This window comes from Dermacentor albipictus, chromosome 1 (assembly GCF_038994185.2).
Source record: "Dermacentor albipictus isolate Rhodes 1998 colony chromosome 1, USDA_Dalb.pri_finalv2, whole genome shotgun sequence".
Taxonomy (NCBI): Eukaryota; Metazoa; Arthropoda; class Arachnida; order Ixodida; family Ixodidae; genus Dermacentor; species Dermacentor albipictus.
The window spans coordinates 397,662,593-397,734,681 of NC_091821.1; the positions used below are offsets into that span (position 1 = coordinate 397,662,593).

The following is a 72,089-nucleotide window of genomic DNA, read 5'->3' on the forward strand; positions in this document are numbered from 1 at the left end:
GTTTAACACTACGTTTCAAGCTAAAGGCGTTTGAAAAGTGACCACAGAGGCGGCGTGTCTTTTTTCGCCCCTAAGATGCCTCTGTGGCTTTTGTGATGTCATCAAAATGTGGAACTGCAATGTTTCACTAGGGATGGCCTTCTGGCTCTTTGAGATAGGCTTTCCAATTAGGTCGCCTGCCAGCACATGTTAGGACGTACATCCATACGGAAATGCTAGATAGGCCAGCTGTACTGCTTGCAAGTTATGATCCTATATAGCGCGGTAGCACCTGGAAATAACAGCAAACGGATGAGGGTAACTGCAAGCTCAAAGCTTCCGGGAGCAACTTCAACGTCCTTCAACGCTAAAAACAGGCTTATTGCTTTCGTGTGAAGTATGTGTTGCTCGACCCTGACGCGGACATATGCTACAGTCTCTTGCTACAGTTTATCACAGGTATCAGCTCGGTCTTGGCGCCGCAGTGCGCTCTGTGTTTATCTCTTAAAGGTTACTTTCACCAAGTCCCTTTGGGTTCCGCAGAATGCACGGATGGCTCTATTTATCATAGATGAAGACACCAGCTCTTAACAAGCACCCGCAGCAAAAACGCACAGATACACTGGGATTAATTTATAAACATCGCGAAACAAAGAAACGTTCTGGCTTGTTTCATCTTGTTTCGCTTTCTTTGTCTGCTCAGCTTCCGGTGACTTCTGACTTCTTGTTTGGCGTCATATTTGCACTGATGTCTTGCCCTTGCTGCTCTATGTAAAAAAAAAGAAGGAAAGAAAGTTGGCAAGCGAGTTGGTTACATTGACTGGGGAATAGGAAACCATTGGGTACTATTTACAGGTCAGGAGTCTTCATTTTATCTTTATTGGTCTTATTGAATGATCAGGAGATGGGTTGGGGAATGCTTGCTTTCGCATTTGGGTGCTTCCCGCTTGCGTTTTCGTAGTTTATTATCAAACCATGACAGGAAAAAAAGCATTTTATGCTCATTAAAAAAGAATACGTCCTAAGCAAGCATATGTTTTCTGAACAGATTGAACGAGCGTGCCATATCACCAGGTTCTTCTGCTGATGCCTTCGCAGAACGCTGTCAGCGAACGTTCATGGGAAGACTATCATTAAATATTGGTACTGTGGCTTTTCTGAGTTTAGGAGCCGTCTTTAGTAAGACGTCGTGCGCAGCGATAACTCAGGGAGTATTGTAAACCAACTGAAAGACTAGTGGTTCAGCACGAAGAGTCACGTATACCTGGGGCTCCAATTCAAGCGACAGGGAGTGTCGGTACGCACTCTTCCGTCATTGCCGGATCACTTCTGCAGAATTCCGCTAGGTGGAGGAAGTTTCGTGAAAGTGGTGAATTTTGCGCCAGCTGAAAGTGATACGCGAATCCGTGATCTCTTGCGGCTTCGTGCTATACACCCTCCGATGGATGACACTTCTCCACTGTCATCGTACGTGATTGCTAATTAGCGCGCACGACGACTGCTTTGCCGGGATTGAATTTCTACTAAAGCGCTTTGCGGTGGCTCCAGCTTATGCACTGTGCCTTGGTTCGTCGATGCAGAACACGATTGGGAATGATAAACTCCGTAGGTGGACACTGTACGCAGCAGTGGTTTAATATTGCGCTATACGTGTACTTTTACGCAAATATATAAAGCTAGAAGAGGTTTCGAGACTAACCAGCCATGGTTGCTCAGTGGCTATGGTGTTAGGCGGCTGAGCAGAAGGTCGCGGGATCGTATCCCGTCCACGGCGGCCGCATTTCGATGGGGACGAAATGCGAAAAACACCCGTGTACTTAGATTTAGGTGCACGTTAAATAACCCCAGGTGGTCGAAATTTCCGGAGTCTTCCACTACGGCGTGCCTCATAATCAGAAAGTGGTTTTGGCACGTAAAACACCATAATTTAATTTAATTCGAGACTATGTATTATTCAGGATTCTGCAGTAATTGTAATGACACCAAGCATCACGTGCCCCCTCACAATATTTTTATAGTAGGACAAAGCATCGTTTTCGTTGCATTCTTTACTCCTGCTGTAAGGCTTTCTTGGTCTTTCCTTTTACAGAGAGTGATTCACATGTGGCTTATTAAAACAAATGACCGAGCCGTCTAACATACGGTTTTCTTTAAGCTGCAGCAAAATTTTAGTATTGCCTATAGAAGACTGCACAGTCATAACTTTTGATCCAGATTACTCGATGAGGCGGCCATTAGTTCTCTGAAAAATCAAAATCCTTAATTGAATAGTTAATATGGTTACGCTAATCACTTTTCTAAATAATTACTTTACGACACACATATCTATATGCGAATTGCAGCTAGTGAGTACGCATGGTGTTTGACTTAGAACGAATTCTGAGGATGGCACCGATTTCGAGATATGCGCCGTCAAACTTGCGGTAAACATGCACAATTGTTCTGCCTACGCTTTTAAGAAAACGCAGTTTTACGCAGAGAAGTGCTAAAGTAACTCGAACGCAAACGCATTTCGTCGGACACTATACGAAAATTAATATCTCGAAACTGGCATAGTTTTGAAAAGTAATGGAACGTGGCGTTTGTAGAAAGCGTTCTATAACAAGGCTATCCACAAGACTCGCCTCACAGAGGAACTTTTCCGACATATTTCGGCACAAATCAGCGCGCAATATTTCATCCTGCGTGCCAGCTAGTGTAATACGCTAAGGTTAATACAGGTCGAGCTAAAGCTCTGCGATCAGCGAGTCTTAACTTTGAACAGCAGTATGCTGGTAACGACTTCATCTTTTCTTTTGCTGCTGTACTTCACAAATGTGTTCGGAACTCTTATGGAACACAATGAATTGAAAGTGGCGTTTGTGGAAAGCGTTCTATAATGGCGCTGTTTACAAGACTCACAAAAAGCACAGGGACTTTCAAGACAAATTATGGTGCAGATGAGCGCACAATATTCCACTATAAGCGCGGCCGTTCTCAACTCCATTCCAGCTATTGGTGCAATGAGGTAGCATCAGTACACATCGAGCTAAAGCTCTTTCATTGGAGAGCCTCGTAGAAGAAGGAATGCTTCGTTGGGGCACAGTCCTCAGTCTTATAATATAGCAAGTATACTCGGCTTAAGAAGGCCTTTCGTAAACCTTAACCGCTTCCATAACCTCGCACATATTTTATGGTCGTCGCATTCTCCTTTGTAAGCCTGCAGCTTTCGCGCTTCAACAATAAATACTGCACTGCAGGAAAGCGTGCTTATCTATGGAACACACACATGGCCGAACGTTGCTCGTCGCCCATTTGTCGGTGGAAGAAAAAAAAAAACTAGGCGGCAACTTCTTCGGAAATCTCCTAACGTATCACGTGGTCGAAAGTGCTGGCTTTTTGTGTCAACGTCGGTTCGTTCCCGCTCTATTAAAGAGAATTACACTCCCCCCCTCCCCCCCCATATAAGCGACTGCAAGACACCCAAAATCCAAAAGCTCCAGAGAAACAGCATTCTGCTGTAGGAGTGCTTAATTACGCCAATTATTGGCAATGCGCAGCAATGCGCGTCCCTCCCAAGCGCCGTAAAAATAAATAACGATGTCCTTGATATGAGGAAATTGTTTACCGTGTGAGAAGGTACCATGAACGAAATGAGGTGTTCTTTTTTTGTTTTCGAAATCATAAGTGACCGGCATATTGTCATTTATTAGTCTTTATGGTTGATGTTTCGGTTGCTTTGTTCTTATTCCCTTCCCCCTAAGCATTGCTGGTGAAAGCGCAGCGTGGAGCAACGTTCTTTTCTCGAGCTTTCGACATGGCACGTGTTCTCAGCTGAACACTTCTTAATTAAATTATGGGGTTTTACGTGCCAAAACCACTTTCTGATTATGAGGCACGCCGTAGTGGAGGACTCCGGAAATTTCGACCACCTGGGGTTCTTTAACGTGCACCTAAATCTAAGTGCACGGGTGTTCTCGCATTTCGCCCCCATCGAAATGCGGCCGCCGTGGCCGGGATCCGATCCCGCGACCTCGTGCTTAGCAGCCTAATACCATAGCCACTGAGCAACCACGGCGGGTCTGAACACTTCTTGACCGCGCTCAACTTCAACGGCGGATTGGTTGAAAGGAGTGGGGGTGAGCGGTGCGCCTTATGACTCGTCCGCAGTGACCTTACGGCTCCTTTTCCTCGGCAAGCTAACGATACAGGGTTACGTTATTTTGAACAAGGACACCTTCACAAGAAAGTTTTAGGAGTACGTACATTTTCACAAGGCTGGGGGGTCGCCATCAGTCAACAACAGCAATGAGCATAACGTAGAAAAAGTAGTACAGTGAAATGCTAGCTTCGTTCATTACAAATAGGCCACCAGATATTCCTGGTTTATATGCGATTCTCTGAATATGAATGCGTTTACGTGCATGCTCTCAAATCGGTACTCCCCCTTATTTTGTGCATGTATTCGGTTGCGCGGTTGGTAAAATTGCCTCACTAATCTAACCTTCAAGCTTTCAGCCATATCCGAGAGAGAGCTACGGAAGTAAACAAAAAAAAACGCAAAAGAAAATGTCGAGAAAACAGGTTACTTTAAGTTCCGAGAGATAGCATTTGTGTAGAAGACATGCTAGCATGGAAGTATGAGGCCCATTTCAGCATAGCGATTGGCAGTGAACTAATTCCGGTGATTCAGTACGTGAACACTGCTACTCGCAGTGTCCAGTTAATTTTATGTTACTTTTTATACGTTCTTTACTGGCACCATGCAGTTATGTAGGACACTGAGGGAACATAAGCTTGGCGATTTCATTTTGTATTGCCTAGTACTTAATGCGTTGCGATTCGAGGATAGGTTGCCATTAGGGCGCTGAGGTCGTATGGCTCCGCTTTAAGAGAACGATGGCATTTGATTCTTTGCGTAGAGAATTAGTTGCAATAAATGAAAGACACTTATGGTATCGGACTTACATGTTAAATTTTGACAGAGATAACGACGGCACTAATGAACTATTTTGTCATTTGACTTACGCGTCCAATTACACACGCACACAGACAAACAAAAAGGAAAGCGTGCTGAGCGGTGTTAGCATTGTAACAGCTTTAAGATAATATATTACGCTTGACAGTGTTCTGTGTTTCCTCAATTTTTGCTGGCCAACTTTCGCCGGGCAAGACCCTTGCCGGAAGTGACGCATGTGTAAGAACGCGTGCCTCCTCGGCGTGACTTCCGAGATGAGGCACTGCCCTCAGTGCGATGAAAGAAATATCTGAGGTGACGCGCTGGGTCGTTCGTCATATCCTCTAATCACCAGCTGCACGCGTCGTCTGCTTAGGTACTGTACAAAGGCTAGTATAGTAATAAGAATATTGGACAAGTAACGGCTATGCAGCTTTGTTGAGTTCGCTTCTGTAATATATAATACTCTTTTATTACAAGTTCAACCAAAGTGCAGCTTTGCAGCAATATCGGTGCAGTTTTGCCCGCAGGCAGCAAGATCTGTGCAGCAGCTCGTATTTCCGACAACCAGACGAACGCCGTACTTCCTCCGCTTCAATATTTTCCTCACCAAAACAGCAAGCAAGAGAGCGAAACGTTTTACTGGAGGATTTGGACCAATGATACGACGTTGTTGCGAAGTTTGAGCAAAAAAAAAAAAAGCAGCGCTTTGCTCAATCTTTTGTTTCTAAGCTGTAAGAATAAGAGCGGAGGTCACGGCAGTATTCACAACGATTTTTTTCGCATTTGTCATCTCGCGACGACAGCACGTTTATTTTCACACGCTCGATATTCGCGCGATTATGATATCCCAAAAGAGCACCGCGGACTGAATATATTATCTCCCCTTTGTATAAATTACATCATGGTCACCGCGCCACGTGCAATACCACAGACGTGCCGTTCATTCCCGCAGTGAGAATACACATTAGAGGTGTTTTCATGCGGTTGTCCCTTGACGCTTTCATACTTCAATTTGTGTCAGAGGAATGCGCAAGTGGGGCGCATGTTCTCTGTCTTTTGGTTCACAATTAGTGCTGCCGTTACCCGGTTGGATTGGATTGGATATCCTCCTTCGGTTACTTCCTCAAGTTCTTTCTTTTCTTCTTTGTCTCAATAAAGTATAATCATGACAGCTCATAGGACTTGCATTCAAGTATGAAACACCTAAAATTGCATTACAGTATTTGCTACCGTAGGGTAAAATTAGGTTGTGGGATGCTTGCAAAAAGAAAAGAAAGACAGAAAGAAAAACAAACAGAAATGGCCGTCTATTGCGAAACAGCATCTTTATACCTACAATATCCTCGTTGCACGTTTTTGGACGTGAAAACGGGACCATTCTGCATCTTGTAGCAGCGCTTAAAAAAAGTCGGTATTATGTCGATTCCGGTTGAAAATTGTGTACCTGAATTAATGCAGGTGTACGGATTTGTTCTTTAGTGTTCAGCCTAGTCGTAAACTACCTTGCTTAGCTTTGTTTTCAACGCGAGAGAGACTGACACGCCGAAATGTTTTGATAGGACAAATAAACGCAACGTGAGAATCCTGCGTTCTCTCGCTGAAGTGCATGGCATCAATTCAGGATCTCGCAGTTGGCATACGCGTACGTTCGTGTGTATGTGTGCGTGCGCGCGTGCGTATGTCTTTGGCGATGACAAAGGGGTATAGCGGCATGTAATCATCGGTGCGTAATAACTTACAGAGACAGCTTCAATTACGGTTGTTGCACCAATACGCTTCAGAGGCTGATTTTATCGTTGTCCAGCTTTCAGCAGTTCTCCCTGCGTGCCACTGAGCGGGCTCATGCCATTTCACGGCCCTAAGTCGCTTATTCGTACTACCAATAGTTCGGGCCTCAATTCGATAGGATGGCCCACAAAAGACACTTCCGTCGTTCTGCTCAGCGCTACTCGACGCTGCTCGACGCTAGTCTGTGGTGCTGATAATTTGTGTGTGACGTGATGCGTTGTGCTCTGCCTTTAGCTTCTCTCTTTACCTTCTCTTATTTCCTCTGTAGAAGCAAGTAGGAGTAGTGTCTTTTTCAGGACACAACTGCTGGTCTGCGTCTCATTCTCTTTTGTGCGTTTCCTATAAGTATTTATAAAAACAGTCGGTTGCACTGTGTCTAAGGCATTTTTCTATCAACGGCCATTGACTATCTCCGCAACCACCATGTTCATCCTGCTGTTAACAGCGCAAAATGTAGACAAGAGACGAGACAAGAAGACACCACAAGCGCTGACTTTCAACAACGTTTGTGGTGTCAGCGCTTGTGGTGTCGGCGCTTGTGGTGTCTTCTTGTCTCGTCTCTTGTCTACATTTTGCGCTGTTAACAGCAGGATGGAAAACCAATAAGCCGAAGCTGCTATTCTAGCACCATGTTCAAGGTGTGCGTGAGCAAGTGCGAGGTCTCTCACTATATATAGCGTTCTTTCGATTAAGATGAAATTCATTTCTTTCGGAACCTATCAGACTAATGAGTTCATACAATTCGTCGCTACAGGAGGGAGGGGTGTACGGTATAAGCACGAGATGCGGGTAATCGGAAATATTGGGGGAGACATCTGTCCTGTACCGGACTCGATCGGTCTGAAAGGGCAGTCAGTGCCGCTTTTTCTATGGCAGCGCCGGCTGTGACCAAAAAGTAGAAAGAGCCGTAGAGGGTGGGTTGGGGCTTCTTATATATGCATACGAGACGAGCTTTCAGATCCATCGATGGAGTGTTCATGGCGATGATAATGCCCATTTTTCTCAACAAATATATTACCAGCCACTCAGTATTGATAAGGTGTTGAAATAATGAGACGATGCTTTGGCAGAGTACTTGATATTATTTAGAAAACTGCTCTGTCATTCTTTTAAGCGGGCTTTTTTTATTCGAACGGGAAACGCACGCACACACACACTCTGTGTATTCGAGCAAAAAGCAGTGAACGTTGAAGGAGAATTGTCGAACATAGTCAACCAATAACAAACAACCTTATAGTTGTCAAAGTTCATGAGAAATAAAGGCTGCATCTCAGACAACACCCAAAACCCTAAATGCGTACCCGTAGAGAGTCATACATTTTTATAAGATTATTCTTTCCATCAGCCGTTACTGCGCAGGTGACTATGAGGAGCCCAACATACACGATTGTTCGCTGTGCATTGAGAAACAGCGTTCGGTTCTGGGCACTGTGGTGATTGTAGCCTTTCGGGATAGTATAGACATCGCAGTACATACAAGATAGGATTTATTGACCATTAGTACTGAGTGGTGAAAGGTGTGGGAAAAAAGCATGGTTGGCTTGAAAATGAAGCTACTATGCAGGTTGGGAGGATTACAATAACATGTAGACAAATAAAAAAAGTAGCAGTTTCGCCCCAAAGCCGAAACATCAATTGCATTAGCAAACTGACAGCTGTACGAAGTAAGGATAGTACTTTTATAGGCCGCATCAACTCGTAAACATTCGCTTGTTAACTAAATTAACAAGCATAGTGTCAGCGCTCACAGCAAACATGAACATGTCACAATCGATGACCGCGGACACTTGCTGTAAAAACACTGGCTTGAGGAAACGCGGCAGCAGCAGCGATCGAAGTGTCTTTCGTGCTGTCTATCGCTTCAGCGCAAAGAGAGCCCTGTTACGTTTCGCCTACGACGCGCGGTATAGCCGGCGCGGATGCAACGGACGCCGGGGCTTCGTTCAAAGCGGCGGACATTTTGGCCCGTTCAGCGCCGCCGCAACGCCTCCCCGCCAAGCGCGTCCAGGCATGTTTCAATGCCACGTGTGTTCCTGTGTGCGTGTGTGTGTGTGCATGTTGGTGCCCACGCTTGTCAAAGCGCGGCAGCCGGGGAAAGGAGCTCCCCAAATGTGAAGCGAGGAGGTCTGACCGGCGCCGGCCCGGCGGATGTGTCACTACACTCGTCTCAACGTGTCTCTCAGCGTGTCCGTGCCCCGCCGTCACGTGGCCTCATCCCGAGACGTTCCTTCTTGCCCTCAACTCCGAGAGCATAAAAGCAGCTGCCCCCGGACGCCAAGAGAGAGGCTCCGAATTCTTCCGTCGAGTAGCGTGCTCTCCCGTCTCTCCACTTCGGTCGACCTGACCGGCCGCTCTTTTGCGATGCTAGAATAAACAAGTTGTTCTGTTAGCAGTCGACTCATGCTTGGCCAGCACCTTCGGATGTTTCCAGTTGTGCCCCAGGCCACCAGGCCAACGCTACCCTTGGGGCTTGCGACCCAGATGCAACAGCCCCGAGAACACACAGCACGCACAAAGCCACGAGCTGCCGACGCATCTACAGACTGCCCCAAACGCAGATCGCTTTCAAGATACGGCCGCGGGACTGTGCGCAGCCGCCGCACGCGCAGTTGCAGCCGGAGTAGAACGCCGGCTCCTCCCTTCCTCCCCTCCCCCGGTGCCTCGGCAACGTTGGATGGCTCGACGCAAGACGGCGCGCTTTCTACCCGCTTTCTTCCTTCTCGCGCGGCCGAGCATGAGCCATGTCGTCGGCTCCGCTTTCACGCTTTCACTCGCAGATACCGCGTACGACGCGCGGCGACGGTGTTATCGCCTTTAGACTTAATACTGAACATCACGGTAACGGCAGAAATGGTCCTGGAGTGTCCATATAATTGCTATCTCAAAGGAAACGGCAAGACGTTGTGCGTCACGTAAACCGACGCTTACCTCGTGAGTTATTCAGTATATGCAAAATGCATGGACATTATGTGGTGTGCTTTAAACGTTGTGTTTCTCGTGTTCTGCTAAACTTAAGCCCTTCGTCACGTTCGGAGGCCGTGCAGGAGCAAGATTAACTGTACTAAGGTAACGTGCAGGCGTCGTCATCTTGGGTAACGGACCGCGGTGACGTAGTGGCTTTGGCGTTGCGCTGCAACCCACGCGGGATGAAATGCCGGCCTCGGCGTCCGCATTTCGGATTGTGGGCAACATGCAAGAACGTTCCCGTACCATGCATTGAATTCACGTTAAAGAACCCCAGGGGGTGAAAACTGAGCCGGAGTCCGCCACTACGTCGTGCCTCATAATCATATGGTGCGTTTCGCACGCAAAACACCAAAATTATTTAAATCGCGTTGGGTGCTCCAAGGCTGGGATTGGGGCCGTGGCGTCACGGGCATACGTTACTTTAAAAGGTAAAGTAGAGAGAGGCTACGTGGATGTGACCAGAAATCATCATGGTAATCATTCTACTGCAGTCTGAAGCACAGCCTGCAACCAGTGCGAACAGCCACTTCAGCATGAGAAAAGTGTGTGCACTCGTGTAACCAGCTTCTAGTGCGTCTACTACATACGGTTTTTCTTTCGTTGTTTATTGTTTGACAAATGGGTCCTCGCCTTCCCCGCCAGTCTGAATGTACTTGTAGACCCTAACAAAACCCAGACCGGACCGCCGAAGTAATTGTCGTCCGCACAGTATATAGACGACGAGAGCCAGCTGGGCCGTCCATATTTCTTGCGTTCTTTGTTTTCTTTCTTTTTTTCTCGGAAGCTGCTTCGTTTCCTATTTATACCCCGCTCCAAGAGCCGCGGGCGGGCGTGCGCGTAATCCCACGTTGTGTGCGTCCGGCGCGCGTGTTCCGCAGCCAAATTTGTGCCCAGACAATGCACGATCCCCAGTTGCGGCTTTCGCAAGCCGGCTTGCACTTTCCGAGAGCTCCAACAACGCCAGCGTGGCGGCGGTCGTCAATTGCGCGGCCGACTTGCGCTGTCAAAAGCAGGGCGCGCCGCCGCCAGCTGTGTGTCCGTGCATCACCGCAACGGTCAGCAAACAAGCCTTCGGTGGCCTCGGGCAAGCGTGACGCGCATGCATAGCCCTCAGGCAGAGCTTCAGCCTTTGTACGTGTTTCCAGGACCACGCAGCCTGCCACCGCCGAGTTTCGTTTGCAACGCGAAGGCTTACTCATACTGATCGCCTCCTCTCCATGAACTCCGCGTACTTCTTTACTTCATTTTGCCTATATTGACGCATACGTATAAGCGCAAAGAGCAACTTGCTTAGTTAGTGGTTCCTGACGCGATGCGTCGATCGCTTTTTTGTACGCCTATATGATGGATCGCCTGCACGAGTCTAATCCTGCAGGTGTCTCAAATATTTTGAACGGAGTTTGTTGTTTTGGCCTCAGGGCATGCTCATGGTATTCTCGTTGCGCTCCCGAACATACCATGCTTTGTCTGTGAAGCTGAAAGGGCTGCTCTGAAGCGTACAGACGTGAGACCCTGTTTTGGCGTTCCGAACTAAATAGAAGGCCTTGAAGCGCGGTTTAGTTGGTGGTATATGTCGTATCGGAAAGTTCCAGAGTATTTGTATTGAACAACGGCTAAATAAGACGCTGGCATAGCTGCCGCTTCACTCGCCCTATTTGCGTGCGTTTACGCAGCTATATACCTTGTAAGGGTATGCCAGCAAACGGAAAGGATAACTAGAAAAAACAAAAAGAAAGACGTATGGCAAGGCAAATAGAAAGGAACAGGAAAGGCACTGTACTAACAACTGACTTTGTTTCTGAGAAACGGCGTCCACAAAGACTGAACGGAGTATGCGTGACAGCGCTGCAAGTCCCTTGAAGACAAGCTATCTAACGATCTCACTACACGCGATAAACTATCCAGACGCCGGAGTAGTTTGGTTGTCATGGACACAGATGGCACGCTGATACACTTGTCCGGACCAAGTTTGCAGATGTGAAAAGCTTCTATAATCTCTATTTCCTTTTACGCGCATGCCCCGCCGGCGAAACTGGCGAGAAAAGGTCGGAGGCAGCCGAGCTTTGTGATTACATGAGTATGCAAGCGATGAAGGAGCGCATATCGAACCACCATGGTTGCTAAGTGGCTATGGTGTTGGGCTGCTAAGCATGATGTCGCGGGGTCGAATCCCATCCACGGCGGCCGCATTTAGATGGGGGCGAAAAAGCTCGTGCCTTAGATTTAGATGCACGTTAAAGAACCCCAGGTTGTCTAAGTTGTTCCAGAGTCCCCCACTACGCCATGCCTCACAATGAGATTGTGGTTTTGGCACGTAAAACCCAATAATTTAATTTAGGAGTGTATATTTCAATGGCAGAGCTAAGGATATCTATATATGAGATAGAAGGAAGGGAGAGAGCAAGTAAAGGAGGCCACAGTGCCTGGACCCTTGTTTTCAGCGCTGGCTGCTTCACGCGACATTAAAGAAGTAAGACGGTTATGCTATAGCTTACACAAGCCCCGCAGCGAACGAAAAGAAATGGGGTTAACCGAGGGACCCGATTTTTTATTAATCATATCATAAGAAGCCAATGAACTAAGACACCAAGCACAACACAGGGGAGATTACTTGTACTTACTAATTGAAATAAAGAAATTATAAATTATTGGAATTGAAAGTGGATGAAAACACAACTTGCCGCAGGTGGGGAATGATCCCACGTCTTCGCATTACGCGTGCGATGCTCTACCAATGGAGCTACCGCGGCACCCGTCTCCAGATTCACTTTCTGGGCTATTTATGTGTAACTACTAGAACTAACCCAGGGAGTGTTAGCCAGCGCCACCGCTCAAACCACTAAGGTTCTTGAGTGGTGGCGCTACCTGTTGCGGCTATATTCAAGATTCACACGACAAGCATGGGCCTCTGTCATGAGGCTTGTGGCAATGGTATACCGAACAAAGGGCTCGAACCGAACGTTTCTCTCCGTTCTTCGTTTCATTTCTTTTTACGGCGACACTGTATATGGCTAGGTTCTAGAAAAATTGCGTGTGTCTATCGAGCCGTGTAGTGCGTGAATTTCTCCCCGTACATGGGCCGATCCCGAACATTGTGCAATACTGGGCCAACCCACAGCGGGGTGAAGCACTCCGCCAACTTGCAGAAATTAGTGTAGTATCCTAGGTAGAAACACAACCCATATCTGATACTAAGCTGATAAGAACCGATACTACACTTTGACCCGCGTCGGCCATGTATACGTTCGCACCGCCCTCTCTTTGTCGGCGTTCTAAGCGCTTGCTTATCGCCTTTCCTTCCGCTATGCCGTGGTGTCGGTCCCATAAAAAAAAAAAATTATGGGGTTTTACGTGCCAAAACCACTTTCTGATTATGAGGCACGCCGTAGTGGAGGACTCCGGAAATTTCGACCACCTGGGGTTCTTTAACGTGCACCTAAATCTAAGTACACGGGTGTTTTCGCATTTCGCCCCCATCGAAATGAGGCCGCCGTGGCCGGGATTCGATCCCGCGACCTCGTGCTCAGCAGCCCAACACCATAGCCACTGAGCAACCACGGCGGGTGGGTCCCGTAAGCGTGCTGCCCGCCAGGTCCATCAAGCGGAATGAAATGCGAACCATCCATGTAGCCTAGATCCCGCAAACTTGGAACTATTCAAAGGAGCAATGGTCAGGTATCAGAGGGAGTTTGTGGGAAACAAATTTTGTACGGCTTGTGTTGTGTGCGACCACTTGTGGTTCTCGAGCGACCTCGCAACCATTACTACACTGCAGGACGTCGACCAGCGCAGGATCGTCTTGGCTACGGTGAAACAGCGTGCGCCCTCCAAGTGCGGTGAGCTGCGTGTCTGTTCTACGTGCCGGGATTGGTCAGTGAAAGGTGCCGGGCTGTGTTTTGCAACAATGCATGGGTATGTATACCGCCCGGTCCCTCATCATCTTCCGAGGCTCAACATAGTGTAGGAGCGACTACTCGCGCCTTGTCGCACCTCGCCCTCCATTTATGTTACATACGGCGTTTGGCGCACGGCAATGGACAGTTCGTCATAATGGGGCCCGCATACACAGCTTCACTGGTCATCCACCTTCATAGAGTGGAATATCACTGAATATTTTCCGTTTAGATGATTATGTTCACTGTCGACTAAGCTAAAGCCAATCAATTAAATTCTGGGATTTTACGTGTCAAAACCAATATCTGATTATGCGGCAAGCTGTATAAGGGGGGGGGGGGAGGAGGGGGATCTAGGTTAATTTTGGCCACCTGCAGATCTTTAACGTGTGCCCAATGCACGGCCCACGGGCTTTCTTTTTGTATTTCAAACTCATCGAAATGCGGCCCCCGTGGGCGGAATTTGATCTCGCGACCTGCAACACCATAGTCGCTAAGCCACCATGCGGGTACTTTCGGGTTAACTACGAAGCCATAGCATAATGCCTTAAACTAGTTCAACTCTGCTTTATTTTCGTATGCATAAGCGAAATATAACGAAAGAATACGAGCTTTAATCTATTTTGTGCGAGAACTAGGAATGACTGAGAATGAGGAGCGCAGATGTGGCCTAGAACACGCAGTTTAGGGAAGCAAGTGCCTCCCGCAACAACCTAGCGAAACGCCAGTGATAGCAAAGTAAATCAATATTCTAATGAATTACAATTCACGGCATCACCGACAAAAATACAGCTAGGCAGTGCCGAGTATACGTCTAAACTTTCAATGCGTAAGGAAAGAATTGCGGCAGACCCCGCGCGCCTCGCTGCATGGAATCTATACTCACAGCGAAACTTTCTTTAACTGTTCATAAAGAGTGCTTAAACCTGCGTTACTGTTTTTTTTAATATTATTGCAATGTGAGCCTAACGTCGTACCGAAACGCCTCGCTCAAATCACGTCGTCCTCGTTACAAGCTATGAAAACGCAGAACACCTTCGCGTCTGCTGGGATGCAAGCGCCGTGCCTTCGCGTACCGCTGCTGCCCGATGTGACACACGCGGTGGTCATCTCAAACAGCTAGTTGGTGTTGGCACGATACAAGTGCGTACGAGTGATTGTGGCCTAATGCTTAGGGCATCGGGCTGCTGTGCTCGGGGCCCGAGGGTCGATGTCGTCGTCGGGCACGTAATGAATTCTTTCTTTTGTTTTTTCATATCTGTTTGAGCTAGGTGGCAAGGGGGCAGGAGCGCCCAGCAGCCATGGTCCACGAGGGTTAGCAAAGAAAAACTTCGCTTTAAAGGAGAAAGAGTGTATGAGCGCGCGTACGTCGCCGGGGTGGCACAGTGGCTTTGGGGTTGCGCTGCTCAACTCGAGGTTGCTGGTTCAATTCCGGACGCGGTGGCCACATTTAAATGAGACCGTAAGGCAAAAAAAAAGAAGAGAGAAGAAACTGTTCATGTACTTTTGTTTAGGCGCACGGAAAAGAACGCGACGCGCTAAAAATTGCTCCTAAGTGTGTCGAGTAACATGCAGTCGTGCCTCCCCCCCCCCCCCCCCCACACACACACATAGACACCCTATGGCGTTGCCTCATAATGAGATCGCGGTTCTGGTGCGTATAATTGCAGAATTTAGTTAAGCTCTTAGACACGTACGCCAGAACACGCGCGCACACTAAAGGTGAAGTTTGCGCAAAGCGACACTTGCTAAATGTGTTTGTTTTTGTCTATTATCGTCAATCTATAGTGAGCAGCGAAGTTTCTTGCTTTCATTTTTTTTTTGTTCGACGGCTTCCTGATTGGCACCGTCTGTGCTCGTGATTAGAGCGATCGACAAGAACGAAACAGCTTCCGCATCCTGCCGCACAGGGCAAAACTGCGAACCCCTTGCTTCAAATATTGGATTCATGTTTGTTATTGTTCTTCGGAACCACAGACCGTCTGGCAGCTACTCACAACACTCGGATGACTGTTGGATGCCTCCTGGCAGTCTTCGCCTAACGAGCTCCCAGATGCTTCCGCACCAGCCTGGCAAACGAAGCGCCCCCTGCTTCTTCCTGCGCCTCTCAAGAATCACTTTGTGCTATCAGCTGAGGTTGAAGAGCTTTGTGTTATTGTTTGAATGAGCGCTTTCCTTTTAGGTTCTAAGTTGTTTCCTTACCCTTGCTCATTAACTGGTAAAACAGAGTTGGGCAATTTCCTGCAAGGGTTTGCGAAGGTGCGAATGTTCTTTGCTAACAGCAATGAAAGAAAAAAAAAGAAGTCAGGCTTCTACTCTGTTGTGTTTTACCGAACACCGAGTGCCCCTGCTTTCCTCAAGAACTTTTAGGCCGGTTCTGAATTCGGACCTGTTTTATGTGATTATACCACAGCTGCGAACGTACGAGACAACACGCCAGTGGGAGAGTCTGAAAATTTACGCCGAGTTGTGGTTCTCGCCTTTGAAACCTATTCTTGGCCACAGCTTTTAAACGGTAGTGACTAGAAGCACTTCGGAGTTCACCTGTGCGAGAGAAGCTAATAGGTGTTTCTAGGTTGCTTAGCCAAGAGGGTGTTACCCAATGCTCCCTTTAGCTTTCGGCTTAGAGCATAGCTGACTGTTTATAATGAAGAAAATTTTAAAAAATCTTTGATATAGTTAAAGTCGTGCCATGATAGCCTCCTCTTGCACCTAGATACGTACGCCGGCTTTTGCGACATTGCTACAGCCAGTGTCCTAATTTTTTATTGTGAGCTTTGCCAATGCAGCCTTTATGCTCCGAGTATGTGTGCCAAGGTTTGTTGGCATGCTTGTCACGCACGGTCCGTAGAAGCTCAATCTTCTCTGTTGGGGACGCTTTGTGTCAACTGGATGACACTTTTAGTGGCGGTCTGTTTCAAATGACCGAGTGACCATTGCATCGCTCGCATCTGGCGTTGCCCTGTTCCGTTTGTATAGTGACAGTTCTTTCCGCAACAAATTCTTAGGAGCAAAATATTTGTTTTAAAGCGGAGTTGCCATTCCTTGGTTTCGCCTAAGTCGGTCGGTCGGTCGGTCGGTCGGTCGGTCGGTCGCTGGTTTTGCTCTCCCAAGTAGGTTGACATGCGCATAAAAACAAAGAAAAGAAAAATCTGGAGTGTCTCCAGTGGCAGTATTCGAACGATATCTTTAGGCCAGTTGGTGAAGGTGGGTTGGGTGGCAAATAGCGTATGGCTTTTCTTTTTTTTTTTCGGGACACTTCGCATCCTGTATTTCGGTCATTCATGCAAGTCGCGTTTGTCAATGCCTTACCTGAGTTAGTTGTTTCTTCATATTTTCATTCGTGTTTACGCTTGTGGAGGTTCGTGCAAGGCGTTTACTAGACGCTTCGTTTCCTGACTATTCGGTTTTCCACGAAATACTCGTACTCCCCATCGCGTAGAACGCTATGCAAAAGTCCAGGCCACTTCCGCCTCCCTTTTACCGATCAATATATGCAATGAATGGCGAGGCGACGACGTACTGAAGCGAGTTCGTGATGTTTATATATATATATATATATATATATATATATATATATATATATATATATATATATATATATATATATATATATATATATATATATATATATTTATATATATATATGCAACATACAACATAGTTTCAAAGCGAGACCTCACCATCGAAAACATGGCTGCAGAATCAAAAGACGGTATCTTTGTGAATTCTGTTGACTTTCGTCATTGTAGGCCGCAGACGCACATACGCTGCTGTCATGCCAGGAACAAGTAGCTCTTTGAGATGACTGCCACGTGTTGACGACGATGATGATTTTCATATACTCTGACACACGTACCCACGTCTGGGAACTCGCCATGTACTGACCAGCAACTATTTACTATTTACGATAAATTAGAAGAGTGTCAGGACAGCCGAGTGGCGCCACAATAGATAAGAAGAAATATAGAAACGCATATATGATTTGTCGCACATTACGTGGCACGCGGACAGGCGAGAGCACACGCACGCGTCAGGTTCCTGTGCGCCAAAGATGCAGGATGGAAATGGGCAAGTTTACAGCATTTCGTGAACCACCTCCCGAAAGCTTGGCTCCACATAGATTGCAACATGTGCGTTCGATCCGCATAATTCTTTTTTTTTCTGCCGGATTAATCAGATGTGTTTTCGGAACAACAGGCAGATGGCGAAGCTATACTCGTAGACATTACTTTTGACGGGTTGGTGACGAGCTTAGGTGTGCATACCTGTAACCACGACTACACCTTCAGAATCAAAATAGCAATAAACATATCCATCGCCTGTTTTGACATCTATAGGTGAAGCTGAATTTTAGTAAATTGGTAATTAAAGGCTGTCAAATGAATTCTAATGCGCACTTCTGTGTCGTCTTTCATGCAGTGCTAGGCGTGATCACACGCAATATTGATGCGTTCACACTGTAGTGCATAAACGCCAAACCACATTTCGAGGGAGAAGTGTTGATGAGAGGCAAGAAAAGCTTCTATTAAAAACCAAAAGCTGTGAAAGGTGCCTTAATCTGCTCCAAACACAAGATATTGATGACGTTAAGCATCAAAGAAAAAAAATGAAAGAAAGAAATGGTATTGCATATCCACCGCGCAGTTGAGGGTAGACACGACCACACTTACGGTTGATTGTCATCTGCGCAGAAGCTTCGCTTGAGCCCACTTCCGGAGCCATTGCGGGCAAGATTGCATCATTCTCCGCTTAATGGTATCTTCTAAAGATACAACAAAGGACAAGAAAGCTGGCCGCCTTTGTTGTGTCCGGTTGCCCAACATAGCACTACTTTCCTTGACCTAGAGAGCTTGGCGCCAGCTGTAACACTGTAGGCCATCGATCTTGCGTCAGCGAACTCCACTGCCAAACGCGACCTCCCGTTGTGCGGAGATGGCGCGGTCTCCAGGTGTCCCCTTCGCGTCCAAGAAGGATGATCTTGGTTTCGTCCGGTAAACACACCATGCAGCTTCCGCGAGCTTCCCCGACCGTGAGCTCAGTCCCCTATCCATAAAGGTCGATGGGTACTATTACGCCTTGGTGTTCTTATATATCTTACACAGTTACCTAGGAGAGCATCTTATTTCACTCCTTTCCGAAAGAGATGCCGCATCGCTTACGAGACAATAGCGAGCACCCTCGGTAGGAACCTGCTTTTCCTCTCCGGCTTTCTTCGCCAGATCGGTAGCAGCGACGCAGACTGTGTGTTACGCTTCGTCAGAGCTGACAGCTGGGCGAGTTGGTATGCTTAGATGCGTCCGGGCCGAAGTGGTGTAAAGTCGCGCACCAAGGCCGGGGCCCTAATGTGCAGTCACTGTGTTGACTTTGCAATTGCTTACAGTGAATCTGTCGATTGCGCTCCCACGACCGTTCTCGCGCGGCGACGAAGGTCCGACGATGGCGGGCGGCGGCGTAGCCGGTATCGAATGCCGATGAAAGAATCGCCTGCAAAGCAGCCTGCATCAGAGCGCCGGATTCGCATTGAATCGTATTTATCAAAAGTTGCTTATGACAAAACTTACCTTACGCATACGTCTCTCGAATGCACAACTTCTGAGCATGCTCACCTTAGCCAGTAATTCATGATTTCTTTTTGTTTCCCCTCACATTTCGACGCGTCTGCACTTTGTAAGTCCTCTATAGAAGGGACCCGAATTGATATACATATCAAGATCATCGCATTAGAGCCTTTTGGCTAAAACAAAATCGAGCCCTCTCGCCCTCCCCCCCCCCCCCCCCCCCTCCCTATTCCCTGTTTAGTACGTGACCACTTTCAGTATGTAAACAAATGTATTCCGATTTCTAGCGTCTTCTACAAGTTTTGCGTGCCCCTCTGGATATGCAGTGCTATATTACGGTATGTCAGTGTCTATCTGTGAAACATCCGTTACGTTTTTTTCGACATTATGAAAAAAGTTCCGTGCGCAGTAACCTTTCCCTTTGATATAGTTTCACCGGCGTTACAAGCACCTGAGAGTTCGAGTTCCCGCACAACCAGCATGTCGGTAGCGTCTCATGGGCGCCTAATCTGCGTTGATTTCTGCGTCCACTGACCCTCAGAGGACCCCGCTTGCTTGTTGAGCAGAACTGTGGCACAGCAAAAGCACACAGGCGAGAGAATCAACGCGCTCGCCCTCCTCCCTTCCCCTTCCCCAGTATCGCGACTCGGAGTCGAGCACAAGAGACGGACTCTTTGAGAAGACGAAGAGGAGCCGGAAAGCCTTATATAATATGTACAGATATGACAGGTAACAGGATACAGGTAGCTGCAAGAGCGCACCAGAACGATGGGGCGGCTGCTGGCGACTCTCACGTAAAAATGGGCTGGCTCTGCCTTAAAGGGATACTAAAGCGAAACAATAAATCAATTCAGTCTAATGAAGCATTGTTTGAGAAGCCTGCAGGCATTCATTTAAAAAAAAATATGGTGTGGTTATTAGATGAGAAGATGAAGGTCCAAGTATCAGTATTGGAATTTCGCGCCGAAATCCCAGCGCCCGTACGTCAGCGTGACGTCAAGGATTCGAAAGTATGTTTTCGCATTTGGGCCGCGTTGGCTGAGTAAAGGTTCCTGAAACTTGCCATGCTTAATATGTGGTTCCTTTAGAACACAATGTGGTGAATCTGTACTGCTATATATAATTAGTAGGCCCTAGAAGATTCCATCAAAGTCCAAGACGTCACAGCCCCAGGTGCGGGAACTTAAGTAGGCGTCGCCACCTGTATTTCGTTCTTGCGCTTCTTCTGGCTCACCAAACGTCTTATCGTTGTAAGAGTGGTGTTTCTGGTGTTGTAGAACGGTAATTTACTGATGCAGAAGAAATCATTTTTCACGTTAGTGCCCGTTTAAATCCCTTTGGCGACCCATCGTCGGCAGGAACAAGGCCGGCCGGGTGCTGACGTCACCCACCTCGCATTCCTCTTTCGTCGCGGTGAGCGCCATCGCATTCCTAAGTTGGACCTACGGGAAGGGGTCGGCAGTTTCGTGGAACTGTGGAGGTTCGTACGCATAGTTGGGCGAGTTGGCCTGTAATGACGATGCCAAGGTTGTCAGTGGAAGTTTGAATCTTCGCACAGGGGAAAGCACTTCAGAAGAACGAGCAGGGGAGCGCCCGTTGCCTCGGTGATAGGCACGCAATGTGGCACGACACTGGTTACACACTTGCAACTAGTTTATTTCCGGTAGACATAGATTTTATACGTATGTACAGCACATCCCATAACTGAGGTTTTTTTAGCGCACAAAAAGGAACGAGAGACAGAGGCAAGACGTGGCAGTCCGCGTCTTGCCTCTGTCTCTCGTTCCTTCTCGTGCGCTAAAAAACCTCAGTTATGGAATACCAACACCCCCTAACCTACGCTCTTTCAAGTTACATGCGCATAGAGGCAAGAATGAAAAGCATCCACCAAGGTTTGATGAAAAGCGATGTCCGAGGAAGCTATTTTATTACTGCGCAGCACAGTAGATGGCTCACTTACACATGAGTCACCCCTCTTTCTTTTTTCTTGATAAAATATGCTTCAGTAAACTCACGCGCAACCTTATCGCAACTTCCCTTGAGAGTTCGAGTCGCTGATGGTACAGGTTCCAACGTTCCAATGGCTTACAACGACTGGGAAGGTGCAACCCATCCCGTTCCTTATGGTGACAGCGCGTGCTCTCGTAAGCGATCATTTATGCATCGACCAATCTGGTCAATGCGCAGGGAGGACACCAAGAAACACAAGCGTCCGATCATGCGGTCTGAGCAAAGCCACTGAATATTCGAAAAGCAGCGAACGGCTTTCATCTCGCCGCCGAGCTACGCGATTGAAAGACAACTTCAGCGCGCCCCATGGTTCGGCCCAGGAGCAGCTCGTAGACGACACGCGCTTCGTTCGCATCGTTCTCCGTTCACAACCGGCGCGCACGTTTGCCCACCGACGTGCCCTTCGATATGATATGGATTTTACATGACAACTATACCTTCGCAGTCGCGCGGTGTTTCCCTGCTCGTCCACGCAAAGGTAAACCAGCGAGCGGCTTTAAAGGAGACGGCGAACCGCCGGACTGGCCGCCTATTGTGCTGCAGCTCGTAGAGCTGTCGCAAATAAATCTGTCTTTCTCTTGGCACAAACCATGAGATGCACGCTGCTGGCAGTCGTGGCTATATTTTGAAGGTGCAGGGGCTTTTAGGTCTGAGTGAAATCCCTCCAAGAGCGTCGATCAAGGGGCTTTTAGGCACACGTACTCGACAAGCACACGAGAGTACCTGCTGTGCGTGGTCTGCTCTGGTCTGAGCAGCAAAGGTCAAGCTTAACGTTACCTAATATTTTACAGGCGCCGACTAACGCCGACGCGTTCTCGTCGGTAACATCTCGTGCACCATCGAGGTGCGACACCTGCAACGTCGCCACTGGCGACGCTCATCACACCAACGTCCTTGGACACTCGGTAGCAGCCAGGGTGCCGTTTCCTCTTCCAAGCAGAGGGTTGCAGCGGTACCGCATCCTCCTCTGCGAGCCGGAACGTACGGCCAACATTGTCGCAGCATTTGCTGTGTTGCACAACCTTCGCCTTTCTGAGGGCGACATAGAATCAGACGATGACAGTGATGAAGGCAGCAGCAGTAGTAGTGAGCTCGACAGTAACGACGACCCCATTCCACACGGTCTGCCCCGACACACGGGGTCCAGCATGCATTTGAGAGGTCTTGCTGTCCGAGACAGTGACATTAGATTGTTTGGCACAATCCGTGCGTAACACATGCGTTACTTGAGGAGTGTGCGGCAGTAGCTGTGACGTCAACAGCAGCGCCAGCATCACTAGGTGTATACACACTGTTGTAGTGTCAGTAAGATGTGGTGGTCTAACAGATGCCAAATAATTGCATTGTGTATTTAATGCTGTAAAATTGCTGACACAACATTTTCCATAGTCAGTTGTAGTTGATGTCTACGTAGTGCAAAGCATTCATGATTTGTAGAGAAATGTAAAAGCTGCGTAATCAAGGGTTATGTAGAGCCTACATCATACTAAGTGAAACAGAATTTTAGTGGTGAGACATAGGATTGAAAGCAAACTAAAACTAAGTGCGCAATAAAAGTATCTGCGATGGTTTGCTTGCTGTTGCTGCCGTCACCTAGATGCCCTGTATGCTGTGCATGTAGCCTATAGTTCTGTCTTATAACTTTTATTCTTACTTGTATCGCTAAGAGTTCTCTGGTCCCCTTACTCAATGATGGACATTAGCGCCTGCTTCTCGCTTTCTACTCGGGCAGCGAAGCTCACAAAAGCCAAAATGCACAGTGCACGTCACAGCTTCCACTCCATTGAACGTGCTGTTACGTGCACCTTCTAGATCCTCCACCATTTTCTTTCGCAGCAGCCGCAAAGTTCCTTCCTAGTGACGAAAATGCCATCCAACTAGTCGTTTGACATGGCAAACGCTGCGGCTCCCGTGAAGTTTGTTCATGCATGAACAGTTGGATTCCAACAAAGTGTTAATGGAACTCAGTAACTGGAATGTTACACAGTAATATTTGTACAGTGCAAGCTAGCCCTGCAAATGCAGTAGTGACATGGCATTAAAACACTAGAGGAAAACTGCAGCTTTCTGTATTATTCCAACCTTCAAGGCACAGACCTTTTTTTACAGTAAAACATGTTTGTGTACAGATCATCTGCAAAAGACTCTACATTGAAGTGCGAAAAGTATCCTGAGTACTGCAGTAGTAGAGACATATGCAACATATCACAGACACGTTGAACTAAATATCGCATCACGTTGTGCTTCCATCTAAAAATTTCACAGATAACTACGTTATAAAATATCACAGGTCACGACACGCGTTGTCTAAGAAAACTACTGAGCATTGCACAAGTACACAGAAATAGCAACCAGTTTAAACCGCACCAGAAAGAAAAATGTGCAGATGCATAAATCATCACGCACCAACGCAACGATATTTATCTCAGAAAGATGTGTAGGTACATCTCTACGCCTGAAAAGAACATGCTGTCGTGGAGGTCGACAGAGATAAAAAGAGCCAGGACATCACACTTCGATATTCACTAAGAGAAACTGCTGCATAAATATTGCACACAAACTGCACCACAAGGGCTAAACAAAAAATAGATCACAACCTGTGAAAGATCACTGAATGAAAGCAAAACATGGGACAATGAAAGAGTTGCACAAGAAAGAAAAAGAGACATTGAAGCCCTGTATGCCACTACAAAAAATTTAGAAATGCAGCAAACAAACAAAAAAGACATATCACAAATCAAATGACGCAGCATAGCCAATGATTTTTCATTACTTTCTTTTTCTGAGTATGTTCATTGGTTGCTTGTGATGTTATATTAAGTTCCGAATTCCCTCGCCAGTCATCAAGTCATTTTCGCCATTGGATGAGCCAAGATTAAATTGTAGAACTATCGGGGCGCAGCGTCGTGCTTAAATTGACATGACAAGAATCAGGCGAACGATTTTCAGTGCCACAGTTAGAATGCCCGCACCAACAGGCTTACTGGCACTTGTGCAGGTAAGCCTGGTGCAACTCTTTCATTGCCACATGACTTATTTTCATTTAGTGATCTTTCACAGGTTGGGATCTATTTTATGTTTAGCACTTGTTTCTGGATGCATTAAAGGGTAACATAAGCAATTATTTGTTACAAACCAGCCATAGTCGTACTTCATATTTCATTACTGCATTAGCAAATTTTTAAAAGTGAATAAAGAAGTAGGATCTTTAATTTTTTGCCTATAGTTCTTTACTTCTCATGAGGGGCTGACAGGGGCAAGGGGCCTGGCTAGCGCCATAGGCAAGTGCAGCCAGCAGCTGCTGAAGCAGGTGCTGCGTGGTCTCGTGCCACGTATGCTCCAGTTCGAGGCGTTGCTGCTGGACATCTCGCAAACCGCGCAGTTCTTGTCCCACCTGCTCCCTTAGTTGCTGCAGGCTCTCCATGTGCGCCTCATGGTGGTGCTTGAAAAAAAGATGAGTTTAATTAAAGAAGCTCAGTGACAAGGCCTTGGTATGTTATATTCGTCTGCATTTGCAGGCTATTGTCATTCTATACTGAAACACTGAAAATGTGTTTCTGACCCATCGCTATTGTGCCGGCCCCTTTCATTTAGATGTCTTACATGGCTATACTTGCTTCCTTGAACTTGACGCGAGTTTTTCCTTTTAGCCACATGAATGCCTAGGCATCGCCAGTTATTATATCTTGTAAATCTGCGCAAGAAATGATCCTCACCGCACCGCATGTACGTACACTTTATGCTTGTTTCTGGTCGACACAAATAATATAGAGGGCATATGCGCTTCAATTCTATGCTCAAAAAAATGCATATGTGCCCTTACACATACTTGTCGGTTCTGCTCGAGCAGCTGCTGGCGGAAGCTTGCCCCATATCGGGCTTTTGCTTCAGCCGGCTGCCCCTGTCCTACATACTCGGCAGTCACCCTGCAGACGGCGTCTTGCAGCTCCAACTACTTTGGCTGCCTGCGCGGCGCCTGCGGAGCTGAAAGTCTTGGGTGGGACTGCGGCTGCTGAAGGGGCACCTGAGCATGTGGTGGGTCCATGCAATACAAAAGCAAAGATTGCTCACTTACTCTTATCCATTCCCAAAAGCTTTATTATCCTTTAAACATCACCGTAGCTACATAGTTACAACAATAATACACAATACAGCCGCGTAATTAGAGCAAGAAAACGCCATAGAAAGTTGCTGGCAAAAGTAGCCTATAAGAAGCGCAAGGAATCTCTATCATAACATAATACCTTACGGCCAGTATTTATGAGTCATGCTGAATGATACTGGCACCTACATCATGATATTTCTAGACTGGCATTTCTGCTCCATGAATAAGAGCGGTAATGCACTCTGGACACTAAGGTGACAAGAGGCACAGTAGAGTACTTCATAACAAGATCATACAGCAACTACAAACAATGCTACTACAAAAGCTAGCTCACTGCCTTACGTGCAAGGCCATTCGGCCCGGCAACAGCAGCAGGGCCCGACATCACGAAGACGCTTGTTGCTGGCGTCTCCGTGAGGGAAGTGCTGGGCTGCTGCTTCCTCCGAGCTCGTGTCCTGCAGTCAGAATAGTGTTCAGACATTGGGAACACTGTCTGCAATACACATCATTTGCCCAAGTTGCTGCTTAGAGTGCATAACTTATACTATCGCTTGTTCAAAAAGCAAAAAAAAAAGAAAGAAATGGCTGAAAACATTTTGCAACCTTCCGTTGCGATCTACTATGCAGATAATGTGTGAGCTCACAGGTTACACAAACAATACTTTTTAAATCCAACTGTACGCACCTCGCTATCGGCGAAAAATTGGGGGGAAACAAGAACACCACCTGTCCTCATGAGGACGTTGAGGACGTAGCCGTCAACGCCGCCCACTTTCCCGCCTCACGCCGCTCTGCAACACAACAACAACAGTAACAACAACGTGAAACGACGTTACTGTCAGGAATATTAGAAAGCTGACCTCTTCTCGCTCGCAGCCCTGGCAGCCTCTTTTTTGGCTTTGTGGGCCATTTTGGCCCGGTGGTTTCACCAGCGACTGGTCGTTTTAACCGCTGGCCCCAGTTCGTTTAACGGCCCCGTGACCTCCTCCCACAGCTCGCTTTTTCGAGCAGCAGCCATACGTGGTGAGAGCTCTGTAGAAGCTCTCGTCAGATATGAATGCTGCTTCATAAACTGCAGGGGAATCGCGGCCTGCTTCTTAGACAACCGTGGCCCTTTCGCCGCCATTTTCTCTTCCTTTCTAAACTTGGAAATTTCAGCCGGAATGCAACACCGTAAAAAAGTTAGAGGTAAACACGTTGTCGAAGCTAAGCGCCCGCATAGAGTTCTCACTTATGCTATTATGTTTGCCGTTTTATACCTATAATGTAAAAAAAAGTTGAAGTCGCTACTCACATTTACCCTTGTAGAAGCTTCTTTTTCGGAGTGTAACCATCAGTGGGGGGGCGCCTAACCGAGGAAGTATTACCGCCGCTGCGATAACTTTCGCGAAGCTTTTGTTCTGCCCTGGCGGTGCCCGATTGAAAGGTGCTCAGTGCTTTGACAGTTCTCGATCCACTATGGTCCAAATTTTGCCCTCGGGTCTTATCAATGAATCGTGCTGCCCCTTCCTAAAAAGAAAAAAAAAGGCTAAGACATCATACAACAGAGGCAGCGAATGAAGTTAATGCAAGCCCTACAGGAGCAATACTTGCTCACCTCACTCTTGTATCTCATGGCGCCTGGAAGAAGCGTCTGAAATTATTCGCAGAAAAGAGCACACCGTGGTGGGTCGCAATTAGTTGCGCCGTATTACGGACTAGCCTGCAAGCTCGGGGATCAGCTGTTCGGGCTCAACAGAGGCCGCCATTTTGCCTGCGCTCAATGGCATGGATTAGATGCAGATCCGACAAATATGCGGCTACAGCTTCAAAAATCGGTACACTTGCGTTTGCTTTTCTTTAAGCTGCGGCAGCTTTTGCGTTGTAAGGCTATAAAACAAATTTGCTTTATGTAGCATGGCAGTACGCTTCCATTCATCATCATCATCATCAGCCTAGTTACGCCCACTGCAGGGCAAAGGCCTCTCCCATACTTCTCCAACTACCCCGGTCATGTACTAATTGTGGCCATGTTGTCCCTGCAAACGTCTTAATGTCATCCGCCCACCTAACTTTCTGCCGCCCCCTGCTACGCTACCCTTCCCTTGGAATCCAGTCCGTAACCCTTAATGACCATCGGTTATCTCCCCTCCTCATTACATGTCCGGCCCATGTCCATTTCTTTTTCTTTATTTCAACTAAGATGTCATTTACCCGCGTTTGTTGCCTCACCCAATCTGCTCTTTTCTTATCCCTTAACGTTACACCGATCATTCTTCTTTCCATAGCTCGTTGCGTCGTCCTCAATTTCAGCAGAACCCTTTTCGTAAGCCTCCAGGTTTCTGCCCCATATGTGAGTACTGGTAACACACAGCTGTTATACACTTTCCTTTTGAGGGATAGTGGCAACCTGCTGTTCATGATTTGAGAATGCCTGCCAAACGCACCCCAGCCCATTCTTATTCTACTGGTTATTTCAGTCTCATGATCCGGATCCGTGGTCACTACCTGCCCTAAGTAGATGTATTCCCTTACCACTTCCAGTGCCTCGCTACCTATCGTAAACTGCTGTTCTCTTCCGAGACTGTTAGGTGTTGTTTAAGAAAATAAATTTGCTATACAGACAAGGAAAAAGAGAACACAATATGAACATCTGGCCAACGAAGGGAGCTTTTTATTGGACTATACAAAAAACGTCGCACATTACGCCACCACTGTTTCCAAAAGCCTTGACGTCCCGCGAAAAGGCATTGACATGCAGCAAGGTATTTCTACAAAATCTCACCCCACATCGCCACCGAATGACGGTCGGATAAAGATAAGAAATCATTTTTTGGCAGTGTTGAGAAAAGTTGCATCACACATCGCAGCATTTGTACGGCACTTTTCGACGGCTGCCTCCACTCTGTGTTGTGCTTGACCGTACAAGGTAGGAAACCTCACGGTCTTTGTTGTGGCACAGACTTGTCCGCGGGAACAGTTAGAATATTAGAACGTTTCGACATTGCGTGAAGAGGGGCCAACTGCGCACGGAGCTGCTCGTTTGCTTGTATACGTAGATGAAGCGATACCAGCGCGGTTCGCAATATGGTAAAGACTGGTCAAGCGGTATTACTGAAGATAAATGCAATTGTAACACACCGAGTGTGCTGATTTAAGAAGGTCACAGCAAACTTAAAGGCAGAGTTTACATGCAATTAGTATAGCTAAAAAGTTCGTAGCCGTGGGCTTAGATCGTGCCTGTGAAAAAAAAAGGGAGAAAAGGAAACCACCTTCGCAGTTGGTTTTTTGGCTGGTCTTTGCGATGATTAGCTGAAAATTGCAGACTATGTCGTGCATATTGCCAAGCCTCCAAGGCTAGAAACTTGAGAACACTCCGGAAGAAGGAGCACACTTTTATTTCGGAAAGTAATTTTAAATTATTATTTCTTAGAAAGTGAGAGGTCTTTATCTCATACAGCTCTAATAAAGGCGAAAAAAAAACATTCTTTTTTCTACTTGCCATTTCCTTACATGGGTAACGAAACCTTTACCATGACGGTGATTTGTTATGATTGTAGCTTTATTATACTACAATCATGGATTATTGTGCAATATCGTGCTACAAGCAGCGCTGGTAGCGAGCTTTTGCAGCACATTGTTTAGCCACAATGTGTTAAATCTTATTGCGTTGTACCACTCTCCTTTTATCGGATGTTTCTGAATTACGTTAGTGAAGCGTGCCTTTACTTTGGTGCTCTGTCAATTAAAGGTTTAGACAAACAGCAGTAAGTAGAATACAGTACAAGCTGTCGAGACACTTGCACTGTCATTCACGGCTACACCTCGACATTACGATAAGTTAATGGTAAGTTGACAATTTCTTCAAAATTTATTAGTAAGATTTAATGCCGCGAATACGTGTTTCTGTGAGAAAGCAATAATATGGACGAAAACTACTTTGCTAGTGGTTACATGTTGTCCCACTCTGTGAGAATTACGTGCACGTATGCTTCTTATTGCACCTAGTCACTGTTTCACATACGCGATCATGTGAGCTTCTCGGTCTGGACACATGTTGAGGTAGTTGTCATCGACCTGTTCAGGTAGTTGTCCTGGTATTTGTCCTGGTGTGAAGCATTGAACAGCAAGAGACTGTACCTACCACATTCAAGTTGAACACAGCTTTAATAGATGCCACCTCCAGCTACACCGCTCCAGACCGGTGTCAACTTAGTAGGGTGGGGTTACGTGATGGGTGTTGGGTCAGAATTCTCAACCCGCACGTAATAATTGGCTGCTTACTGGCTGCGCACAATGCGCATGACGAGTCACCACACACAATGACACCATCTCCAAAGCAAGTGAACTACGCTCACGTCTCAGGGTGTTTCAGGTTTCAGATGTGTTTATTTCTCGTTTGCTGTTAAACTCAGGTACAGGACTATATATTGTCGCGAGGAAAGCACAAATGCAACACACAATGTTTTTCCACGATTACCGTTTGCTGTTTCCCTGTGTGAAAATTGAGCAAACATACCGAGACGCTACCGTTTACTCGGAAGTTCCGATCACCGTAGTTGAACGAGGTGACAGTCCATCAGCGCACGAAGACACACACGATGGAAATAGCGTACATTCTCAGGAATCTCACGGAACCACAGATTACACAGGTTTAGCGTCGTGAAACTGATTATCGTACACCGTTCCGACTACCTGCCGCCGCTCGTGAATGCTAGCTTTTCCGCGCCGACCCTTCCGGATGCTTGCGTAAAGCTGATCAGCCCACATGCGACAGCTGCAGGCGGTGGGGGGCGGTACCGGTAACGGTGGGTTCTACCGTCCTGTTAAAAATATACGTTACGTATTGAAACCATACGTTGTGTGCCTTGATTGTAACCGTGGGTATAAACAATTTAATTATGGGATTATCCATGCCAAAATAACGATCCTTTAATGAGGCAGGTCGTAGCGGTGTGTCCAAATTCATTTGGCCACCTGGGGTTCTTTAATGTGCACGCAATGCAAAGTAAACGAACGATTTTCGGTGTCTACAGCACACGGTTGGATCCCTAAGGCCAAGAATGCAGGCTCCGAACTTCCCTCGATCACCAAAGAGCGCTATCAAGAGTGAGTCCTCTCGGAACACGAGACCGATTCGCAGTTGGCCGTCGTCACAGTCCGCGAGTGCCTGCTCGAGTAGGTGACGGTCAGATTCACCATCTGTTGGCTGCCGCGGTGCCTCGAGGCGAGCCTGCGACCTAAGCACGGCAGTCCCTTGAGCAGCGAGCCTACGAAACCGCACGAGTCCCGACGCTGTCTCTTCTCAAAGTAGAGGAAGATGTACGGGTTGATGGCGCTGTTGGAGGCCGAGATGACGCCGAACAGCGCCAGCACGTTGGCGTCCAGTATGCCCGGCTGCCCCAGAGCGAGGATGACCTCTTGGACCATGTACGGCACGTTGGTCACAAGGAAGGCACCGAACACCACCGCCGTCAACTTGAGCGTCTTCACCTGCGTTATAGGAACACAGGATGTGAATGAACGAGATGATGTCGCAGTATCAAGTTAGATAATTCAATACAGTGCGTATTAAGTCATTCTAAGACATTTCATGACGGCACTTTTTGTATTTTTCTTTAGAGCAACGGTTGGCCGGTAAGAAGCGGTGCGGGCATATTAGGGTAGCCGTACCGGCGTGCAGTGGCTGTATTTTTGGTTTTGCTATCTTTTACGTGTCTGCGTTGCATCGGCTATCGGGTTTAAGTTTGTTCGTACCACCTCGCTGAGTGTGGAAACATCAATTGGCCACCTCCTAACTTCATTGGCGGCGCATAATAACGTTAAGTACGAAATTTCCAATGTGAACTACCAGTAATATTTGCGTTTGTAGCACTGCTAACGCGCAGTGCGGTCAGTACGACAAATGCGTTCTTTGTGAATGTTATCAGTGCTGTCAGAAACACCATAAAGTGCGGTAACTGTCACATCGTCATTACGTGATTACAAAAGGAAATCTGCGCCTGTTACTGCTGAGTACAAGCTGGTGTAGTCCTGATAAATATGTGAATATGCACGTCACTACTACGAGGTGACATGTACAAAATAAATACCAGATTTTCTCTCTGGAGCTCCGAAGCCTCACTTTCGAGGCTTCGGAGCCGAGGAATCTTACCACAATACCTCTCACGTAAATCTTGTGAAACGGCTGTTGCGTAACCAATCTCCCCGTTTGCACAATTTCAAGTGATCAAGAGCGGTTTCATGCACAAATCCCAAACATTACTCCCCGATTTATTCTCTTAACCAAATTACTCCGAACAGCAGCTTGAAACTGGGTACATGTGTAGGCTTCTTGAGCGATGTCATTCACTCATATTGCTGAAAACCCTTCAGCAGATCTTCGCATCTTAAAAGCAACACGAAGCAAGGTATATAGTTTACTGCACTTGTACAATCTTAACTGACGTTTATGACACTTTTACTCCCCAATCCACTTGCCCACATGTAGGGTAGCAGACCGAACAGAGTCTTTAACATCCTTGCCTTACCTTCTCTCACTTGGTGGCATTGACACTGATCTTTATTTGTTAGGGCGTCCTGAATTTAATACTGGATAGAGCAAAGCGTTGGTTCGGGCTAATTAGTAATTAATGCATATTAACGTTTTAGCGCAGATTTTACAAAGAAGTCCACAGAGGCACGAACATAGCCACCGCGGTTGCTTGGTGGCTATGGTGTTGGGCTGCTAAGCCCGAGGTCGCGGGATCGAATCCTAGCCACGGCGGCCGCACTTCGATGAAGGCGAAAACACGTTTGCACTTAGATTTAGGTGCACGTCAAAGAACGCCCTGTGGTACGAATTTCTGGAGTCCTCCACTACGGCGTGCCTCATAATCATATCATGGTTTTGGCATGTGAAACCCAATATTTTTTTTTTCAGAGACACGAACAGAACATGCGCAGACTTCCAGCTAATGTTTAATGCCGCATGTTCTCAATATATACAGCAAAACAGAAAAGAACAAAATAAACAACCTAACTAACCACTTGATCGTTCCACTTGTGATCTGCTTACCTCAAAAAAACTTATTTCTCTGGCAGCTCAAGGTCTCTTTTGCTATCTGCCAAAGAAATAAGCATTCGTGAGGGAAGCTGGCAAGAAACGCTCAGTAACGCACAGGTGTTGATACGATCAAGTGATTAGGCGCATGTTCTTCCACTTTTTCTTGTAATTTTTGCTGTATATATTCAGAACATTTGGCATTAAAGGTTAGTCGGAAGTTAGCGTGTGTTCCGTTCGTGTCTCTTTGTACTTCTTTGTAGATTCTGCACTAAAACACTAATAGGTTTGATGCTGAAGATTATGTAGTAATAAATAGCCTCAAGCTCCACACAAGAGCACACAAAGGAAATTTTGTTCCCGCAAGGATTCTGGGTATTTAGAAGAAAGCTTTTTCGGCTCCTCCTCAAGTTAACCCGCTATACAGAGCTGGATCGTGAGTGTTGAGCCGCGTGGGCGGGGCATACCAGGGCGCAGAGGATAGTGCACCACGGTTCGAATCGGTCCACGCCATTGTCTGGCTTATATACGTTGTTCTGACGGCCTCAAGGGAATGCATTGCGTGATTGGTGATAAGTGGCGTCTGGGAGAAGCACTCCCCCGGCAGCATTTACAAAGCTAGGTCAACCAGGTCAGCCAAGCAAAGCTTCTTCTCCTTCATCTCTTCCTCTGTCTTCATCTATCTATCTATCTATCTATCTATCTATCTATCTATCTATCTATCTATCTATCTATCTATCTATCTATCTATCTATCTATCTATCTATCTATCTATCTATCTATCTATCTATCTATCTATCTATCTATCTATCTATCTATCTATCTATCTATCTATCTATCTATCTATCTATCTATCTATCTATCTATCTATCTATCTATCTATCTATCTATCTATCTATCTATCTATCTATCTATCTATCTATCTATCTATCTATCTATCTATCTATCTATCTATCTATCTATCTATCTATCTATCTATCTATCTATCTATCTATCTATCTATCTATCTATCTATCTATCTATCTATCTATCTATCTATCTATCTATCTATCTATCTATCTATCTATCTATCTATCTATCTATCTATCTATCTATCTATCTATCTATCTATCTATCTATCTATCTATCTATCTATCTATCTATCTATCTATCTATCTACTTTCCGAGCATAAAAACAAGAGACATTTAAAGAAAATCGCCCTGGAAGCCTATATGAACTATAGAGCTCATAACTGCTCTTTCTTTCGGACTTGCTCGAATGCGCTAACTGATCTGCGTTTTTCCGAAAAGCATCGCATCCAATTTCCAGCTGCTCCTGGCTACCTCGCAAGCACCACGCTGGAATTCTTTTGTTCCTCCCACCTTGGCGGGTCGTTCAACGCACCGCGGGGTATTCACCCTGCTTCGAAGGCTGCACGTCAATGCGACTACACGACCGCCAGCATCATGGTAAATTTGGTGACTTTAGAAACAGGAGAACGAACAGAAACGTTAAGGCCCACCTCCTTGTTCACATTTCCGTTCTCCGTTTCCATAAGGTTCTGCATGAACGCTCCGGCCCCGCTGCGTACACGATTGTCTGCCACCACCAGCTTCCGTTTATCATTTCCGGAGCGGTTGAAAACGCCAGCAGCTTTTCCGTTATGAGGACTCTGCACTTTTCGGCTTCACGCCATTGCCGCCGAATGCGTACTGCAACACTCGCTACACGAAGCGAAATCACTTGTTCTCGCACGAAACGCAAGCCATTAAATGAGGAGTGGACATGCGACTGGCAGGGTAAAAGCGTGCTAGCAGACGGATCGGAACTTATGTCCCTCGTAGATGGACCAATTGACACATGTTATCCTGCTGCTGCCAAGTTCATTGCCCAGTTTTTTTTATTGATGCTTATTAAACATTATTTTTTTTGCTTCTTATTGAACTGCCATTTTTGACCTTCTCGCACTCTTGCTTTGTGCGTTAGCGTCAGGGTTGTTTGCGGCATGCTGGTTGCTGCCGCAGGCGGCCGTAAGGCACTGCGCAGAGGCCGTCACAGGCAAACTCGGGGAGCTTCGTCACCGTAAATGTCGTCTATAGTCGCGTATACGGTAGAAGGAAACGTTATACCTGATGGATATTTTCTCTTCAGGTACCAATATGTCTGTTTTCGTCAGCAGGTGAAGAGAGTGAGAGAGAAAAAAAAAACATATGTATACCGTTTACAGCAGGTTCCTTGCGGAGCGCACACGAGATGGCGCTACTGGTTGCGACGCCATATGACGTACGCCTTCTGAGTGCAGCCGAATGCCTGAATCTCCACAAAAAGGGGATGGAATTGTGCAAACCCTCTGACGGGATACGATACCATATTGCACATATGAAACAAGTTGCGGCGTGCTACAAGTGAAAAAGTATCCCTTGGCACTAAGCAATATCAGCATGTCCTGCATTACTAATAAGTGGAAGTGCGAGCTCGTGTGTTGCGCGGACTTTTACCAAATAAGTCGTTGTATAATTTTTTTGTCATAGGTGAAGGAACATTTTTGCTGATTAGGCTATTGAGCCTTGAAGAAAAACAAAAGATTTTTTGCTTCAACATGAAGACGACATAAGCAGCTACGGGTGCGAGTGAGCTTGGAACATGTGAATGCCCCTTCGTACACGTTTGATGTCGCCGTACTGTCTTGCTTTTTAACGAACATTTCACGTCCGAGAATTCGCATTTTATTGACACGAGGAGACGACTAGTCATGGCTTGTACGTGCGCGTAGTTGCAGCGGATTGCGCACACAGTCACGCTCATGAAAGACGCGAGGAAGAAAGTGGAGAGGAGGGTGCAGAGTAGTCATGAGGCGGAAAGCGAAGGAGGGTGTGGCGAAAGCGTGAGAAGAAAAGCGCAGCGCGGCCACGATGGCTACGAGATGGCGCCAGAGTATAGCGCTCGTCGTCAGGGCGTTCTGTCGACGGCGGCTCCTGCGAATCGTGCCCACGTGACACCCACTCGCTGGCTCTCGCGATCTCCAGATGAGCGAGGCGGTCGCGCCGCACTTCACTACGTTTGCCACGTGCCGCACGCAACAGATTGTCCACGCCAGCTAATACAACGCGACACGAGAACGCGTATAGAGCTGCGCTCAAGCTTGCATGAGGGGGTATCGTAATCGTCGGTGAATTTGCTACATCTGAAACGTGCCGCACGAGACGGATTGTCCGCGCCAGCCAATATGTCGCGAAATCAGCACGCGTATAGAGCTGCGCTCAAACTTCGCATTAGGGAGTATCGAAATCGTCGGTGAATTTTTGTTGCCCGCCCTCAAAATGCGCAAATTTATATTAGTTATTAACAGCAAAAGAAACTTCTAAACGAACAACGTGTGTCGCTAGTGGATTACACATTCAAATTGCGGGGGCTACAGCAGCAACTGCGATATTGATGAGCATTTCAACACCTCGCTGTCAGAAAACCGACAGAAAAACTCAAATGCGTGTCAGTGGTTGCGCATTTCCTAGGAGGCAGTGAAAGCAATCTTGATCGCAGACACAGCCATGAAACGTCTTTCAGCAATAAAAAAAAAGCATTACAGAGGTATTTGGAGGGCGGCAGAAGAACGTTCGCAGGACGACGCACCGTCAGCGATCCGGGTTACCAACGGCAGTCGACGGAAAGGGCACATTTCGACCAAGAAATAGATATCATAATAATGCGAACGTAGGCAAGCGCCAGCGAAGACAACGTATCGACGTATGGCCTTCTCGTGACGTTCCCCGCACCAGCGGTGTGCGCGTTGCAATTTACCGCCCGGCGTCGTCCTCGATCACTGTTTCGAAATGCGCGGCAAAAAAAAAAAAAATTCCTGCTTGGCTTCACGGTTGACGCGTCAAGAGATCTTGCTGGCTGACTTTGAGCAATTTGACGAGCGTTTCCGCGGAGTGGTTTTCGCATAGAGTCACGCTATGGATAGCGCGAATGCGCTGGCCTCGGCATATATACAGCGAAAAACTACCCGCCTGTCTCAGCACCTTGCCGAGCATATCGAAGGCGCGTCGCGGACGTGCATCATTCATTCAGCAGGGTGAAACTTTGCCGACTGCAATCTTGCTAGAATATGGAAAACAAACGCGGTTCAACTTCTCGGCACTGGAAGTCATCTGCCGCCTTTCTTCGTTCAAAAGCCATTCTCTGATCGGTCGACGCAAGCATCGACCGATACGCTTGCGTGCCGCGGATATCGAAGCGCGCAGGCAAATCAGCGGTTCCAGCGGCCGTGCCGGAGGCTACCATGGCTTCTGAGATGTAACGTTTCCCATAGGGAATACCGCCTCGCCTTTGTTGCGCTTGCGCGGGATGTTTACTATAGGATTGGATTATTGATTCCATCCGCTTGGTATGAGTAAATGTGTTCGGACGCTTCAGGCGCAGAGACTTCTGTTTTCGCAGCGAGATTTGCCTCAGCGATCTAACATAAGGTGGGCACGCGTGGCGGTTGTGCGCGGTTGGTAGTGCGCGTGCCTTGCATCTGAAATGCCTCGAGGGTGAGGCCTAATGGGCTCGCTTTTTCAGAGACGCCTGTTTCGAAATGGGGCCGCGTACGATGAATATATATACTCGGCCAAAGCTGGTAACATGGTGTCTTGCACTCGGGCAAACATTCGGCGAGCGCGCGACAAACTTAAAGCATTGCCGCCTCCGAGATGGAATGCTTGTAGCATGATTGCCATCGCTTCTCTGTCGGCTACGCGAAACACCGCGTGCTGTGGGGAAACTGAAACTGCGAGCTTGTGTACACATTACGGGCAGCGGGCGCGCACTTGATCTGTGAATAGAAAAATTCTGTTTCACGACACTCGCGGATCGGTGGCCGCTTGGGTGCTTGGAGCTGTAGCTTTGCGGGCAGTGGCAAGACTTGTTGGTGTAGAGCACCTCGTGAAAATGTCCGCGTCTGCATCCACTTCCGCGTCTGCGATTCTGCCATTAAAGAAAATAACTAGTCTGCAGAGCCTGTGCACTGTGCATAGGCTCTGCACCTGTGCACCTCTGCACCTGTAAGCACCTGTGCTCGTTGTATACAACGAGCACAGGTGCTTTTTTATTATTAACCACAAAGAAAGAAACCTGGTATTCATTTTAAGAGGCAGAGAACATGAGACACTGTTGGGTGAAGACAGCGTTCTATGAAGTTGGTGTTATACGCTCATTGGCGCCACCAGACTGACTGTGAAGGATGTTAAGATCAGTTTCTAATGCATTTTTTTTTGTGACTCATCATCCTCTGTCACGTATCCCAAAGATTCGTAAGTAACTGAAAAAAAAAACACAACTGGACAGGACAGCGGCTTTTGTACCGTCACGCTGGTCTGGTCGCACCGCAATATAATTTTTGCTTGCAATAAAGCACAGCCGTGCATAACTTACTCTCTTTGCTGAGCTAGGGTTTTGTCGCAGGTTTCTGGAGACAGATCTGGCAGAGTTCCTTTAATTGTGTACTCTGGGACTCCTCTAAAACAACTTACAACAGTATGTTCTGATAGTTACAGAGTTGCTATAGTTTTAAAACGAAACCAGGATCACAAATTAGTGCATCGAAGGTGGAATGACCACGAACGAAAAGTATGAGGAAAAAAGAAATGTAAGGCCTAAAATTATTCTGTTAGAATATATGCGCCGATTTTTGAGACTGGCTCGCTCAAGGTTGACCGGTACTTTTGTTTTCCCAATGAAAAGAAAAGATACAAATTAAGCCTCTTTCCGACGTTCTTTAACGGCCATATGTTAACACGGCTGCGGTCGTTTCGGCTACTTTCCACTTACTACCGGGTTAAAAAAATATTTTGTGTCACAGCTAATGGCTGGACTCCTTTTCTTTTCGGCGGACAGATGAACGCGAACTGTCTGCGCGGTGCACTAGTTGCCGCCTCGTTCTTTCCAACTTCTGAGACCATTCATACAATCACATACATGACGCTATGCAGTCTTCACGGCCCTTAACCTGGAATTTCGGTTGCGTCAACATTGTCTTTCCTTGGTGGATCTGATTTCATCCCTCGCTGCTTTACAATCACCAACCCATGGGTCCTCGTCATGATGTCCACAACTACAGCAACATGCTTTTCTGCAAAGAGAACACTGAAGAAGGATGAATTAACAACACGCAGAAATTTCTTCACAATTGTTCGACTCGCGTACTTACTTCTGCAAAACGCCTAGTCAACCTCAAGTGAGCGATCCTTCTACATGGCTACAAGTCTACCCCGACATCATGACAGCACATTTCGAATTTCTCAAACTTCTGTGGCTGGCTGACGACTGCGCTACATTTCTCTCTGCGAACACGTACTGCTATCCAGCTTTCAATAACGTTGTGTTTAGAATTCCCCAGACGGAGATACGATATCTCACGTTAGCTTACTGCGTTATCCAAAAAAAAAAAAACACGGCTGTTTTCCAGAAAAGGTAACGAAGGTTCAATGACGTACTTAACTTTACACACTTCCCCTGGGAAATAAATGTTGTTCGCGCTTGTCGATGTATACAGCTTTAAGTTTCAAATATTATAAACCATCTTGCCCTGTGTGTAATAAGTTTAAAGCGCGAACGAAGACTGGACGACAAGAAACACAGACAAGCGCCCTTCTGTGTTTCTTGCCGTCCCGTATTTGTTCGCGCTTTAAACTTATTACAGCGAGGCTGTATATGGCTAGCCGATTAATCCGTCCATCCGTCCGTCTATTCGTCGGTCGCCTGCACGCCGAAAGCTCCTCGGGCGTAACCCCACGCGCCCGAAAAAAAGAAAGAGTGAAAGAGAGGCGCGCAATTAGCCAACTCCAACTAGACAGCGCAAGACCTGTTTACTCCGATCCATAACATCGCACTACCCAGCTCGTAATTTCCATTGACGAGGCTGGCGTTGTGAAAGCGGTGACGTCAAAATCATTGTTGCCTACTCGGAAACATCCCCTCTAGATTCTGTGGCCAGCGGGCCGGGTAACATGACGTCATGGATCGTAGTGAAAAGGCCTTGTGCTATCTAGGTGGTGTTGGATTAGCCACGATAGTAGTGACGTCGTTGCTAACGGTCGCAACCAACGCGCGCCCAGCAGTTTTTTTCTCTGGCTCCGCAATGGGTAGGCCATACCTACTCCTGAAGAGCAGGCAGCTTTCGATCAGCAACATCGCGAGCACAACTAGGAACGAGCTTGTCTACACCCTGCCGATGCTGCAGCCCATGCACAAGAACAGGCTCGCGAAGCCGAACGCAAGCAGCAACCGCGCACCGAGGACCCGGCAGCCTACCGAGCCGCCGTTTAATGAACCATAGGGATTAACCCGGTGATAAACACTGGGACGGCACATTTCAGCTTCACTGGTTAACCATCCGTACGGAGTGCTTGGGCGGTGATATTAAACTATATGGATTACCAACTAGCCCAAACTGCAACCTTTCCCTGTGTATTCCGCCCTGCAGTAAATATTAATCGTCAAACGACGTTTCTTAAATTAGTGCAAACGAAGTATCAAATCTGCTCACCTTGGCTCGCGGCAAAGAAGATGCCGTCTGCTGGCCCACTTTGCCGCTTGCCGAGCTGTGTTTCCAGATGGCCCACAGGATTCCCGTGTAGAAGGTCACCAGAAGCACGAGAGGCGCCAGAAACACCATGAAGAACACGAAGCCCATGTATATCTGGCGGTGGTAGAGCGGCGTGCCGCGCTCGTAGAAGATGGATGCGCAGAAGCGCTTTCCGGGCGCCGCCTCGACGGTGCGAAACACGTACACGTTGGGCAGCGACGGCGTGCACGAAACTAGCCAGGTGATGGCTGCCAGCCTCCAGGGGTCGGGGCTGGGCGCCAGCGGTGTCGCAACGGCGATGTGCCTGTCCACCGCGATCGTCACCAGCATGTAGGTGGACGAGACGAGCGCGAAAGTCTGCAGGAACTTGAAGAAGCGGCAGAAGGCGTCGCCCGCGATCCACAGCCGTCCCATCACTTCCCACACCACCTGCGACGTCATCGTGACGCAGGCGACGAGAAGGTCCGCCACGGCCAGGTTCAGGAACAGCACGCGAGCTTTCGAGAGCCGCCGGTGATGCCGCTGAACGACGAGCTTCCAGCAGACGACGGTGTTGCCGATGACGGAAGTTACGATCATGATGATTATGATGACGATGCGGACGCGCTTGCGGTAACGAGGACCCATGATGTCGTCGTCGGGCCCTTCGCTATCGACGATGTCTGTGGTGTTTTCACCGTTGAGCACTGTACAGGTGTAGTTCCGCAAATCGTCTTGGCTCCCAACTGCGTCGAAGAATGATGTTGCCATAATAGCGCAGCGAATGACCCTTGGCCGCGCGCCTTCATATTCCTGGTGGTCTGTTCATTCTGACGTTCGTAGTCTCCGTGTAAGTACTGTCATTTTCCTCGGCGTATTCGAATCATCTCCTTGAACCGTTTCGTTAATTGCAGCTGACGTTTTTTTTAATTACTCTCCAGGTAATTTGTCGGTTGTCATGTCCACTTCAAGTTTGCTGGCAGCAACTCTGCAAGATGAGATGCGCAACTGTGAATTTTTCAATCAACATACAAGGATTGTTTTGCTAGACAGCAAATAAACGTTTAGGAAAGAATAAACATTCGTTATCGCCTTTCGCGTGCAGCATGTCTGATCCAGATTTCACTTTCTGCCGTAGTTTTTACTGTCCGAAGCGCATCTTGTTATTCTTCGTGCTTTTCGGTAAGCGGCAACTGTAAATGAAACTTCCGTCTTATGGTTTCGGAAATTTGTTCGCATGACATTAGAGCTACAACAGGTGAAAGCATTGCTTCACAATAATATCGTGACGTCCGTGCTTGTCCGTGACGTCCGTCCATTGTTAGTTAATGACCTGAACTTATCGGAAAAATGACTTGCTCTAGAGGTTTCTCGAGAAAGCAGTGAACAATACTGAATTTATGACATTGCCGTAGCGCATGTGCGCGTTAGTTGATGGTTTGGCATAAGCTAGCAGAAACAACTCAGGCACACAGCTGCCAAATTGCATGCGCAATACCAATGACTCAAAATTTCTAAACTTTAGTATCCCACCTTTGGAGGTGTGTGAATACGCGTTTGCGTCGTGAACTTCCTTTAGATAATCCTGCGACGTCGATGAACCTTTACCGCTACAGAATCACGCAGCAGTTCATTTTATGCCGTTAGAGTGAAAGCTCAAAGGCTTGGTGACTTAAGAGACGAAAGATGTCTGATAGCCTACTCTGACTTTGTAGAATGACGAGTATTATTTTCCGTTCCATAAAGCTCGAAGTGCATTCGCAAATGAGACTAAACGTAAGTAAAATGGCGGCAAGAAAGGAATTGGTGGTAGAAGCAGCTTTACCAAATGCAGAAAGGGAGCCGCTGCGCTTTTAAAGGCGGTGCTTGATCCTTCGAGAAAGATGCGACTGTCATGGTCAAGTGCACCCAAGAGTCATCCACATAGACCTTAACCTAGCCTAAAGTGGGATTCTTTAAGTAGTACAATTCTTTCAGAGGCACTGTGGGCTTCTTTTTTTTCCCCTTCGAAAGCCATGATTTCTTTTCTTTGCCCCAAACACAGCTTTTTACGAGAGAAAGAAGAGCGCTTCAAGATGGGACACGAGGGAGCAATCACACACGCACTGCTCTGTGTGCGTGGTTCCTCCCTCGTGTCCCGTCTTGAAGCGCTGTTCTTTCTGTGCTAATGAACCAACTAGCCCATCAGTCAATCCTTGACAGCTCTCATTCTAGACAGGGGGTGTTATTGTAGGCACTCTGAAATACCCCCATGTTGACCAATTCCGCCATATTGCATATTTAATATTCGAATTATGAAGAAAACGTAGTAGAGTTCTGTTACACGCTTAATGGAAGCTGCGTTGAGTTTTGAATAGGTTCATACACAAGAGAAGCTTTCATAAAAGCGAAAAATGTGTATGTTAAGCCTTTTCTTGGCAATGCGCGAGGAGGCGTCAAATCACAGAGCTGTCAGCGTAGACTGTGTGCAAAGGTGGCCAGAATTGGAACACGCCCAATGCGGCGGATTGTTACGATGTCCGAAACAACGTAATCCGGGTACAGTCGGTTCAGTGGTGATCAGAGACCGAAAGCTGTTAATTAATAATCAATTGAAGTCAAAAGAAAATGGAAGTAGAACAAGATGTGTTTGCTAGAAGACATAACCGGTGCTCTAGTCGACAATCGTTTATTCGTTGTCTAATAGGTGCTATAGTACCCAATATACAGCTATTACAGATATATTCAGATAGCTTAGTACCCGACGGACGTCACTCCTTCGAGAAATATGACGGAGAATCAGCGCGAAATTTATGTCACGCGAAATGTGCGTTGCTGTATACCAACAACTACAAGAAGGAACTGTGGTGCCAGTGTTAACGTAAACTGCAAGTAGTGGCAGTTAAGCCAGCAGGGCAATGAGGGGCAGCGCATAGATTCAGCTAGATTTCGTCTTTCTGCAGCTTTAGAGGTGCTCTGCGACTTTGTGAATTGACCAACTTGAACAAGATATGGCCTTATAAGCGCAACAATTCGCAATGATTACGCATGTCGGCAAGTATGTTAAAGCGTAACCTAATGCAGGCACCCGTGCCACTTAACGCTAATTCGCGTACATTACACTTATCCGCCCCACGATTCAGTATGCTTATGCCATTTGTGATTCCGATCAAGCATACCTAATCAATTACATATATAAAAGTCAGTTCGAAGTCATGCTGGCCGTTTCATTTTCTTTGTTTTTTTTAACATTCGCGCTATTCCAGTGTGACATCATTTAAAACAAAGCGTCGAGCTAGGAACTGTTACAGAAACACAATGGAATCGCGTTACCTTCCTCTATTTCGGTACATTACGCAATCACACATCACTGCGCAATGGCTTTTTCCAATACACCCTCAACTATCTTTTCGTCACCTCAATTTTTCGTGTAAGTGTAAAGTGAAAGATATCCCTTGTCGAACAGCGACTTTTGCCCGTTTGTTCGTACCGCACTCGACTGGAATGGTCTACCATCATGCACTGCAACCGAGCCAGACTTCTAAACCTTACAAACACTTTATGTCGTGAACTTAAACTGCGCTATAGGGGTCTAGACCACGAGGTAAAAGAAGACAGGATAAACGCAGACTAACAAGTGGTTTATTGAAATCACACAATGCTGCCTCTTCGAACTATGCGCATACCCAAGCCAAATCATAACCGCGTCATCATTCTCTCTGCAAGCCCCTGGGCCTTATAACGTAAAACTATTCCAATATGTTTTTATTCCAATCTCCTGACGTAAAATTTGCGTAACCACCGACGCAAGCATCGGGCGTTCACGAGCAGGGTTGTCTGAACAGACCAATCAAACGCTCTCCTTATGTATAGGAAGTCACTTTTGTTTACTTTAAAAACGAATAACATTGCCCTACACTGAGCAGCTTGTCTTATCTGATGGGCTGACAAGAGGCGAGAAGCACGCTCAAGTGGAGAGGGATTCTATGGGGCCGAGCCACTGCACTGAAAATCGATAACCGGATGAAGGGGGTGTTGCCGGCGTCTGCGATTGTTCGGCTTTCCGTTACATAGCTTGCGGTGGCTCGTCGACAATCGCGGCAGCATAGAACGGCCGGAAGCTTAAGAATTACGCTAAAACGGATCCTCACCAAAAAAGAGTTGGCAGAACGAGGTCATAAATGCGCCGAAAGTGCTCGAAAATGTTACACGGCCACGCAAAAAGTTTTAATACACGCAAATAAACCCATGCTCTTTGGCAGGTACGAGTAGCCAGTGCCTGAGCGATCGGCGGCAGCCATCTTTTATTCCTTTCGGAACAGGGCAGCCTGCGGCTATTCAGAAAAAAATTCAGTTTTCTTAGGCATGTTAATGCATCTTTAACGCGTACACACCACATTGAGGCGGTGAGTCTTTGCGGTTTTGTGACGTCGCGTGACAGGCAGGTGAAGTGGTTGCAGCCCGAAAACTATTAACTAATAGCCGAGGCCTAAGGGCGAAAAGGTGCGGAATCAGAAATAACTATTTTTTATTTGTTCGGTAAAATTATGCATAATCAGTGTGTACACGTCATGTCAGATGGGGAGCTATCGCGGCTTTCGTGACGTCGCGTGACAGACAGGTGAAGTGGGGGTGGTAGAAAAAATTTGACCAATCGCGGAGGGCTGATTGCAGAATTGGAATAGAAAAGTTTGGAATAGCTTTACTTTATAGCGCCCCCTATGTTTACAAAAAAATCAAGCTCTTTCTTGAAAGGACACACTGACGGTTCGCTGACGCACCTATCTGGGCCACATCTTGCTATCAAGGAAGCTTCTAATATTTCACGCGCCCTTTGGTCCTTTGCTCACCCTAACACCTTCGTTTTGTCTAACATCGGCTTGCACTTCTTCGCATGTGACATACAATGAACTAGCAGGTGTTTTCTGGTGCCATCTTGCAATCAGTTAGAGTGCTCTATTAAAAGATTGTTAATACATCTTCCGGTTTGCCCCACGTAGAAGATTCCACAAGTCAGTGGAAACTGATACACCACCTCGATCGATTAACACTCTAACTCATTAAAATATGGCAGCGGAAAGCACCTGCCAGTTCATTGTAGGTCATGTGCGAAGAAGTGCAAGCCGACCTTTGACAAAACGAAGCTGTTAGGGTGAGCAAAGGACCAAAGGGCACGTGAAATCTTGGAAGCTTCCTTGACAGCAAGACATGGCCCAGACAGGTGCGTAAGCGAAACGTCAGTGTATCTTTGCAAGAAAAAGCTAGATTTTTTTTATATGTTGGCGCATGTGGGGGTGCATATGCGTGCACGTGCGTGCGCATATGTGTGCGCGCACGTGTTCAATATCTGCGTGGATTTTGAACATCTGCGACATTTGCGCCCGCGCGACCGCGCCGCACGAAGCACAGACTACTTGATGAAATTGGAATTCAGGGCTGCCCTCACAGTACCAGTACGTAATGCGTGTGCGCTCCACTTGTTGCGTTGAAATGTGAAAGGCTGAAAAATACACGGCGTTGACTCTGTGCATGCCGCCCACGACACGCACCTGGTTCTGGCTAGAACGGACCGGATCAACCTCATTTGCATAACAAAGTGAGAGACCGCGTTGACCCACGCAGGAACCAGAGAGACGCAAAAAAAGAAAAGAAAAAAATTAGAGTTTGTCGTGACGCAGGTGCCGGCTCCAGATATTTTCGCTCCATGGCAACCATTTGTGTATTGCCGTTACTCTACTCGTCATGCAAAGTAATACCCGTGTTGTTTTAAAGCAAGACTTTCTTTGTCTACTTTCCCCTTGTTGGCATGGCTGCCTGGCTGTTGGCGCGGAAAGAGAAGTTTAATACGCTCTAAGAACAGTGTACGCCCTTTGGCGTGCCCCTTCTGCCACACAACGATAATCGTCATCTGCCTTGATGCATTTCTTTTCTTTAACGCTGCGAGCCCGGAACTTTCCAGTAACGAGCGGGACCCGCGTTATCAGCATAGAACAGTTTACACCCTTTGGAGTGCCCCTTCTGATAACGCGCGTGCGGTTCGTTACTGGAAAGTTCCGGGATCGCAGCGTTAAAGAAAGGAAACGCATCAAGGCAGATGACGATTATCGTTGTGTGGCAGAAGGGGCACGCTAAAGGGTGTAAACTGTTCTTAGAGTGTAAACTTAACGAAACATATCAAATCAACAAAGGTCAGCAATTCGCGACAAATACTTGGCGACACACACGAAAACACGGAGTTGTCGAAAGCTAATAACACAAACGAACTTAATACAACATGTCTATATTACGCATAAACAACACTTTGAAGTAGAATCCCGGAATAAAAAGTTCATGGGCACAAACAGAATTTTCAAGAACACTCAACAAAGAAAACGGTCGCGAACACACACACACAAAAAAAAATAGAGTACGATGCACAGGTCTGACTAATATGTCAGCATGGGCAACGACACGCTATTGTTTCTAATTATCACGAGAGGTATTGGCCAACGTAGGAGAAACTCTCCCTCCCCGAGAACCATAAGTTCGATGTTCAAATATTCACTGAAACGCTCGCGTAGTCGCAACGGTAAAGGTTACATGGCCCTTTGTTGCCGTCCTCTCAAAATTGCAGAAACACGCTTTTCTTTCTTTTTTTCAAATTGGAAATGATTCAGCATACAAGCGCAACTAGTGTGAAATAGTGGCGCAACAACCGCGGAAGGAAGACAAGAAAGAAAAGGGGCGTTCTTCTCTTCCTCGTCTTCGATCCTTCCGGTGGTTGTTGCGCGTCTATTACACACTAGTTATCATTCACCAGTTAGCCTAGCAGCAAGTTCTACGCAAAAGCAAGAACGTCGATGAGAGTATATATACAGCTGAATAAAGCGCGTCAGAATGTTTTTTCGTTTCCACAATTGCAGTAAGATTCGAGGCGATGGCGCGCAGCCAACCGCATGTCTCTTACGACTGGCGGTACGCTTCGAGAGGCGGACGCCCGCCCTTTGCGTGTTCTCTTGCGCTGATCTTCATCAAGATGGCCTATATTGCAGTCTCCTCCCACAGTCCAGGCGCTCTAATGTTCCTTAAATCGACGTCTGGCAGGAATCTTGCAAGACATCATTATGCCGCAATGACGTACGCACGTAAGCGTAAAGTCGTGGAGGCTGCTATAGGCAGACGGGGTTGCGTGATTATCGGCTCAGAAAAGGCTACGCGAAATCTCGAGAAAATGCATCGTATACGCTTCTGCCCCACTAGTCCCTGTCGGTAATCTAAATCTAGCGTACCAAGCACAGAAATTACGCGACAGATGTTTGAAAGCTCAGGAAGGCTGAAACCGCCCTTGATTCAAGGCACCCGCACGAACGTGCGATATACGAGCGCCATTTTGCCGGATCGAAAGAATGCCCCACGTGCAGTTGTAAGCTGGCGCAAAAGACGTCAGGGTGGACGAGTGACTCAAGCAGCATGAAACAATGCGGAAGATATACTAGATTTGATATTGAATGCACGCTCTGGAAGAGGTAACGGAAGATTCTGTGTTTAGAAAAAAAAAGTTTATTTCAACACTAGAATACACGAACATTCTCAATCACAATGACGGCGAAATACAACCACGTTGATAAGATATAAAGTACTGAACACTGTATATCGGGCACGTTTTCAAAGAAATGTCCGAATGCACATGGCCTCACTAATGGATAACCACTTAGGCTCACAGAAATGCAAAGTTACACATAAATTATATGTCACGTTATATGTATAAAAAGATGTTGAAAGTGTACAGTGCATAAGCAACGCTTATGTACAATGTTCATGTGACCTAGGCGCTTGAGATAATTATGTACTGATGCAACGAGATGAGTACACACAACGATTGCTTTGCATACGGAAACACATGCCCTCGGAGATCACGGGCACCTACATACTATAGGTGCATTCAATGACTACTTTTGACGGCCTGTCTACAAGAACCAGGCCAGTCGAAAATTAAGCCTTACGCGTCCAGCAGCCACAGGCAGATAATGGCATGACCTCTGTCGAAGGAACTCCTCTTCCCCAAGGAAGAACAACTTCTCTGACAGAAAAGACAGTAGCTCAGAGCAGAGTCACTCCAGGAGTTGAAGTATACTTCAACTCCTGGAGTTGAAGTATACTTCAACTTCCACGGAACATTGTCGCGGTACTCTATAGAGTACCGCGACAATGTTCCGTGGCAACTGCCTCCAACAGGCTGCACCACAGAGAAACGGCGCCTTCAGCAATCAAACATTGCGCGAAGCAGCCACTTGAGCAATGACCTGATGTGAAAAAGGCGTTACCTCAGAGGCCACGGAAATTGGCATGCACGACCGTGCAAAATATCCTAGAAACGACGCGTTGCTGCTGCACACGCTTGTTCGATTATTCTTGAAGGGGGCAATTGGGCCACAGCGAAACTGCTACCATGCCCCACCGCTCTGGTGTGTCACGCGTTGGGAGCACTTGCCACTCCAGAGGACATATACAGTCGCGTATAGATGGATGGTCAGGGAGAAAGTACGCCGTTGTGGCTCCCGGCAATACCTTATTGGAACGTTCGCGGTGCGCTAGGTGGAGACAGAGGGAGCAGTACAGGCGGACACTGTATTCACATATGGTTTTCGAAGACGTCTACATTAGGAAATAACTGTTTTACGTGGCTATAATATGCCACGGTCATAGGATAAAGTGCAGGTGCGTTTATACTTGTGGCCCGCAGTTTAAGAATGCGCGCGGTAACAGGAGAGAAATTTTTGCGCGAAGGAAACAACACGTGAGGAGTTCAACGCGCGAGACACTGATCACCGTGTAACAGGCGGAGTTGAAATCGGAGAGCTAGCAGCTGGTAGTAGAGAAACACAGATGGGAGTACGAGCACACCACGAGAGCGTGGTTGCCCAAGCGCTACGCCACAGACAAGTTCTGTTCTGCTCGACCAGGAGGAGCAAACAAGGGACTTCAATGACCAAGTAAGCCGTAATATTGGCTGTACAACGTGAAAAACGTACCACTCACAGAAGCGAAATACAGACTGTGCTAAATGTCTTCTTTCCAATAGGGGTATATCAGACCCATTTCGTCTTACCTGTTCAAGAATTGAAAGCCAGACAGAGTCTGATAGGCCTTCATAGGTGTAATAAAGGCCTTAAATACGAATTTAATCGCACTTCTGAAGGCGGAAAATGGTGACTTAGGCGTGTTTGTGGAGAACCAATGAATTCGCTGGATATATTTGTGGATGTATATGCAAAGGTTACATGTCAAGCAGCTTATATACATCTCGTTTGCGGGCCACCTATTTCAGACTCCATGCAGCGTAACAAAAATTAGAAAAAAAAGAACGTTCCTGCATAAAACATGTACATATAACGTCGGCTCACAGGCATATTTTAAGCACACAGATCTGGCAATAGAGCGACGAGTTATACTTAACAGTTATTTCAATAAGCCTATCTTCTTTGATTTCACCACTCAGTACTTGCCACTAGGTTTTTGGCCAGTTCTCTAAAATATGCTTGTCCAGCTATGTTATTGGACTTAGTGTTATTGTGATTGCGAGTTGACCTTTAGTTTTAACGCGTATAAGTAAATCTTTTTTATGTCTCTATGTGAAAAGGAGTAGCCGGCGCCAATTGAAGGCGACATCCCTAAGCACCATATATATATATATATATATATATATATATATATATATATATATATATATATATATATATATATATGTATATATATATATATATATATATATATATATATATATATATATATATATATATATATATATATATATATATATATATATATATATATATATATATATATAAACATTTATATGCATGTCCCTCTAGGTAGGATTCGCACACAAATATCAGATATATAATATAAACCTTGTATTCTGACCACGTGTGTCAAGCTCTGTTCCGCGCAACCAAAAAAAGAATTACTTGCATAATACCTGCAGGTATATTGTCGGTCTGCAGGCATCTCTAAAGCACACCGATCGGTTAATGTAATTAATTATCTTGAAGGGGTTATTTGATTTACTTTATTGTCTGTGATTTAAGCACTAATCATTTCCCACTTGGCTCTTGGCCGCTCCACCAGAACAGGCAAGTCTCACAACGTACGATCCCTAAATAAAACATGGAGATATACTGCCGGCTCACAGATATCTTTAAAGCCCACCGGTCGGTATACAAAATGGGGAAATATGTTTCACAGATTCTATTATTTGCTCTACTTTCCTTGATTTAGCCATTCGGCCTGTGCCACTGTGTTTGTGTGCCCGCTTTCGGACAAAAGGTGCAGAATTCCTATGCGTTGCTATAAGTACGCGCCGTGCTTGTCTGTGCATATTCACACGTCGTCGTAATTCGCTCGAGAAGCGTCACACGTCGCCTTCGTCCTTACGCGATCGCCGCTTATACGTCTAACACGGTGCATCCTTCTGAGTTTGTCCTCGCATTTCGGCATTGCTTGTGAGCCACGTGGTCCACAGACACAAAAAGTGCGCGGCAATTAAGTTATGACTTTTACGGTGGATAAACACGAACATCAATTGAGGTTACAGTTCGCCGAGCATCAAGGTAAACAAAATTGTACGCGTCGGAATGGTGCGGATTTATAAATTCTGCGCTTCAGTTTATTTCAGAGTTGCCAATTTTCTGTACTTCTTGTAAAACCTACCGGCCTTAAAAGAAAACTTCGTTCGCTACAATCACTATAATTCAACATTTTCTCTCAAATTTAACAAACTTCGGTAAAATTAATCCAGGGCTTGTCCCATAAGACCATTTCTGCGTTTTACATGTGCCTGCATAAGCAGCAACGGAGTTGGCCCCCGAGCAAAATGATCCTCCTGAATACAGTTCTTTTCGTGAACTCGTCTTGCAAACCTGAAAGACTACTTGTTTGATTCATATGGCCCGCGTATTTACTCACAGTAGCGCCTCCATGTATGACAAAAGGTTCATTTATCCAGTTGGTTCAGATGAAAACGTCTTTTCGGATGAAAACATTAAGATAGAGTAAAGGCAATAAAACCGCATAGATACAGGTTTGGAAAATCACTTCTGCGGAGTCCTAAGGAAGATGTAGGTTTAATACCACAATGTGGTTTGTTGTTGCTTTCATCATTATTATCATCATCATCATCATCATCATCATCATCATCATTATTATTATTATTATTATTATTATTATTATTATTATTATTATTATTATTATTATTATTAATATTATTATTGATGGAATTCCCTTCGAACCAACGCGGCGGAGACAAATAGTCGCCTAGCGTGCTTAATTTAACCAGGTTTTCTACATCTATCGCCACCTAGCATTTTGACTCGTGAAGGGCAGCGGTTTAAGAGACCGCTCATTCATTGCCTGTGCATCATCCCACGTAGACTCAGTGCTCTCTCTCTCTCTCCCTCTTTTCATCTTTCTTTCTCCCCTTTTCCTTACCCCCAGCGTAGGGTAGCAAACCGGGCGCTTTTCTGGTGGACCTCCCCTTTCTCCCTCTCTCTCTCTCTCTCTCTGATCCCAATCTTAAGTTTCGCATTTAAAACATCTATCCCTAAACTGTACTATTACCTACGCTTGAAATGACTCCCGTTCTATCGAGCTCTTCCCTGCCTTGCTTTTTTTTTCGCCAACACTCTCAACACCTCTTACTTACCTCGACTGCTGACCAGTTAGTCATTCCCTCTTCTTTGAATTCCAACGCTTCTGCAAGGAAGGTGGACACTCACTACGTGGGTCGCTGCGTGAATATCTTGGCATTCCGGTACGATGCGCTCTGCTGTCCTCGTACATTTGCTGCAGCGCCCACATGCCTCATCCCGAGGCGCGTATTTTGCTCCGGCATGTCTTTGTCCGAAGACAGCCAGCTCGGGCATCAAAAAGCAAGACTTTGCGTCATCATACAGATTCTCCCTCCTGAGTTCTTTCTTATCGTTTTATTGTACATATCCATGGTCTTTCTTTTTGTTTTTGTTTCCATCCTTTGCGTCCGATTTTGCCGTGCTGGCATTTCATGCTGGATTGCAACGTCGTCTGGCGACATTGGGAATATACTGCACATCCAATCTTTTTCGTCGGCATTGATGCAGCGGTGCGTCTGACGAAAAGCATGAATTTTCTCGTAACCTGACGGAACAAAATAAAAGAACGCGCTCACGTATATCGGCGTCCGCATCTAGCATTATATTACGCCAGGTTATTCTAGCTCATTCTTTCTGGTTGGGTTTTCGAGAGGGATGAAAGCCGACGCCCACGGGAGTGGACACGTGGGTCTCGGAAGGACAAGGCGATTCACCAAACTTTTCTTTTATTCCGTGTTTCCAAGTACAAATGTACCGTCTTCCAATTCCACTCGCTCCTGCGCGCCTTGAAGAGTATTCCACGAGCGCTTTTAGGTATCCGTTTTCGAGCATAGCGATGCGTCTGCTGCGTTTCGCTAAGAGTCCCGACACGTGTCAGGACGTAGGCAGGCCGTGGGCGTATTTGGGACAAGGAAACCTGGAAATGTCAGCGGGTCGCACTGCTGCGTGCAAGCGGAGTTCAACGCGAAATGAAAATTGCTTTCCAGAGGCCGGATAAACCGAAACAAAGAAAAAAACTACTAGCCTGCGCTTCAGAAGCAATCACCGAGGAGGTTAAGCTCACCTAAATCGAACGAATAATGTTACGCCAGTTATTTCGGCCTACACGGCCGTCTCAAAATGTAGCAAACACGGAAATGTACCTTTATGACGATTCCTTTCAATTTTGAAATACAGGAATGTGCCGTAATGTATGCGGTTAATACGCCAATTAATGAAATTTAGTGAGATTATGTAATTAGTGAAAGTATCGCTTAGGGTTTTCCTACAAATGACGTCCGCCTGGGCAGAGAGTTCATCTGTAGTGGCGTAATTCGAGTAACTTTTGTAAGCTTTTAAGGAAGAAAAAAGTGTTCGAAGTAAAAGAAAAGACACCATGTAAGCCTCATCCTATTTTTCCAAAGTCACTTTGAGCACGGTTTCTTGTTCACTCTGTCTAGGATTGAGGAAATGTTGGATATTCGATTCGACATTCACAGACAGTTTTTCTTAAATGTTCTTATTCGACTCGAATCGAAAATTTCTCTATTCGCACACCCCAAGTAGTAAGGTTTCTGGAGCATCCATAGAGAAAAGTATACAAAATAGTGATGTGAGGTTACGGAGGTCAACTGAGAATAAGAAACCCAGTTTACTGTGTCATAAAGCAAAAGAAAGAGGAGATCAGAAGGCGAGAAGAATATGGAGAAAACTAATATGTCAGTACCAGTTACCATCAGTCAACGCGCCTATGTCGAGGCGTTTCAATATTCAATTCACTTTGAAACAAACAGAAACTAGCTACCTTTGTATCCCAAGCTATATCCTGGTATTGACAAAAGGAAGCTGCACACAAATCCAGTCCCGGCACTAGCTGCAGAGCTTCATTAGGCTTTCCGGAATAATGACATGTGACGTCTAACAGAGTCCTGCCAGCCTCCTACAGTGGCCAAGACGACAACATTTGCACCGAACTTAACGCGCATATACATGCCAGTCTGTGGTTTGTAGTAAGTTGGCGACATAGCGGAACACATTCTTTTTTTTTAATCATCTATATGACTGTAAACGGCAGCCACTGGCATCTTCGTTTGCCCTAATTGACAATGGACCGTCAGGTGAAGAAGTGCTACTCTGCGCTCGACCGGACATCACATCAACAAAGCGAACCACCAAGGCTCCTGTAGGCGTTTCTTTCTTCTTTTGTAATGACAGATTCCTAAGTTCAAGGCTGTGAACGGTACGAACGGGCATATAATCGTATCCTACATGCTATCCTAATCGTCCCTCTCGCATGCCGCTCTTTTCCTGCTTTTTCCTTTCTTTCCGATTGATGTAGCAGTCTAGGGACTTTTACTTCCGACTGACCTTTCTGCTTTCCCCAAAATAAATGTTGCTCTCTCTTATAGAAATACGGAAAATGCACGTGCTTACTATGACTCCCAGCATCAGACGTAAATGTCTTGCTGAAATTAAACAACAATGAACTTCGATTGTCCCTGCCGTACCTTTATTACCTTCATCAGGACTCTGCAGTTGTATGCAAAGCGAGAAGTTTGGCGCTTTCTTGGCGGCTATTCGAGTAGTAAACCAAGTTTATTTGAGCATATATCGTCTATGAACAGCGTTACAGCGTTTTTACGTAACCTTCTTTTTTCTCTCTTAGTTTTGTTTTTACAGACTATCGCGTAAATGACAAGACACCGCTATTCAGGCGTGCGGAAACGAATACGAATACAGGTGGACTCCTGAGCCCCCAATCTCAACTGTTTAAGGCGACCCGCATACAAGAGCAGAAATAAAACACAGAGAGGAATCGCGTTCTCTGAGCTTATTTCCGCAATGCGGACAGAAAAGCTATTCGGAACGGTGCACGATCTAATGGCAGTACGTGCCTTCTGCTTCTTCTTCCTCTTCTTCTTCTTCTTCTTCTTTGCAATACATGTCAACGCATATTGCGATGCGCTCGCTTGTTTCACAAGTCGCAGGACGCTATTCCATATTGTTTCACTAGACGGCGGCTTTTTTTTCCCTCTCTTTCTCACACACGAACTTTCTATCTTTTTGTGCGGCGCACCGCCTCTAGCTTTCCTGTTACCAAAAGACACAAAAAAAATATTTCATGATGTGATGGCCAGCCGAAGCTTTGAAAGCCGAAAACTCTCTCAAGGTATTACCTCAAGCAATATATTTCTGGCGGGCAATAATGCGAATAAATGTATTGGCTGCAGCGTCTCGCGCAAGAATTCATATGCACATGTGGTAATATTGCTATCCTCCTTGTTTAAGCTGCCTTGTAAACACGAAGGCGAAGCGCGCGCCTGCGTTATCGCCCTTCAGGGCACCGAGTCAGGAGCGTCTGAACGATATTAAGTTCGCATTATAGTAGCGTGCCCGTGATTTGCGCCTCTTCTCGTTCGTACCATCTACACGCTCAAGACGTCCAGGCACACGTCGTAACGCGTAAGCGGCTACAAGCGAAAACAGATTCGCTAATATACGTTTGAATTCCGCGTCTCAGTCACCGGCTGTCAGAAGCGGCAAAACTAAGCTCCTGAGCGTCTTCGAAGAGAGTATAGCATGACGCGTGCTCGTAACCATATTTACCGTTATGAGAACGGACCTTCTAAACTTGCATGACAGCATATATTTTTTTTTTAGAACGCCTGCAAGAATTTTACCGTGACAGCTGGAATCAGGTGCTCGAAACTAGACTTTCCTTCTCCCTGTCGGTGTATTGTGAGTTCCCCAGCGTGCCCTGGTGTGCGATAGAGAAAGGCAGTTGCGGATAGCATAGAGATAATAAAACCGCAACTCACTGATCTGAAAAAATATTATTTCTATAATGTCACATAATTTATCCTTATCATTTATTGTCATTTTTCAAACACTTACTTTGAATTAGCACCTTATTAATCGACCACTATTCAGAACCATAAAGCCACTGGTTTCTTGTCTAGTCTCCCATTGTGAGTGCGGGCAATAGGACGGAGAAAAAAGAAGGCAAAAAAAGAAGGAAAAAAAAAAACAAGATGGTGGCGTTCTCTGCGGGAGAATGTTTCTGCCGCACCAAGAGACTCTCAGAGACGAAGGAATCACTGAATAATGGCGGACCTAAGAAGAAAGTGCGGCCCGCGCATTCCATCGTCTTCTCGTGTACTTAATGTATACATTCTCGTGCCAGTAATATAGCACTAAGCAAGCGGAAGCGTGGATTGATCATATCGCTCGCGCATCGCTTCCATTTACTGCCAGCCACCGAACTCCAGAGATGGTGGCGGTTCTGTGCTTGCTACGGACGGGACATAATGGAGCGCGGTGCCGTATATAAGGTCCGCTTTATTTTACCGACAGTTAAAGGATGGCGATCGTGCCCGAACGAGAAATCTGGATAAACACATTGTGCTCTTCTCGCAAGGTCTCGAAGGGTATCGTTCCGAAACACGGCCGCGTGGGGAATTCTGGGCAACTCGTTAATTTCTTCCCACTCCATAAGCATGTGCTATCTCGACTGTGTCTCCCCACGAAGAGCGCTCTCTCTGCTAAGATGAGCCATTAGGCCTGATTACCAATTATGCCGTCAGCAATGGTCGCTTAAGCAGCCCTACCCACTGCAGTTTTGTCGTCCACCTTCTTTTCTTTCAAGCGAGAGAGGCGCGACTGTATAGGCTGAAGTTCCGTTATTACCTCGGGGAATATAATAATGATACGTCGCACAACCACCCGTTACGAGCTCTTGGCGTGTCCAAGCTCCACTCCGCCTTCTAGCATGCAAGTGAAGCTGCTCACAAGATGAACCCGCCATTTGGCGGGAACCTGCCGCCCTCTCCACGGGTATTCTTGTTTTTCAGACACGTCACGTGAGAGCGCTCAAATTATGTTAACGGTGTGCCCTGCATGTTACCACAGATTCTGTGACGAATATGGTGCCATTGTTATTGCGAGTCCTTTCCCGCAGTATGCGAATAGTAAGTCGACGCCTAATGCAGGTATACAAATGCTTCCTTGTCGCAGTGACGACTACTGTGGACACGTGTCACGTACGTGCTAATTTCGTGTGTACCATAGTAGTGGTTGACGTGGTAATGGTGGCAGCGATTTTGTGTGTATGCATGTGTCTGTCCTAGGGGGTGTGCATATATATATTGTGCAGACAAACACGCAGCTACGATATGCTTAAGAGCGGAGCTCCCTGACATATGGCACACGACTTCCGGTCTTGCGAAGAGTATTGTGAAGGCGAGGGAAGTCTTAAGTTCCGACTTTCACTGAGAGAAGCGCGCACTCTCTTATGTTTTCTTTCATTGTTAAAGCGAAGCTTTCTTTGCTCTTCCTTCGACTTTCTCACTGGTGCTGCTGCGACTGCTGTGGCTGCTGCTGTCTGGCACACCGCGTCAGGGGGTGTTTCTGGGCGTGTGTATACATGACTGAAGCGAGTCAGCGAGGAGAGGCTACGCGAGAAACTCGTTTGGACCCCACCACGCTGTATGTGCCCAATTCCTTCTGGCGCTCCCTGGGCGTCACCACGTTAGACTCTTGACAGCTGTAATTATTCGTGACTCCTCTCAAAAGCATTGCACCAACTGCAGCGCTTCCCTTTCTACTAAGGTGCAAGTCCAGAGGGGACGTAGATAGAACTGTAGAGAGAAGGGGGGAGAAGTGGCAGTTCCCATACGAAGGCAGGGGGGGGGGGAATTGACGTGAGAAGGCAAGGAAACCCTACTACTATACGACAGCCGTTGCGGGAAAAGTGCATGAGCTTAAGTTCAAGGTACGGTACAGTACATTCCTGCTATTTCTGAAAAATAAACACCATGCAAATATATCAAGCAGAAATATTATGCATCGCGTGCAGAAGCAGAGCCGCATTAATTAAAGCGCACCGCAGGATTCAGGTAGCACTATGAAAGCGGTAGACCATCATATCAACACTTCTGTGCCCACCGGGGTAGCTGTATGGCTATGGCATTCCTAGAGGTCTCGGATTTGATCCCTACAGCGGCAGCCGCATTTCGACGGGAGCGAAATAAAAAACGCACGTGCACTTATACTTTGGGACAGGTTAAAGAAAATCACAGTGTCAAAATTAATTCGGAGTCCGCCACTACGGCGTACCTCCTAATCCAATTGTGGGTTTGGCACGTACAGCCCCATAGTCCAATTCAAGCTTAATACTGCGATGTGCCATGTGAGGTAATGGCAATGCTCAATCCTCTCAGAGGTTATGAAATATGGCACACAACAACACCTCAAGGCAACACCTCCCCCTGTGTGTAATGTGTACTACGCAGACAAGCAGCAGTAGTGCACGCAAGGTAACGTTTAACATCAACTCACCACGCTGGTGTCAGACTAAATTTTGAAGAAATTAAGCTTTCGCCGTCAAAATCACCGCTGATTATCGCCAATCAAAGCAATCAGCACAGAAAGCTTAGATTCCCACAGTGCGTGGAATCTGGATAATTTTTCTTCTTATCCCGGACGGGTCGCATTGCACGTAGCATGCTCCGATTAATTTGTCCTTGTCCTCGAGACTGTTTAGCTCGGGGTTGGCAAGCTACAGAACGTCTAGCATCTCGTTTCGCGTACCAATGGCCATGCGCGAACACCGCACTTACACCGTAAGATAATTTACACCCTAAAAAGTGACAAAGGGTGTAAATATGTGTATAACTCACACCCTTAGGGTGTCCGTTATATAGATAACACCCTAAGGATGTGAGTTATAGACACATTTACACGTTTCTTCACTTTTTAGGGTGTAAATTATTTTACAGTGTAGGAGCGTGCCTCCGTGTCGTGTGCTCTTCTTGTAGATACTCTTTACGAGAGCTTTCTTTTTGGAGCAATATTTATTATGCTCTATCTCACAAGTAACTTGCAGCACTGCCGAAGATACGAGGTGTACACAAGCGGTATCATTGCGCGCCATCATAAAGTTTCAGACGTAACTGTCCGATCATGGGCGGAATTACAGAGCTTTATTTTTTTGCTCGGCACATGATACATTACAGCGATATGTAACATGTTCAGCCATTTGCGCATGCATGTCGTGTACGCCGAAAGAACTGTGTCGTTTACCGCCAGTAACCATAACAGCCACGTAGCAACATGGCAACGTAGCAACATGGCAACGCCCATCCAGGCTACCCACCCGCTTTGATCGAAATTTACACAAGAAATATATGGTAAAATAAGTCATCGCTTTGTGTGATCGCACACCATGGGCAAAGCATCAGGTACGTTTTGTCGTTGTTATTAAGATGAGATTCACGTTTTGGCGCTGCTAGAATATGAGGGTGGTGCCGAGCCGTAGAAGCGGCTTCATTTCTACTTTGCAGACGGCGCCACAACATTAGCGCCACAACATTAGCTGTGTTGACGGTGCGGTACTCTCTGAAGGCCTATTTGTTCATTTCATCTGTAATTTACTACTCCGCTCTAATATGGAACGCGATGACGGTGGCGAGCAGACGCGAAATGGACGCCGAGCATACGACGCGACATTTATACTGGCGTTAGCCATTACTACTGGCTAAGGAGGCTTCAAGGAACTGCAAAGAAAGGTTGTAGATGAAGCAGGGCCCTGCTGTTCGATTCGATAAAACGCAGATTATGGTTACAACGCCAAAACATTTGCTGTATCTATTCACCAACTGTGCAAGATCGCGGCCGGAGTAGACCCAGAGCAGACGACGCTGCTCGGATGCACACATTTTTAGGGGTGTTCGACCTTTTTATTGTCTAAATTCTCCTGTAGCTTCCACAATTGTTTTCAGGTGTGCTTGCAAATGTCCCGAGATACGTTACACCAAGCATATATTTCCTGGAAATAGGGATCGTGCTAAGTGCTTTGTGTGGCGAAGCTTTAGCGTTTCTGACCTAATAAGAAGTGTTGCAAGTAATTACTGAACTTTCGTTTTTTTTAAATATTTTTAGATGCATCGTACGACCTTCGTAGTAGGGTTCCTCGGTGTTCTCGGTGATGCAAACCAGACAAATTGTTTATATTTGTTTCAAATTAGGAGCAGGTTACGTGTGATGTGTAGGCGAAGTTCAAAGTGTGTTGTAGGTTGTAACCAAATAAGTGTTCTTGTAACTCAGAATATACGAGTCCGTACCTCGGTCGATCGGTTTCTGTTATGATCAGAATCCAAATAACAAGGGCGAAAACTTTTTTACAAAACGATGCCCCAATGTTAAAAACACTGAACGAGGGTTTATGAGAAAATCGTACACACAAAAAATAATTATAGCAAGAGTAGAAATGCGATATTCCAGAAAATAGCCGCTGAAGAAAGCACAAACACCCCCACAGCATAGAAGTAACATATAACGCACATGGTTACGGATCGTTCACTTAGAACAACTCAAGATGAAATCGACGAAAACAGAAAGCAAGTACAGATGTAAATGCGCGAGCCATCAGATACACTCAGAAATGTAATTCACCACCTTAGTTCTGCACCTTGTATAATCAGCACTGTCCTCTAAAAGGTGTGTCAATGACGTGATGACAGTAACGTCATGTGTTTCAGAACTAAAAGAAAAAAAAGTTGAGAGGTAGAAGAGGGCTCATTCAGCCATGGCTGCAGAAAAAAAATAAAAGAAATTAGGAGCTGCCCCGTCGAACAATTTATCACGGAGTAACAACGGGGTCATATTACCCTCCGTGACAGACAGGCGAGCCAACCTACGCACTTACTTCCGTGTTCCAAAACAGGAGCAGCGCGTGTGCGTGCTTCTAAACGACAGGGGAAGACGCAAACAGGACATCATCAGCAACGCTGCGTACGGCCGTCGGGTGTAATCCACCGCGCTGCCGGCATCAACGACGCGTTGCGAGATTGACCCCCGGCACGTCACAATTTTCGGCTCGGCTTGACACCGTGCGCGTACACGCCGTGCTCGCTCAAAAATAGAACAACCGCACACGACATTAGGTGTCCCAGCACAATACACTGTCGACTTCGTGCCACACCTCGGGGGGTCCCAGCATTATCGTCACCGCTTCGATCACAGTATACCGTCTAAGTGTTATGATCTCGTTCGCGATGTGACTTTCTATACGCTTTATTTTGTTGGACAAAAGCTGGAGGGCGTGGTAAGCGGTGACCTTGCGATAGGCGCCGCCCTGATCACACTACTACTATATACCGGCTTAACTATGTGTAAACGTCACCTTAAGCGCCCTATAAAAGGGGTGGAGCATTATACCATATCTTTTGCAGAGTATAGCAAAGACTACAGGTTATTCAATCCATTCCTCGCGCGGTCGAGCTATTGCACCTAGCTAATGGCGTCAGTGGTTTAGGCGAGTTCAACTGAAGGGGTTTCAACGTGGCGCTTCTTGCAAAGATAAGCCTACATTAAGGAGTACAGGCCTTTATGATAGTTCCTTTGATACAGTCAGTGCTTGCAGTTATTGGATCATACGCATGTTCTTTCTTAATTGCTCGCGTCGCTTGGGCGTTACGGTCACAGAAACTAAACCTGTATGCAGCTGACAGTTTCCCTTCCCTTCCCCCTTTATTCAATATAAACAGATTGCGAGAACGACCATGAAAGAATTGTGAAACGGAGAAGCGCGGTTTCAATACCTAACCGTTCAGTGAGACCTGCACGAGATGACGTAGAAGAGGCGAGTAGAAGCAATGTTCACTCGTGTTATGGAGAGGCCGCATCGGATGTGGACTTGGGGTGACATTACGAGGGAGATGTAGAAAATGAAGGAAATGTTCGCAGCTTTCCCTGGAACGCCGTCATCGGGCGGCGTCGGCACGGCGTCGTTGCTCTTGTTTGTTGCGTTTTGTTCCCCGCTGTGCTCAGCGTCGTTCATTTGTTTCTCGGTAATCTGTATTTACGCCGATGCTCTGCATTCCTGCGCTTCCGTCCTTCTTCACTAAGCGACTGCGGTCGGCTTGGCGCCGTTACGCTAAATGCGACATCGCTGCGGTGACACGAACTACTGCAGGTGGCGGCGCCAGGCGCGCTGATGACGTTCCGATCCGAAGCCACGGCTGATACACAGTTCTGGCACGTGCTTGATTGTACACGTCACATGATCGCAGAGACGCGCTCGTGCCCCTGCTCGGGCCATGGCCGTGATTGAGGTATTTCTTCTTCAATAAATCATGAAATTATAAAATTCAGATCGCAAAAAACACAATTTTACAGTAATAATAAATTAATGTTATTATTCAATATTTAACTTCCCGTCCTTTAAGCCGACCCTTTAATTTATATATTTCTAATATTTAATTCATGTTACTCTACCTGTTTATGCAAGGCTGAACGCCTTAGTGCACACTACCTTATTTGATTTATTTTTCAGTTTTCTTCTCACTTCTGCATATTTATTTTATTTCCGTTGTCTGTTTTATTATATTACCTCACGGTTCGTGGCGTATCCCCTGCAGTGGGTATCTGCCAATAAACAAAGCATCATCATCATTGTCGTCGTCATCGTCGTCGTCGGCGCGTGGAATGTCGCTGATTGTTCTTTTGCCAGGGCAGACGCCATCTAAGCGTTTCGTGGTGGAACCGCTCCTGCTCAACCACCTGTGAGTGTGATCCAAGCTTCATCCGTTCATTTCTCCCCCATCGTGTTGTATTGATGCGAGGATCATTCCGAGGCCGGAATTTTTTCCGCTCGCACAGACCGTCTGCAACGCCCTTCAGCTGGGCGTCAACAACTCGAATCAAGCCGAGCAGCCGTGTTCAAAGCGACATTTCTAGAGGCAGCGGCACAGAGATAAGATAAGGACTTTACCCTGGCGTGAATCGAGTCATGGAGAACTCATGTGACGGTGAAATGCATAGGAGCTCGACGAAAGAACCGACCAGCGACAGCGTCACTTCAGAAATATTTGAGTTGCCCTGCACAAAAACCCCGGACGATCGCGTTTGCCGATTGGTGCCACATCTTGGGGCTTGTAACAGACTCCTTTGCCGGCTAGGCATCCAGCTTGAGGTGGACGAAGATGACGACGAAGAAAATGTGCAGCTAGTGAGCATTCCGGGAAGGCGCTTCGGAGGTGAAGAGAACGGATTGAGCGCCTCGGAGGTGGGCTTCACACTCTCTTGCTTTATCACACTTCTTAAGTCGCATAGATGCATTGTTGTCATCGATATTGACTACATCGCTGCTAGTGCACTGGGTGTAGCACTTAATGACATGCCTGCACTGAAGAGAGTAAGCGTCAGCAGGCAGCCAGCTACTGAAACTTCAGATGTGCAACTCGTCTGCGCAGCCGTAGCTTCCCTGAAGAAGATCAGGGAACTGAGGATCTTAAACAAAAGTCACGCGGTGTACTTGGAGTTGCGTTCGGTCCAGACCTTGTTAAGACTCAATAAGACTCTCACCAGTCTTGACATCGGACACTTGGAGACGAGCAAGAGTTACTCACTGATGCTTATCCAGGCCCTCATCGAGAATAGCAGCATCACTCACCTTGCTGTCAGTTCTTGCATCTTCACTTGCGGTCCCACAAACTCGGCAGAATCATTCGCGAAGTATTTGGCAAAGAAAAGTTCTGCGCTACAGAGCCTGACCCTCAGGGCGTTTCGAACCGTGGACAGGAACGCTTTGGCCAACTTGGTCGAAGCCATCTCGGCTGCGGATGCACTTCGAGACTTGGCCGCGCAACTTCAGCTCGCGTGCCCGGAAGACATGTCTTTGTTAGCCAAAACACTCAAGAACTGGCGCCTCCGAAGAGTCAACTTTGCACGGGTTAAATGCTGCGAACGTTGTCTGCAGCCACGCACAGCCGCACTCCTGAGACAGCAACGTAGACGAATAGTACAACCTTGGCTGTCGGCCATCGCGGAAAACTCATCCATGCTGAAGCTGGCGATGAACTTGTCGGGATTTGGAACAGAGGGGTGTTGCGCCTTTCTCCGTGCAGTGGGACGAAACAGGTCGCTTGAATGTGTGTCGGTTTGTGATCTTCCGGCAGGGCACGGCCTCAGGGAGGCATGCAGCGTGATCCAGGATGGAGGAATGACACACAGAGTCATCATCGCGGAGCAGCACTTAATTCCCGAAAACATCGCGGTGCTGCAAGACTGTACACTCTTAACGAGTGTAACCATCACCTCAAAAGAAATAGCAGACAGGCACATTTTTTGGCGCGCATTTATAGTACTGCCCCGTTGCCCTCACGTCAAGTCGCTTTGCGTGAAAGACCACCTCGATGCGGCGGACGAGACTGTGATGATGGCCATGTGCGTCTACATAGCACAGTCACCAACACTCCGGAACCTCAGGCTTTCTCTCCAAGGCAGATTCTACGATTCATTGGCGCTTTACCGCAGGCGATTGGAGTGTCCCGTGATTGTGGCACTGTCTGCAAACTGCAGTTTGAGAAGTGTTAGTTTGCATATGCGCCTCAGCAATAGGGACTGCGAGTTGCTAGCGGAGACAGTCTCGGTCAACCCGCTGATCAGCGAGCTTTCATTGCCGGTCAGTCGCCACACCTTCAACGCCGCCTTCCTAACCTCCCTGTTGCCGAGAATGTCGGGAAATAACACCTTGCTTCGCCTCGAGGTCCCCAGCGTCCCAGGGTACGAGACCCAGACTTGCGCCATACAGGACATCGTAAGAAGGAACCGCAGCACCTTCAGCCGAGCAGCGCGTTTCGTTTTGGGACACTGGGATCCGCAGTGTGCACGCGCTCTGGAGCTTGTCTCTGCTCACCCGAACTTCGTCGAGATGATCCAGGACAAAGCAAGAGTAGGCGCCGCCGAAGCAGCCGCGATGATCAGCCGAGCACGTAAGACGTACAATGGTCTCGACGAATTCATGCAGATGGCCGGCGTCGTTAAGGACGGAGTTGAATGCTTTTCCCGACACGACGGCAAGGCGCAACTTGCAGACCTGAACGAGTATTGTTGGCTGGAAATCCGGAAGTACCTTTGCCTCACGGATGTCAAGAACAACTAACTGATCGTGGCACATTGGCGGTTGCACTACGTGGAAGAATGACATCTGTGACTCTCGTCTTTTGCAGTGTTAGGTGATTCCTACCGCAACACTTACACGAACTTATGCGTGAATGACACTCCAACGTGCAAGTCTTGCTTGATGTCGACATGTGTGTCAGTTAGGCAAGACGGCAACAGCGAGAAGTAGCTTCTTAACGTGTTACGTTTACGTATGCTGCCAATTTTTTCAACAAGTTCACCCTCTGTGCGATAAACCCGAATCGTCGGCCATAGTGTTTGTGAAATAAGGTCTGCTGTATAGAACGGCTAAAGCGGAAAAACTGAGAACGGGGACTTTATGTGAACTCTTGAATAGGGCAACAGGTTCTCATTTCTCTAACTCCCCTTCCTAAACACGCAGGAGTCAGCCCATTATTCTATCTTTCTGTCTATGTGTGCTGCAGTTTCACGATTCTGTTCTCTACTGTTTGTCATTGAGTGCTGTTTTGCAATTAATCTTTGATTCGGCTCGGCTGGCTTACTAATTGTCGTGTCTAGGGCTCGCACAACCTAAGCGCAGTCTCAGACACACCAGTTGGCAGATGGAGGGCAAAATAATGCCCGTGTTTATTTCGGCCCCGGCTTGGATACTGGCAGCTCCCGATAAGGATAAGGGTATGCGTGCCGCGTTAACACGCTTACGAAGAACCGTGTGCGCGCAAGTTCAAGGTGTGTGGTGTGTAGCAAGTAGTGCTATCAATTAACCAGTAACAGGAAGTCTGCATACACACGCAGTCGAGGGCCTGGCCCTTCGCGTGAAGGCTGCCTACGCTGCAGCATTGACGGTCTCCTCGAGTGTGGTGATGTCGGTTGCGTCGGTCGCATGCCACGTCGCGACTGGTCTGCGAACGTTTCTTTTGTTCATAGTCTGTCTCTGTTTTCCCCTCACTTATTCCTTTACATTTCCTTTTATTTTACCCTAATACGTTTCGCCGTTCGCACTAATGAGTAACGTCTTGCCTGTGAGCGCTGGCTTGAAGGCGTCATTCATTCCTACAGTGCCCTTTTCTCAGGCACGAGAGCTTGGTTTATTCTGGCGCATTCCCGTGTCTATACTGTTAAAACGCACGGCACAATAATTTTTGTCACGGCGACCTCGGTGCGTAACGAAGCAGTGACAAAAATGAAACGAGGGAAAAGAAAGAGAGCGCCAAAATACTATTCAACCGAGCTAATTGGCTCATAGCGAAGACGAGCATCCCTTTCCGGCAGAGGACTTACGATCGCGTATCACCTCCCATTGCGTGGCCGATACGAGGCGCAGACGCGTTATATGGGTTATTGTTTTTCGCGTGCACTTATGCATTTGTAGGAGCATGCGAGAAAGTAAAAGTCAGTTGATAGCTCAGCGACTTCCTTGTCTGGCTCCCATTTGTCTCTGGTTTTAAGTTCAGCCGTTCATACTCGCCTTAAAGGGGGAACATCCATAGGAAGGTTCGCCGAGCCGTCTGCGAATATCTCTGCGAAACAAAAATATTGCTTTGCTAATGTTTTTATATTTTAATCATGCTCTATCACATTCCCGCATCTTATTTTTTCTACGTCAAACTGTAATATTCAAGCACCAAAAAACACGAATTCAAATAAAGAAGTAGTTAGGATCTGTGAGATTTTATTCACGGAACGTTTGCTTCGGTTTCTCTTATTTTCCATGGTCTGTGTTTTCGACCTGGAAGAGCTAAAGCTTATGTACCTAGAGCTTAATCTGCTGTAATTGGCATATGCGTCCGTTTTATGCGCCCTGTTTACATCTATATTTCCATTCACCTAGACTTGTTGCCCTTTTCCGGGCAGAAATAAACACCCGTTACTTTTTCTTTTTAATTTCTTGTTTTTGCGAGGCCGCCTACTCTACTATTGACTAATATATTTTTTTATATATTTCATTCGCATATTTATTTCTCATTTTCTACCATTACTGCTCAAATCGTCGCATGTACCTTGCAGTGGGATTACGCCAATTTTTCAAGAAAGTCACTATCAACATCATCCTGGTTACCACATTAGCCTACTGCCATTTTATTCGTTGCTTGCTCACCACAGTGGGGCAGCGCCATATTTGGAAGGACATCGTAGGCGTCATCGTTGTCATCACAAACATCATATTCATAATCATCATCATCATCATCATCATCTTCTTCTTCTTCTTCTTCTTCTTCATCAACAACAACAACAACAACGCGCAGTTCTCGCTCTTCTAGTGGCGGCGGGCCAGGCCGCATTTGGTGGCGCGCTGCACATGTTGAGAATAGGCTTGAATGCATTAGAGCCCCTGACACGGCCGCTGGATGGAAAATAAAATAAAATAATAATAAAAAAGTTGCTGCCTTTCACGTCACCCCGCGCTGCAACGACGCGAATGTCTCAGCCGTAGTTCCATTCTCGGCCGCCTGGCTGGGCCAAATGGCTCTGGCTATCCGGGACGGGACGATGTCGGTCTCCAAGAGCGACGGCGTTCGAAGCTCGTTCCTCAAGCATTTTCTATGCCGATCTCAGAGAGCAGTTCCTGGTTGATGCGGCAGGCCGCACCTTTTTAATACCCTTTTTTTTTAATCCAACGGTACTGATTTTAGCCTGCAAGCTCTCTCTCTCTCTCTTGCCCGCTTGAGGCGCCCATTCAAGCTCCTATAGTTGTTCTTAACGGCATGTTTCAACCATGGCCTCCGATAACGAACAACGCGTGCCGCCACCAGAGGAACATTCGCCGGCATCCGAAAAATGTGAATGAACCTGCGATGGTATACAGTAGGGAGGTCGAAAGAGACCAGCCGTGGATGCTTAGTGGCTATGGTGTTGGACAGCAAAGCATGAGGTCATGGGATCGAATCCCGTAACGTTGATGCCTTCAGGTAGCATGTGTGGGTTCATTGACCCCTAGTTGCCTTCACCAACAAAGATCTCGTACTCGTGACGCCTGCGGCAGAAAGGAGGCTGTACATCCGCCGCCATGGTGGTGGCTCCCGCTAACACTTTCAGGGTTGGTTCCAGTATTAAAACGTAAATACCCAAGAATGTGGGCGGGAAGACGGCGCCGCGGTAGCTCAATCTTTAAGAGCATCGCACGCGTAATGCGAAGGCGTGGAATCGTTCCCCACCTGCGGCAGGTTGCTTTTTATGCGAAGCATATTACGAGAGCTCAACCCAGCTCCTCAGGCGCGGCGGTGTCGCCTTGAATACCACGTGACACCGTGACGTCACGACAGAGGAGAAGTGGCTTTGGCTCAACTCTTGCAAGATGGGCTGGGTGGCAATCGAACCAGGGTCTCCGGAGTGTGAGACGGAGACGCTACCACTGAGCCACGAGTACGATGCTTCAAAGCGGTACAAAAGCGCCTATAGTGAATGCGGTGTTGCCTTAGAAACGAGCTGTTTCTAAGGCTCAGGCGTGCGTCGCTTGCTCAGGCGCACATTTCGTTGCCGCGCCGAACGCTGCATTGCTCGACGCTCACCGCGTCCAAGGCGAAGCAGAGTAACGCATGAGTTGTTTCTTCGTCTAGCCGAACCAAATATAGCCAAGCAACAGCAGTTCACCAAGCTAAACAGTGGTTCAACAACTAAAATAAAGGCTAGTATGCTTCGCATCCTGGGCTTAACCTTACCTAAGCCACAGCCATTTTTTCATCCACTTTCGATTTCAATAATTGATCACTTGTTTAATTCAATTAGTAAGTACAAGTAATCTCCCCTACGTTGTCCTTATTGTTTCAGCGAGTACTTTCGAAAATTCGGAAAGGTTGCCTGTGGCAGATAGAAGAATTCTAGTTCATGAGCTCGTCTACTAGAAGCGGCGCATACTACTTGCACAAAAAATGATATGCATAATGGACAAATTAACAAAAACCAATAATTAACGTTTTAAGTAATTACCATTGCAATATTACCATTTGCTATTGCAATTTACCAATTCAGCCCGTGGAGTTCACAAGGCGGATCCCCGTGCACCGAATTCTAAGCATCACACCAATTTTGAAACATTAGTTCGCGAACTTTGCGGACAAATAAATTGGCGTTCCAGTTGCTTTTCTCCTTGAATGCATAAAACGGCGTTTTGTTAAGTAACTGGAACGCCAATTCATTTCTCCTATGTATGAATATGTCGAGTTGGCTACTGAACAAAACTTCGCACTGTGGATAACCCTACTTATGTTACATATCCGATATCTCAACGATGGGCGGCGTAATGGTACCGCGTTTCTCTCGCATCTACAGCTAAATCCCTGATCAACGATTCCACCCTGACCACGCTACTACTATATACTGGCTTAACTATTTGTAAACATTGCCTTAAGCACCCTATAAAAGGGGTGGATCAATATACCATATCTTTTTACAGAGCAGCAAAGACTACGGGTTGTTCGATACGTTCCTCACGCGGTCGAGCTATTCCACCTAGCTAATGGCATCAGTGGTTTAGGCGAGCTCTACTGAAAGAGTTTCAAACTGGCGCTTCTTGCAAACATACGCCTAGAATAAGTAGTACAGGCTTTTAGGATAGTTCCTTTTATACAGTTAGTGCTTGCAGTTATTGGATCATACGCACGTATGATCCAATATTGATTGATTGATTGCTTCATTGCTCACGTCGCTTCGGAGTTGCGGTCACAGAAACTAAACCTGTATGCAGCTGACAGTTTCCCTGTCCTTCCCCCTTTATTCAATATAAACAGATGCTGCAGAACACTAGTAATATCCTATTCGCACTGATAAACTTAGTGACTATTCGAGCGAGTCCACTTTGCCACAACGAGTGTAACTCTGGTGGCGCACGCTGCTACTCGGGAAAGGAATGCGTCATTTGCAGGTGATGACAGCGTCGAAGCAGCTGGCACATTATGCATTTTTCGCTGCAGCCAATGAATGAAAAAGAATACCGCCATCAATCACCGTGAGCCAAGACGAGACGGCCTCGCAAGCCAGCATCCGACGTGATGTGCTACGCGTTCAAAAGTACAGAGAGTGGCGAAGTGTCGGTGGTTTCGATCTGAAATGGCACTGAAGCGCCTAAAAAACTTGAAATAGTAAAAGAAGTGGTTTCAGAATTACTGCCGACATAGAAATGAGTATTAGTTACTTTAATTATTTACATTGTAGTAATGCTATTGATGTTATGCCCACATTGACGCATCCAAGTAAGTTCTACGAACGTGCTCGGGGGCGGGTGCGTTCGACAGATTACGTGAATAAACCTACTCGTGTGACAAGTTGCAAATGGCAAATTGACGAGAATGAATTACTCATAAGGGACGCTATATTTTCCCGTTTGACAGGAACATAGCGTAGTTTAGTCTGGTGAAGTACTTTCTCCAGACTCAATTTGCGTGCACTTGGCAAGATGCGTTCTGATTAGCTTAGAAAATGGAGGACAGATGTCGTTTCTTCAATTTCGCGTACGAATGGCACAATCAATACGCTAGTATGTAGTCACTGATATTAGGCTATATTCCCCTATACCTTGGCCGTTCTTGTTCAGAAACGTGATTGCAGTTGTCTAGTTTGAGCATGTGGTTCCTTTAGTTTGCTGCGTAGTACTTTGTTTTATCAACAAACATTTAACCAGTACTGAGAAGGCGCTTCCCAAAGACGGTACGAGATCGAGGGAAGGTCTGGAGGTCAACCAAAACAAGACAACTGGTTTGCTACCCTATGCAGGGTCACATGAAAGGGTCAAGCGGTGAAAAAAAAAGAACCAGGCAGCACCAGTGAGAACATGTCAGGCTACCTATCATGCCTTCATTCGATCACTCAGGCCAGTACATTTCGTAAAGTGTGGTGACGTCCGCGTTGCTTTTGCAAACCCTGCGACGCGTGGGGCCACGTGTATATACGACCTATTGTTGGTTTAATAAAGCACGAAGAACGTCGTGCTCGACGTCATAAACAAAGGCAAAAAAGAAAAATGGCAGTTTCGCCCGAAGGTGACGCACAGAAAGCGATGACGAGGTTTAGCGCTGCGCCAAAGGCGTCTAATAACGCTGCAGTGATGCGCAGCGCCGACTGCGGCATCGCACGCATGGAGTCTAGATCGCCTCGAGGATGCACAAGATGAGACCGAGTAAAACCGTCGGCGTTTGTCGGTGCCGAAAGAAAGGACCAGATAGACTAGAACACGAGACATCGCTTTGTGATGTGCTTCGTCGCTTACGCAGCCAAGCACATCGCACCGGTCTCGGGAGACCTTAAAATCTCCCCAAGCATGCGCCACGCACTCGTTTCCGATACCGTGACAGCACGACGACGACGACGGTTCGAACGTGTCTCGAGCTTCTGATTACCGGCTTTAGCAGCAGAGTGCAATGTGCGTGTTACGAGTTCTCGTCTCGGTTACACCAGACGCACGTGGGTGTATCTGCGATCCAAATAAGAAATGAGTTGCCTTTACTTAAATACCAAATCCAAATAGTGTCAAGTTACGCGGACAGAGATCCGGAACTTCAACGGTGTTTGTTGTTTCCCCTGAAAGACGAAAGACAACTTGTTATATATATATATATATACATACATATACATATATATATATATATATATATATATATATATATATATATATATATATATATATACACACACACAGCAAATTAGCATACACCAAACCCAACGGCCCACATTTGTTGTCGCATCACCAGGAGCCAAGAATTATAACCACGTGCAACATAGGGGATACTATCTTTTAATTTTAATTAAAGAACAGAGAATTAAATGCAACATGAAATGCATGAAAACTCAACTAGCTGCATGCGAGATACGAACCCACGCATTCACATTACGCGTGCGATTTATACATATATATATATATATATATATATATATATATATATATATATATATATATATATATATATATATATAATCATATAATGAGAAGCCAACAAACACTGACACCAAGTACAACATAGGGGAAATTGCATGTGCTTATTAAATGAAATAAAGTAATGATAAATTAATGGAAATTAAAGTGGATGAAAAAACAACTTGCCGCAGGTGGGAACCGAACCCGCGGCAAAAACCGCGGGTTCCGCGGCAAAAATGACGTACCGCGGCAAAAATGACGTTCCACGTCCGCCGCCAAGGTCTGTGAGTGGGGGCGCTGGCTAACACTCCCAGGGTTCTACTAGTACACATAAATACCCAAGAAAGTGGATGGGGAAACGCCGCCGCGGTAGCTCAATTGGTAGAGCATCGCACGCGACATGCGAAGGTTGTGGGTTCGGTTCCCACCTGCGGCAAGTTGTTTTTTCATCCACTTTAATTTCCATTAATTTATCATTACTTTATTTCATTTAATAAGCACATGCAATTTCCCCTATGTTGTACTTGGTGTCAGTGTTTGTTGGCTTCTCATTATATGACTACTAATTATCGGGTCCCTCGGTTAACCCCCTTTCTTCTCGTTTATTACTTAACGAGGGTCTCGAATCCGGCAACATTAATGCCTTCAGGTAGCATATGTGGGTTTATTGACCAGTTGCCTTCACCCGAAAAAGATCACGTTCTCGTGACGCCTGCGGCAAAAATGACGTTCCACGTCCGCCGCCAAGGTCTGTGAGTGGGGGCGCTGGCTAACACTCCCAGGGTTCTACTAGTACACATAAATACCCAAGAAAGTGGATGGGGAAACGCCGCCGCGGTAGCTCAATTGGTAGAGCATCGCACGCGACATGCGAAGGTTGTGGGTTCGGTTCCCACCTGCGGCAAGTTGTTTTTTCATCCACTTTAATTTCCATTAATTTATCATTACTTTATTTCATTTAATAA

At 46.7% G+C, this 72,089-nt stretch overlaps 1 protein-coding gene, 1 non-coding gene and 1 pseudogene across 2 annotated transcripts; all 3 read right to left on the bottom strand.

Annotated features, from left to right (window-relative positions):
* Window positions 1–12,351: 12,351 nt before the first annotated feature.
* On the bottom strand, window positions 12,352–12,423 carry TRNAT-CGU (transfer RNA threonine (anticodon CGU)). Its single transcript has one exon. It is a non-coding gene; the product is annotated as a tRNA-Thr (tRNA).
* A 319-nt stretch (window positions 12,424–12,742) lies between these two features.
* Window positions 12,743–12,914, bottom strand: LOC135921331 (U2 spliceosomal RNA; annotated as a pseudogene).
* Window positions 12,915–29,582: 16,668 nt separating this feature from the next.
* Window positions 29,583–40,560, bottom strand: LOC135921306 (probable G-protein coupled receptor 150). Its single transcript, XM_065455631.1, has 2 exons — window positions 39,772–40,560; window positions 29,583–30,714 (listed from the first exon to the last, which is right to left on the bottom strand). Exons 1-2 carry the CDS (start codon window positions 40,558–40,560, stop codon window positions 30,325–30,327), a joined length of 1,179 nt encoding a protein of 392 aa, XP_065311703.1. The 3' UTR covers window positions 29,583–30,324.
* Between the last annotated feature and the right edge of the window lie 31,529 nt (window positions 40,561–72,089).

What these genes read in the sequence shown, in the direction of transcription:
- LOC135921306 (XM_065455631.1), bottom strand. Translation starts at nt 40,560, where the DNA reads ATGGCAACATCATTCTTCGACGCAGTTGGGAGCCAAGACGATTTGCGG. An exon ending in CTTCTTTGCCGCGAGCCAAG is followed by an intron (nt 30,715 to 39,771) that starts GTGAGCAGATTT and finishes CCTATAACGCAG; the next exon opens with GTGAAGACGCTCAAGTTGAC.